Below are 72,089 nucleotides of genomic sequence, written 5' to 3' on the forward strand. Positions count from 1 at the left end.
TTCTTTAATCGATCTTCAATCGATAACATTGAATTAATGGAAATATTCTATAGATCAGTTGCGCACGAGGATCAAGTCCTGATAGTAGAATGCTGTTTTCATCAATATATTCCCCGTCTGAAGCTTTGGCAGAATATAAGTTATTTCGACCTTAGGAACTAAGAATTATCAATGTAAAATAAAAAAAAAAGTTCGAGCCATTTCTCTCTTTGCTAATCACATTTTTACACAACGTATGTATCCCATGAAACTACCTCGCTTTTGGCTATCAGTTGAGCATTCAGCGTTTGACCCTGTCGGAAGGATTCGGGTCATGTGCTTCGGCCGAGACTTTCTTAAAATGATAGTGACTACTCCCGACTGAACGCTCAGCGTTGTGTAATTGAGCACCTATTTTGCTGATTGTTAGTATATAACATTACCGGGCGCGTGTCCTGCTGGAAATCGTTGACGGTATACTATAATGTGCTCGCAATTCAAATATTGCAAAAAGAAGAAACAAATCAAAATACGAAATAACTAAAGACACAAAGATTGATGAAGATAATGGTGATGTTTTGCAGTCATCATAATGATCTCATTGGGAAATATTAAATTCTATTGTGCGATATGAGGTTGAAATATGACATTACTTACTCTGATTTACATTGTGGATGTTGGTGATAAGGAAGATGACTCCTGGAACATCTAGCGTAATTCTCCTCACTCTTTTAGGAGTCTCCATGTAAATCTTTGTCTTGTTTATATTTTGCTCCAGTTTGAGTACCTTTACATGTCGGCGTTTTGTTGATTTAGTTATACTAATTTTATGATAGAAATATTTGTGCAACTCATATTTTAAAGTTTAATAATACGTGTATTTCTCGTTAAAGTGAGTTCCAAATTGATAAGCTGTTTTGACACAATACAGTAAGGACCGTAGACACAGTGAGTAACCCGAGAATGCAATACACCAAGTATGGTTACTTGTGTCACTAAGGTATATCTTTTCTGCATGTGATGTTTACGAACTGGTATATATATTGGGTTCAATTAGGAACGTTAGGTATACAATTCCACAACCCATTTTGACTATATAGAGCAATACTATCTGTGCATTACATAATGAAATGATGCAGGTAATTTATTAATTTTAAACCGATTGTTTCCATTCTAAGATATTAGGCAGTTATATTGTAGCTAAGAGATGCAGAACAATTTAAGATGTATGGAAAAATGAGTCTTAATCTAATTTTTTCAATGACTAATATCTTCATGTAATATCATAATCATCATCAATTACAGACTTTTATCATTATCTATATAATGACCTGTTACATACTAACTTTTGCATCGTCTACAAAAGGCATTTTAAAGTAATGCGATTACAAACACTTGCAACATTCGACAGTGGTCAAATCAACCCTGGTAACTGTCTTCATATTACCTTGGCTGTTTGGTTTTATTTATATTGATTTTCGCCTTATCATTATGTATGCGAGGTAAGAGGGTGTGTTGAGTATGTGTATTCAGGAGTCCTGTCACTTTGATAGCTTTGCGATCGGTGGAGGATATGTTGTAGGATAATCATTGTGTATTGGCTACACACTAGCCAACTAATCAAGCATTATTTCTTTGTCAGCTGATAACATGATTTACCCAACGTCGGCGATTTCTTATCTGCATTTCGCAGATGCTGTTAAACTACATTACGTTGTAAATTGATATTGTACCACATGTCGGTATGATAACATTAAAATGTAGAGAAACGTACTACATGGGCGTAGTAAAAGATATCGAGATAGATTTTAAGTTAGTGGAATGGCAAGGTTACAATGTGAGCTAGCCTTCAAGTTCCATACTTTATGCTTGGCTCAAGAAATGGAAGCAAATGTTTTGAAAATATAATAGCACCGCCAAAACGATTTTATGCCACAAATGATTGATTGTTGACTTTATTTATCAAAAATTACAACACAGTATCTAATATAACGTAAAATTTGAAAATTTCGAATCGTCCGGAGAATAAATTTGAGAAATGTGGGTTCGATACGAGAGTAAAGGTTGTCCCTTGCCGTTTCTGGTCATTAATTAATGCATAATTAATTTATATTTTCTAAGTTTGACGACCAGTCATTGCAGCTTCCTAATCAGTTTCGTTTACAGTGAAGCAATATAGACTATACTTTGAACATCTACGATATTTTGACCAATATTAAATCATATCTTTATTCCATTCTACAAATATATTTCTTACTATATAACAATTGTGTGAGGTTGATTAGTGGTGCATCGATGTATTGAAGGTAGGTGTCATCATATCGTATGCCATGAGTATATAAAAACAACATGAAAATGCCGAAATTTCAACATAATCTTGCTCAAAACTGAACAAAATACAACGAGAGTAAGGACAGACTTTCCGGAAAAGTAAGCGTCTTCTACTTCATCGACAGCACCCGACATGTAAATGTTGGTCAATCCAAGTAAGTAATGTCATGTACTCAAATGAGAAACTGAGTATACATCAATTAACAAGCAAACTAACGAGTATCAAACACGCCAAGCTTCATATTGCACAAAGGAATGAAATATTTCTCAATGAGACCACTGTGATGACAGTAAAATTTACCAATAATTTTTACTACCCTGCATCTTTTGAAACCTTGGGTAGGAGTTTCCCCGTCAGTTGACGACTTCGTGCATGAAAATCGAGATAACGGAAACGGGCCCTTTAATATGAAATCAACTGCGACATATAAACTCCATCGCTTGGGGATGCAGGGGTGTTGCTATCAAGAAATGGAGAATTCCATGAGTACAGAATAAAGAACATAAATAAATAGCAAGAAAGAAAAGAAAACGGTCGATTCAAAGTAGGAAGAAGAAATAAAATCTTAAGCATCACAACTAGGATTTGAATTTCCATAAAAATCTTTACATTAATTGCTTTCAATCAAAGCTAAAAACAAACGTCAACATGACATGTCGACAAGAAACAAACATATAACATCACCAAAAAGGTCGTTTGAACATTCTGATAAAATGATGGCATTTCATTTGTATAGATATCAATGGATTTACAACATTCATCACAAAGCCGTCATACGAACCCTCAATGAGACAAACATATTTGTGAATAGATGAAGTAAAGATATACACGCATATCTTAAAACAACAATGCACTGTACCCACAAAATTGCTGTCAGTGAAATGATGTTTAGTAATTTCTAAAGACATAATATTAACAATGTTGACATGAAAAGATGACAGTACAGAATATTTAACGGTTAACAGCACAATAATATCACAAAAATGTCAAGTCTTATAATGGTATTATAATCAGTATAATCATTCAACTCCGCTTTTCTGAGGAGTATTAAGAATGGACTCATCATTGTTTTTGAGCGAATGTGATGATGACATTTATTTCATGCTTCGACGACAGAATGATAATTTTCACTGTTTCTATATCTACAATACTTTTGTATAGAAGGAATTTCGTAGTGACTTTCAAATATTCGGATTTGAATAGCAGCTTATAGCAAAATAGTCCTAAGTTCAAACAACATTTTACACATAATGGATCCAAACACATCATGTTTAGTTAAAAAAAAACCTTCAGATTAGTCTGTTTTAATTTTGATTTCGTTTGTAAAGATTCAATTATTTGCAACTGTTTTTGGCATTCCGCAGCTTTAATTCAAGCAATGGCTAATAGCAACAAATTATAGTATTCAAATTCTTAAGGAGATTTTCACGTGAAGATGTCAAGCAGAATTTAACTGTAAAACATGTTCCTTTTGTAGAAGACACAATTCTATATCCTGTTAAAGATGGAAATCCACATCGGTGTCAGTGAATCCCATAAACAATGCGTCAGGATACAAAATTGAGTAGAACATGACGTGTATCTCCGGTGTAACACGAACTGAGAATATCAGCAAAACATCCGATTCCAAAATTTAGAGCCGAAACTGATGTCCGAAGTTTCTTCATTTTGAAGAGCTCTCAACTTCAGTGGATATCGATTTTCCTAGGAGAGTGAAATATTTTGGTAAACTTGTAGGATTAGGATATATTTGAGATAAGGAAAACTTCTCAATTAGATCCAAAATTTAGTTTTAGTTTTTTTTTTTTTTTTTTCATTTAGATTTAATTGCAATTTCCAGTTGACAGAAATGTTATCATTATACAACAATATACTCATTTCTCGTAAATTCGATTGCTGTTGGAATAAAAAGTTAAAATCAATAGACGTCTTTCAAAGTTTGAAACGTCTAGATTCTGAATATCCTAGGTTCAAGAATTGTTTTCGTTCAGCTAATCAGATTTTGATAACTTTCGTTAAAAAGAAAATCAAAAGTATGCATTGTAATACATCACATGTTAAAACAACCCATTCGCTTAATGTTTACGTCTTTGTATACACGATATTTACTCAGTATTAACATCAATATAACATCAGTCGTTTTTCTTTTGTTTTTTTTCTCTGACTTAACTGCATCTCGTATCACATGTAATAAGAATCGTCTTTAAAAATGAGAGTCTCTTATTTTTGGCAGTATAATTGTAATAATGATCGTGGTTTATAAAATATACAAAAATATGCAACATCTGTGTATGGATAGGCATGATGTGTCCAGGGCAGACATGAAGTCCTACCATTATATACAACTCTAGTTACAAGCAAGGATGCATGTTCAGAATACTTTATGTAATTATATCAGATATCTGGTATATTAACGCAGGGTCGCGATTATATAGCTAATTGTCGAGTGTCTATGGCTATATGCATCGCAACAACTCTTTAATCGGTGTGATATTTATGAATCCGAATGTTACTCGACAACTCAAGGATAGTGGATTGCTATCACTGTTTTCATGGCAAATTATAGTGTGCAGTGATATGTCCCAACAGCCTAAAAGATCAATTTAAAACTGCAATATAGGTAGGTTTTTCAATAAAGATTACATTATTCGGTTCATATCCACATATGTTGTGAAAGCATGACTTTTACATTCATTAACAAGTCAGGGAGGTATAATATGTAATTTATATCTAAGAGCCCCGTATAATAAAGGAATGTTCAAAACACAAGATTGTTGTTATTGCATGCAAGTGTATCGTCACATTTTATAATTTTACCTGTCCTAATGTGTCCAGGGACAATACCTCTCTTTTGGGATTTTAGTTTATCCATGTGAGGAAGGCTTGGACTCTCTACACTGGCCGAGTAATTAAGAAAAATATTGGACTGTTATACTAATTGTCTATCTGTCGTTAGTGTAATGTGCTTGGGTTAGGGGCCTTGTAGAGAAATTCCGGCAATATACTTCAGTGTGGTGGTACTACCAATTCGGCCCCAATTCCACACTATTTCAATGAGGCACTGACCATAGCTGTTGACTGCACGTTAATATAAGTAAAATTTAAAATCTTCAAATTCAAAAAGATAAATTTATGAATGATTGCAAATTGTGCTTCACCAAAAATATATTTTAACAAAATAATCTAGGACGCTATTTTGAATATGTTAATGATAAGCATGATGCAATGATCTAATTCATATCATTGCACAGCCCTGTCGAAACATGATCTTACAAAAAGGATAAAATGTTCAAATACAAAAATTACCTTATTTCATTTATTTACATTAATTTCCTAGATTAAAAAGTCAATTATACATTGAATAAGATGAACGCAACCTTTATCTTTACTTAATCAACAGTAACGCACATTAGCTTCCCTGAGACACATATCAAAGTTTATACAAAATTCACTAGGGAGATGTTTACTGAATATGATTTTTCATTGCTTGCTTTGATTTGATGATTAAGGTTATAGGTATCTCACCCTAACTAATTAACAACATAAGTGCTATGCATCCTGAGATAGTGTCAGTTGTGTATTGATTGGCAGAACTATGGTTTTATAACGAACAAATACTAAACAATTTACTTCCTTCTTTACTCTGCAAGATTAAAACGGCACCTTATCTGGTGTATTCAAGCCATTTCAATGTCTGACATATTTCTCTAATAAAACTTTATAATTTCATCGGAAAAACGAACATATTTTCAGTTTCGTCAAGTTCTAATCAGGCCTTCGCAATTGAAAATGCTTTCATCCAATCACGCCGATTGCAGAAAAAAATTAGGTTCCAAATTGTTTATTGTTATGGTTATTACAATGATATCTACAGCCCAGCAATGAGTTTATAATCAACTTGGTAAAAACTCCAGATATTCGTAAATAGCGTGGGCTTCACTGTTTTAAGTATCAATTTATACTTGACATCAAGTTTATAAACTACGGTCAGTAATCTATTTCAAATTCATATAGAAAGATTCAACAGAATAAGGCTGCAAGATAAGCGTGCATTCGAAACATGTTACTAAAAAGAGCAACAATGTCGTAATTTACAGCGACATGAGGCGCTAACCTTCAATAGTCAGACAATTAAATGAATATTGAATAATTCAGCATTCACAACATTCTTGTAAAATGTATACTGAAGAAAATTTAGACTACCCAAGGATAACTGTTGCAGTTAACAGCCGTCACTTTTAATATGGTTCATTATGGTGTTATCATACGATGTTGTTGCAATGAAGACCCAGAGAATAAATCCTAAATTTGCAATTCCCTGCTGGGAAAGCATGATATGGTAATTGCGTTGAATAGCGACGGCAAGCATTCGAAGCCGTAGAGTAGCATCATCACTTCGATTGCTTAGATGGATGTTCTTTTGTAAATCAACACTAACTTAATTTCCCGAGACCGTAGCTGTGGATAAAAATCACGGAACAGCCTAATAGTTGCTATTGAGGCAGCCTTAGTTTTCTATTACTTACACTTAATTGACGACACGTCTCTAGTCAATAAACATGCTTACATGTACATACGGAGTTAGATAAAGTGAAATAAGTAATTATTCTCTGTTCTTGTTCACTCATTTTATTGTGATACCAAAGAAAAACTTATCGCTTTATGCTGTCAAAGCGGCTTGCACGAAGAACGTCTTAGAGGCAAATGTCAAAAGACGAATGATAATCGAATAAAGGTTGTCGATTGCAGCATGCACTTTAGTTAAAACGAGATATTTGCACTTCGTTTTGTCCAAATTATATGTACGCACTTAAAGACTCGGTTAGTGCAGAACTGTCTTGAAGTTAACAGCAACATTTACTGTTTATTTTTTATTTGACAATTTTCTAATTGAAAGTAATTCAGATAATCACAAATGACTGAATACGTGACGAAATGGATGGAATTTATAAACGAGTATGAAACGTTTGCGAACGATTTTAATTGTATAGATGTGTTGTTGCAAATTAATTCCAGACCGATATAAAGCGTATTGATCGAATGCAAACGATACACGAAGTGTCTTTTGTTTTATGTTTTAATCATTACCTTTGATTTGCATTTACCCTTGACCATTGATTCCGTCTTGTACGAATGAGGAAAATCGAATAACATGCAGTAATTGCAAAGTTGTACGTGATGGTAGGAAAGGTCTTTGACACTATAGATAAGACCTTGTATTATTGAATGCCCGTGTGACACATTTCATGCCTACCCATATACGTCAAACCCACGACTGGGGCGTGTGTGAGTTTGAGTTGATACGAGAACATCTACTGTATGAACCACGTAACTCTGAAGGTCTATAAACAAAAAGCATACGTACTTCACGACGGAAGTAAGCACCGGTAATACTGTAAAGGAAAAAGTTTATACAGTAATTCATGTAAAAAATAGTTCGTGTTATGTACAATATACCTTGCCAATACTCGATGTCGTCACTCATGTCTTGTTCTACGGATTTGTAGACATATTTGGAATGAAGAAAGTTTCGACACCACACAGCAAAAAATGGAACATTAAACACAACGAAACAAAACGAAATAGCCAAAAGTATGACCGTAAATTCCAGCTTTATCACACTTTCTTCAGTCACAACCTTGCATTCTTTCTGTCGTTTGTTCCTGATAAATAGTTTCCTGATTATAAGAACATTTAAAACTGTTATGAAAAGAAAGGGTACAAGTGTTATCAACACTGCGAAAATGCTATCTAATACAAATGATAGAAAGTCATGACTAGGATCACTTGTGCAATAAGGATGCCCTTCACTGGATCCATTGTGAACACCACTCAACACAGGTTTGTAGATAACCAACAGAACTGCCACAAACGAGGTCGTTATGATAATTCGACGGGTACTGCTTGGTGTACAGATATCCCTACGCCTGAGTGGATGACACACTCCAATATACCTTTCCACTGTAAATGCGACGACCAGCCAAGCAGATAAGAAACGTGAAACGTAAGACATATATAGCTGAAACTGACAAACACCGGTCGTATCCAAAAATTTTACCTGTACATCAGAGTTTAAATACACCAAACCCCTTCTTAACCATTCAACATTGACGTAGAAGATTAGAGTGAGGAGGTCTGAACTGGAAATGGCTGCGAGATATGTACTTGCCGACAAGCCACGCATGTTCTTCGATAAAAAGACATTTAGAGATAGGCAGTTTCCCAGTATGCCTATAAAAAGTATTATTGGCGTGACATATGCGAAGAACATCCTGCCAGCTTTGTTGACCATATGGGCTTCGACGCTTTCTCCTTGGGGAAGCCATACGTCCGTACTCGTACAGTTTGGAGTTGTCGTATTCTCGGGAATTTGCACGCCAGAATTCTTGAGAAGATTGTAAACAAAGTCGAAGATCGTTGCAGAAGTACCGTCCTTTGAACATGGTAAGATATGGGATCGATTTACCTGGAAATACAAAAATAAAATCGACAAATGAATCATACAATAGTCACTTCAGATAAAAGTTAACAACTCGAGAAGCAAGTTTACTGCAATACCTTGAAAATCGGGATTGGGTTTATGTGGGGTTCTTCTCAAAACGACAATAAATGGATATTGTATAGTCCCAAATTTAGTCCTGTTCGTTTTGTACAACATTTTGCAAAACAACTACGGAACTATTCTAAACCATTGCGGATTGTGTTCTTTCATGTGATCATTTATAAAAGAAAGAATGAATTTTATCATGGACTATGGTGGTTCGGTCGTTTTCATTTCTCCGATATATTGATGTACATGTATGATCTATATATCTGAGAAATGTATACCTTATCCCGGTATCAACACATATCACTATTTCAATTTTAATGCAAATGATGACAAGGTATGAAAATCGGAATCATTGGATAATGTAAACGGAGAAGACCGAGTGCTGCATAGTATGCTCTACTTCATCAATGAAATCCGTTGAAAAAACATTTTTGATTACATGCAGTTTGTTTTCATGTTGATAACATCCTGTTTCTGTGTTAGAATTGTTTCCACATAGGTGCGAGGTGAGTGCATTTGTTACGATCGTGTGTTTGAGGTAGGCTGCTTGCGAACAGTTATATTGAATTTCACTTTCAAACTCATGGTCTTATACTCGTTTTACATTTCAAGAGTCTCCGTGAAAATCTTTATTTTGATAATATTTTGCAGAAATTTGTGGATTTTTTTTTAACTATTTCAATTGAAGTTTGCTCAATCTCGGCTCTACAGGTAATGTTGAGCAATGGCATTCACAATCTCAATCTTCAGTTGATAACGTCTCTTCTCAGTTCTTTTAAAATATTTCTAAGATTAATATTTATGAGAGACAGAATCAATTTATCAATACAACTCAAAGAATGACAACAGGTTGTGACATATCTTTGCAAAGATGTAACCTTGACCTTTATTAGATTATCAGCATGCTCACGATACCTTAAAGATAAACTTAATTGGCTGCCTACAGTGAAAGGAAACTGCGAGACTTACGTGATGATCAAAATAAGCTCTTGCTTAGCTTTTCATAAATCGAACTTCTTAAATAGTTTATTACGAATGACAGGTAGTCGGGCTGCATATATGTATTATCAGCGTTGTATCATTTTCACTTAAAAGTAAATTGAATATAAAGAAGCGGTCACAACTCATAAAATTGGCAAGCCTCGTGAATTCATTAGAGTCTTATCTTGGTATCCATATCCGAATTACTCTTCAACATGATTTAACTATAAGACTGGCTTTGATAAATTCCGTCAAATCAATTTTTATTCATGACGTGGCATAATTCGCTCTTGCAAGTTCTCCGCTCCTACAAAAGCGACAAAGACCAAATGAAAATAGATCTGCTATTCCCATTGTACATTGTAACACTTGGGATATTGATCTTTCCCTCTATGCTCTCTCTGTGTTTCACTTCTACTTTCGGTTTCTCTCTTCACACCTGTACTCTTTGATCCTGGCCGTTGCGACCATAACAACCCCGTAAGGCAACAAAACAAATCGAATGATGTTTTAAAAACAAATAAAAGAAATAGATAGTTCTATCTATCTCAATTATATTTTGCGGGAGAGTACTCTTATTACAGGCGAAGTAATCCATCGACCTTTCCGGACTCAAAAGGGATCTGCTGATATCTGGTTTAAAATAGTTTCGTCTGTGTTGAAATCGGACTTATTCCTGTTGGTTTTGTATCACCCTATAAATTTGCCTGCAATCCTCGCCTAACATACACCATTTTATCTGATACATTAACATTAGAAAACATATCTGTATCAGTGGTTGAAGAAATTTTACCACAAAAGCCTTTAATATGGTCAAGGTCATTTATTTTTGAAATCTTTGTTGGGGATCATCCGAGGAAGCAATTAGACAAATATGATGTAATATCGGTTAATTAGGCATTAGGGTGTGTAAATATATCATTGTCACATTGAATCCATATCAGGGTAATTCATTTCACTACATTTGCCATGCATCATCCTCGGAATAGAAACTGATTAAGCCTTTGTTATATAATCCCTGATCCCGTAAAAATGAGACAATGTCATAGCTTTTAACAAACTTTGTTGGGTTTTATCCATGTGACCTAAAATTCAAATGATTCTCATACCTCTTTTTAAATAATTTTTTTATCGAGCGTGAACAATTTGGCCTTTGTGACCTTGAATGTTTTTCAAGATTATTTCTTTGTCGAGCTTCTTTCCAGAAATTTTATTTTTAATAAAATACTATGATTCTGAGTGTTTCGGTAAGATTTTTGCCCACTTTGACCTTTAATAAATTGAGAAGCCTTTTCTGCAGTCCTTGTTGGACGTTACCACTTATCCACAAAGTATCATGGTTTCTTTGAGTTTCCATTAATAAGAAAAAGCCGATTTAGTGATTCCAATAATTTGACCTTCAATATTGTTCAAGGGCATTTCATTTCGGAAAATCTGTCCCTATGATCCCAATGTGATTCTAGGCCTATTCATTGTAACGCTAATAGACTTCTCAATAATTACTTTTAAAAGCAACACTTAAAACTATACATTCATAAGGTTTATAGAAATCTTGACTTCATCTGAATGTGGTAGCAATGTAGAAGATATATTACATTACGAGCTGTTGACATTCTCCCCATACAAACTTGACATAACTGAATCGTATATAAACGGCTTTAAGTTTTGTACTAAAGCGCGATATAAAACGGTTATTAAATGTGGCACTTGATAACTGACTAATGATCATCACATGAACTGTACATTCCTGAATTAACATTTTGGAGCAATGTGTCTATTACAGGTGTATTGTAAGCCCAAAATGCCAAGGCCTTTAAGATTTATTTTGAAACGCTACACAAAAGAACTTTCATTGTGTTGATGTTGACATTTAAAGGTGATGCCACTATAAAGCGATGTTGAGATGCTCAGCTCGTCGGATGTGTTTCGTAAGGTACTGGGGTTTGGAACAAAATCCAATTCTATCCAAACTTTGCTCTTTAAAATGCGGTGCATAATGCCTTGGATACCATTGACATTAAATAGAATTAGTACAAACTTTGTGATCAAATTGAGGCATTTCAGGTCAGTGTTTACTTAAAGTAGTTAGGAAACACCATTTGTAAAACCAACTTGAACTAAAAGGCAAAGGCAGTCAGTAGCGAAGGAGACGTTAAGAAAAAGTTTTGAGAAGAGTTTGATAAGCAAATGCAATTCTCTACAATTCTATGCCCTCTAATGTGACCGAAAACGTGTCATGTTGAAATGTCCAAATTAAAACGTTATCGATTTGCTTAACATGTATTTGATACCGCCAAAACAGTATTTTTGATATGACCTAAAATTCCAAAGCAAAGAACATACACTTTTTTCATTTCTCGCTATAAAAAGGCATTATTCCTCTGTATTTCAATATGGCTTCCGATGCAGTCCGGCGCGGTTGTTCCGTAACGTCAATATTCCATTGTATTTCCTTCCTGTCTGCCCTTTGACTCCGTTCGTCAGTATATACGAATGTTGAACATATTTATGTCCGTTCCGAAAACGGTCAATGATAACTTCGTTCCAGTCTATATAACAGGGAGCCCATTCACCAAAAGAACTCCTTAATCAAATGCAATCTGAAGTTTGCATATAGCTTTTGATCGGTATGTCACTCTTGACTTTAAATTGTTTCACAATGTGCAAAATGTTGTTTAAAAGCGAAAGGTCGATAGGGTATGTGGAATAGTAAAATAACATAATTTTCAGAACACCGTTTTATAAAGAGATTATATGTTGTGTTTGTTTGATGTCTTATTTTGGAACATTTGATATCCAACAGTTATTGTTCTAAAAACGGCAATTTCTCAAGGAATTTTGATTAATCTTTATACGGAGGTTACAAATGAGAAAAAAAACCATGCAGGTCGTGAAATTTGAGAGCGGTCCAAAGAAGAAGAAAATGTCTGACAAACGGCCGTATTGAATTGTGAAGGTAAAGTATTGCTAATCTCTATTTCTTCTCCAGACTATAGTCCCAGAAACTATATCACATATATTAACAATTTTAAACAAGAAATTTTCATCATTTTTTTTTTCAAAATGTTAATGTGGCTTATAACCATTAGATTAGCAAGTAACTCCAACTAATCGTCATTAATTGATCTAACAATGAAAGTAGTTAACTGTTTCCAAAACATCTTAAAACCCGGACGAGGAAATAGTATAAAGTTGGCTTCAGTTCTGCTTCTGCACTTTCCCAAGAAAGCTTACACTAATCACAGCCTCCCAAAACACACAACTCAGCACATGCATTTAACTCCCATACACCAGGAGGCCGTCTTTAAATGGCATTAGTTGTTGACGGTACGTTGAGTATTATACATAAAAAAAGTCTCAGTTAGAGAAATAAATTCAGGTCTGCGATATCTAAATTTGGAATTCCAATATTTCTAAAGGGATGCTGAAATTGAATTCCAATGTCTATAATTTTGCCTAAGATATCGTATTTCATTTCAAATATCCATGCAATTGGAGACTAAAGTGCCACACTCTTTTACAATTTTAGTACGGTTTTTGACAGTTTCTGTTAACAAAATGAAACAAAAAGTTTCAGTATTAGTTTCATGAAAGATTTGCTGTTGTATCTTTCAATTTGAACAATATTTGCCTGATATCCATCAGAAGAATTTTAAACAATAAATCCTCTTTCAGTGTCAGGAATGGCTTAGACATTGTCAATAATATAAACAGGGGTAGCGCATTCCACTTCATTTGCCAAATTAACTTTTTTAACCAGATCTAAATATTCTGTCTGATTGAGTAATGAATTATCAAATTTCCATAATCCGTTCTCTTTCTAAAATCACTCTAAACTTGTGTACCCTTGTTCTATGTGAACTAGATAAAAGGTTTTCAGAAACAAGGAAAACAACTAAACGTGCTAGCTTACGAGTATTTCTCTTTATCCTTTATATCTTTGTGGACCTAGGAAATGTCCGCTTTATATATCAACCAAACCGTACTCAACAATGAAGCTTAGGATGAATACGTAAGACAGGCATGACTAAAAGACCAATGTCTCGGATTTGAAATAAGAAATTTGTGGTTATTTCCCATGAAGTACTTGATCAATCAACTTACGTTCCGCGAAGTTTGAATTATTTACATTTCAATTTGTTTTGATAGTCGATACATGCATTTACCTTAATATCTCTTGTAAATTAATTCTTTGTGTGATTTGATTTTCCATTGCTATTTGTTTCTGGAAATACAGTTTTGGGATCGCACAACGTATGCACGACGATCGCACGATAGGACCATTCAACGAAATAAGTCATCTGTGCGCAAGTTGTGTGAAATAGATTATTATTTTAAAAACATTTTTTTTTTGAAACCAGCATCTTGTACGAAACTTGTAATACTGAGAACAAGGCCTTTGAATATCGAATCAACTGCACCGTGTAAACACCATTGGTTGAGGATGCATAAACATAAATGTACAAAATTGAAAATCGTCGCCTTATCATACATCTTTGTAAATAAACGTTTTCCTTTTTGCTTTCGTTAAAGCAAAGTACCGAGGTAAGCGGCTGATGTAGAAGGATCTGTGTCTTGACCTTGTTGTCCAAATCAGATTAACACCTACGATGGACAGTTAATCAATTTCTGTTATCAATAACAGTCATGTATTTACCAACTCCTCATCATTAATTTCATAGCAAAAGTAAGCCGAGTCACAGTTGCATTAGCTTTACTGATGATATATTGACAAATCGTTCTATTTATTTCGGACATTGTGCGTTGCCAGCAACAAACCATGGGATTGGAACAAATTGTTGCTAGCGTTGCCGGAACACGTCGACGGGAAAACACACTGAATCGAATGCCTCGTTGATAATCCTTCTTAGAGCATGATTACTGATTTCAATTCGTATAACCAACAATCATGACTGGTGTTGTACAATCTTACTTGTTATTATTCGCTTAATGTAAATACAATAACATAACCAAACATGTTTTAACAACACAGAATTCGGTCAACATGTTGGCCATTGCGAGTGCAGATTTGATCCCTTATGATTACTGACAAGTCCTATATGGACGAAAAAGCTGTGTGATGCATTTTAATTAATAAATTCTTCTATATATAATTCTAAATTAGTATTGAAAAATATTATCCACTTTAGTAAAATACTGAGACGCATGATCAGCGATGACCTTTCTGTATATATTTCAAGTGAAGTGTTACCATTTTTCGACATATTTGCACAACGAATAACGATGATTTTTTCATATATTCCGAGTAGTTTCAGCAGTGATTGTGATAGCTGTAGCATCAGTTGGTTGCATTATCACTATATGGCTTGTCCTCACCAAACAATTTCTGTATCAAGAGCAATGGTAAAGTCCTACTTTGTTCTTAAGTCTTAGCAGCATACCCATAAACCGTTACCGTGTAATGAATGTACAGGTCGTAAGAGACACTACTAAATTATTTTGCTGATTTTGAATTTCACTTTACAGATTTCAACCCTCATTGTGGCAGAATGATTTTTTAAAAAAACTTAGTGTATATTAACGAGAAAACCGCGGATGTGGTTGTCCTTGCCCATCCTTAAACAGATCATTAAGATTCCATAGACCGTCAGCGCACACGTGGTATGTCACATGGATATACCTCAGTTTGAAACCGTCAACACACAAAAACATCTAGATTACCTGAGAGATACCGCTTAACCTCGTAAAATATTATAATACATGGCTACATCTTGTTTGAAATATATAACTGTATAATTTGTATTTGTGATAACGTCCTTTTGTCTTTCCAGCGTTGATATTTTACCTTTAACATTTTATTTGCTTGGTAATTTTATACGTAAAAATAGGAAATAGAAAAAGTAAGGATAATCGAGAATAATGATTACTTTACTGTATAATGACGTACGACCATGTAATTTTTTTTTAAATATCTTCACAGCAAGAATGTTCAAACACACTGGCGAACCTTCTAAAAACAAACCAAGGGTCATTATCAGGACCTGTCACTGGTTCATCACTTAAATTTCCTGTGAATCTTGCTTAACGTTGGACTGGTTATGCTGCATTCTATAGTATTTGTTTACTATTAAAAGTAAGGAGAAAGTAAAACCAAGGAGAGTAGAAATAATCATGTATATAACATGTATCTGAAGTCCCCGCTTCTCAAAATCATCAGGATTCAAAGCCTGTAAAGCGTTCAAAGAGGGGCAAATTGAGCACAATGTACAGTTAAACGGAATACTTAATGATTATTAACAGAGTCCAATTAATCTTTGGCTGTAGGTGAAATTCTTCATCTTAAATTTGTGTTAGAATGGCCCTACTTTGATATATAAGGGTACTCCAGATTTGGCTTTCACATCTTAAAATCATTGATAGAAATCAAGTTCAACATTGAGATAGAACGGAAGTCTTTCACAGAAGCCAATTAATCAACAATGTCAAGTCAATAGTTAACTGTATGTGAAAACCAGAATATAAAATGTGTGTTTGGGTGATCATACATTAATACAAGTATATTTCTAGTTCAGCTAAAAAAGCGTAAATAATTTGGAGAAGTAAAGATCAGCACAGAACGAAACGAAAAGCTTAAAAGTCAAAGTTATAGTCAATAAGATGGAAATCGTAATATGTAAGGAGTATCGGGCGATCAAATATAAATGTATTATATGTTTAGATATGGCAGTTAAATACTTCGAGAGAAATAAAGCTCAAATTCTCAGCATTTCACAATATTATCTCTAGATAAAAAAAATAACCCGCTCGAGTCCAACAAACAGTAAATTGTAGGTAAACTCATGATCTAAACAATGTTTCGATAACTATAAGTATATTCCAAGTAGCGTTATGTTGGCTTTTGTGCATAGAGAAAGCAAGCTAAATGTTGAAATAAACGCAAAACGTGAACATATCACGACTGATTATCAGTTATATTTTTAAAACTCAGTTAAAAACATGTAATAATATCATTTTGCTTATAATAATATAATAATATTTATTATTTTCCTGAACAATGTTGACGCCGGAAACACCTGTCTTGCGTCATCGCGTATGTGAAAATATAATAGCTTGAAACGCAAGATCTATAATTGAGGGTAATACGCAGAAAGGAAACAATATTATATCTTAATATAGAAACCACTCCCAACCTTATGTTATGGAAATTCACGGACGGCCTCCTGGTGTAGGCGAGATATAGTTTAGTTTGGTTTTATATTATTTATGGTCCTATAAACGTTTTTTGTTCTTGTATTACATTAGGACGGATATAATTTTCTGGGAACACGCAAAAAGTTTGGTGAGCTCGTTTTGAATGAAACACGCCTTTGAATCATTTTTCAATGAAATTTCACTAAAAAAATTGTCCATTCCAAGTTGAAACAAATAACATTGTCAGAAGGAACCATGCAACGGAGACAACCGACACACCTCTAACGTCCCTTTGTTTCATGTCCTCCCTTATCTCTAGACTATGGTATCGCCCAACATAAAGGAGTGACAAGTAATGAACAATACCTCCTTAACACTCGTAGCATTATGCAAGAATTTCATTGAGGAGAACAATATGAAGTCGGCTCAAGGAACAAATACGCTAATACAGTATATTGAATAATTTGTTCCCTGTAGATAATATGTCAATTGCAGGTAATCATTATATATTTCAAAATACATCAAACACACATGATCACAGCACAAGTTTTACAATGCGTCGTTTACCTATCCCTAATATTCAAAACGGGTAATATTCATGTTTGATTACTTTGCTAGAATTAAAAATGTCATTTAGAAACAGAATTAATAAAAAAAACCAAATATCAATTATACGTATTTTTGAATAAATAATATCACCATTGTATGGTATATACTCCTATATTTCGAAAGTACTATCTACAAGTTTAAGCTTTATAATGTTTAACATCCTCTACCCTTGACAATTTGGTTTTTATACCTAAACACATTTTTGTTTATATACAGATTTTTTAAAGAATGTTGTCTCTGGTCACTTTGTACTGGTAAACGACGTGCTGCAAGACTTGCTCCCTATTCATACTTGGTTACGTACTGAAAGATAATTCTGGTCACCGATGAGCATGTTACCTTGCACATTTGTCATCTGTCAAGCCGTGTCCATATCCAACGTTGATTACAGGATTCAATACAGAATTAACACCGATATCCGTTATATTAATCCACAGATAACACAACGCTTAATAATTCTCTACCATTTTCATCACAGATTTGTTATCTAGAGTTAGTGAGGCAAACAATTGGGAATTTCAATAAACATCAAACATTCTAGAGGAACCAAAGGCGTACACACATCTCATATGAAGTCCGTGATATTATTTAAAGCGTTGCAATAGTTGTTAACAGATGTTTTAGACGACAATAAAACTTCTCGCACAATCCTTCAGAAGGTAATAATGTTGTTTAACAAACTGCTGACAGCAGCTACATGTTTTGTTCTTTCTCCTAATATGACACCGTAACACATGGACGACGAATGCTGCGAACAGGGAGTCCAAAACCAGAGTTATTGAGAGGTATTGATTAGGATAGACCGCTGAGTGTGGGATTGTGATATATATCGTGGCATCGAGAGGAGAAGGCAATGGTTTTAACCAATAAGGGTCCAAGGAATGGTATCGCCCGTATATGGTTGTAATGTAACTTCGTGATATCATTTCTCGGTCGACACGACAAAAGAAAACTTCTGTGTGCGAGAAATGATCCGACGCTTAAAATATATACAGTGTTTGACGAGTTCTCTTTATATGTGTATTCAATATTTTATTCGATAACACCTCATATTGTTTTAGTGAAAACCCATGTACCAACCATGGAATTGAATGTAAGAACTTAATGACAGAGAAAAATTATCTCTATGAAATAATGTACTATCTAAAGGCCTTTACGGTTATAGGCTTCAAGCTACCAGAATTCCCGTTCCCTGGACTTTCATTACACACTGTAAATAGCTCCCATTTCATTTTTAAATGTTTATAAGCAGCTCACGAGATTAGGTTATTGTCCAAATACTTATCTGTCAGACCTCGTGTGTTGCAATCAGGTCATGTACGTATGCGAAACAATTGCCAATTTTGATACGGAACGATCTGAAGGTAAAATAAGATAAAACATAACAATAAATTTATCATTTCATCTCCTTAAATATAAATTACACTTGTTTATAAATACAAATAATAAAGAAACTGTACTTGGATCAAGTGGGCAGCTCTCATTATCGAGGACTTGCTTTACCTTACATGTACGACAAATCTACTGCGTTACTAAGGGATTATAGAAAATTTCTTATCTGTATCTGGAACATCAGAGAAAGAGTTACGAAAATGTCTTCGTTTTCACGCTCGCATACGTTGTAAAAGTCCGAATATCGACCCAAAACTTTGTCTGCATCGTAATTGGTGTTCATGTTTTGTTTTGTTTTTTTAGCTTGAATTGAAATGGAATTGTTTCACTTCTGCTAATTTTGTTCAGAAGAAATGATCAATCAAATTTCAGAATATTCACAGTTTCGTTAGGCATTTGTATCACTGGTCTTGACAGGTGAAAACACTTACAAAGTGTTTCTTGAAAAGTTTATTGTTATTTTGATTTCGATAATAAGTCAAAGCGTACCGTGTGAATTTTCAAAGTGTAAATTAAAAAATATTGTCTGCCTATAGAATGGGAAAGCTACCCGGCCAGAGCGACATCGCCACCGGTTTAGCAAAGTGCATACGTATACGGTAAATATCCTGTGTGTGTCGTAGGACAGCGCGTGTCCGCGCTTCACTCCGTTTCAGTGATATAACGGGTTTTGTCAGACCAGTGCACGTGTAAGAGTTGTTTACAACCGTTTCTAACAAATCGAAGTTCGACGAGTTAACCATTCGGCTAAATCGATGCAAAATTATATATAAGGCATTCAAAGAGAAAATGAATTTCGTTTTCTATAACATTTTTAAAAAAAATGTCAGTGTCTCTGGTTCTCATGTAAATTTACATATCGGTCAGTTTCTATCTTAAGAGGTAGACATCCGAGTTGCAGTTGGGATAAATGACTTCTGTTATGACATGGTATCAGATTTGGATAGTCTATAAGCTGAAGTTTATTTCCTTTGTTGGGCTTGTCTCTCCAGAGGTTACTCTACCACATTTCTGTATCATCTACATGTAAATAAACACTTTATGTAAGAATCTATGTAAATCAATGTTTTGAAGACGAGTATACATTCGCAATACCTCCTAGCGTGATTATGTTAAACAAGACGACCCGCCCATATTATCACATGTTCCAATATTTGAGGCGTATTTCCGTAAATCCTAAGAATACTTTCATAGCACGATTCTGTATATTGTTAATATAACGTTATTCTGAGAGGCCCCACTTACCAGTGCCATACATTTAAATGGGTTGAACAAGCGACACGAACAGTTTGGTGTAGACGCTGTAGGTCAGTCCTCCAGCTGAGAAGCATTGATCAATAAGGACTCCGAGAGCGCGGCTAGCAGATTGTTAAAGTTCCTGTACCGCTAATTTGAACGTTAAGTGTCCATCAAGCCATAAACCAAGATATTTGTCTTTGACTTCGATAGACACATTACCCATCAGAAAAACAGCGTCTATTATAGGTTGAGATGGATGACGAAAGAGCAATACATTCGACTTAATATTGTTTACTGAAAATTTCCATTTTCTACACAACGATGACACGCTGTCCATGAGATTCTTGAGTTTTTGTGACGTCGACGCAATAAGTACAATTTCATCAGCATAACACCATGACGTAATATCCAGGCCGTCAACGTTGATACCGTTGAAATCACGAAGGCATTCAAAAAGGTCGTTTATATATATGAAGTTTTGGCGATGCCAAACATCCTTTTCTAGGCCGATCTTGACGTTTAACCAAAAAAGTATGGAAGCCGTTAACTTAAAAGCAGCACCAGACATCATCATATGAGGACCGTATAGCCTTAAACATGAAGCCGTTTACTTCCAGACGTTATAACTTTATCTACATTATGCTACGATCCACAGTATCGAAAACCTTTTTTAAGTCTTAAAATCAGACAAATGTTGGTAGTTTCGACAGTTTACGATTATTTATAATAGAAAAAAGAGTATAGATATGGACTTGACGACTCCGGTGGCGACGAAAGTCATTCTGTTCATCAGCAATAATATTGTTATCCTCTAACCACTTAGTAAAGCGATGATTTAAAATATAACATTAAATTTTATATGGAGTGCACAGTAGAGTAATTCCACGATATGTAAGCGAATTTCGGAAATCAGTAGAGTTTGGTTTGACGATGGGATAAATAAGACCCAACTTCCATTTATCAGGTACACATCCGTTTAATATTGAGAAAAACATTCTAATACAACTACATGTATAATTTGTCAAGGCCTCATATTGGATTCCGTCCATTCCAGAAGCATTGTTGAGTTTGTAATGTTTCACTGTCTCCTTCGCTTCACATAATGCTGTCGGTATATTTAGCCAGTCGGAGTTCGCACTGACTTACGCTTAGGAGTGACGTCACACCAGACCATGAAGGGTCAATAAAGCGGCTCAGTATTCAAAGCGTAACACCAGCCCAGTTTAGCAATGCTTACCTTTCACTTGACCATATTGTAATGCCGAGTGTAGTGTTAAAAAATAATGTAAGACGTGGTAGCGTCAATTGAGGTATTTCATACATGTAATACTAATTATGAACAATTAAAACATAGGCTTCCGATGCACACAACTCCTTACAGTATCACTTATTTAAAAAAACAGCATAAGCTGGAGTACCTGTGTACGTATACGTCCGTCTAGTTCTCGGGTCCCAGCTAGAGAGAGAGAGTCCCTACCAATCACCTGTACACGTGTTCTCTCGTCACGCCCTAGCACACACGGCTATGTCTAACCGCCACTGAGTGGGACATGTACCGCCTACTAAATCAGTTAATGAGCTAATGTTCCAAGCATTACAATATGTTACTACGACCAACATTTTGACATTTAACATGCAGGAAAAAAGCAGTTTCGACCGGGTTCCATTACCTCAATTGCAGTTCTTATATCAGTGTTCAAGGTATAGCCATTTCAAATGCTCGAGGTTTAGGAAATAAAGTCAAATATCTGTGTACTTCAATAGTGAATGCTGGTATTCTATGCAATAACATAAAACATTTGGATGAGTCTATTCAAATTCCAAGCCGTTTCGTACGGACAAAAATATGTTTGGTGTGGTCCTTTCTCGGTATCAGCTGACTTAAAGTTTGGAAATGATGAGATTGCATGACCTCAGATTGAATTACTTTTATAAAACTTACAGTACTTATAAGAATGACCTTCAGTAACGATATTGTCATCTACGTCACTTTATAAAGATACCAAACAGAACAGGTTGTTTAAATGTTGAAAAAATTCTCCCCAATCATAGCATACCAACGATGTTACATTTGATTAATAGACAAACTGATAATTTATTTTCACTATTTCACCAAACTATCATTTTTTTTAATTTAACATCAAGAACGAGGACAGCTGACCTGTCTTGTATTTCAGTTTAGATTTCAAGCTGCAAATTCTTTCACAAAAATGGACCGAATGAACTTAGCCCACTCAGAAAGTGAATCTAAATCAGCATGTTTTCGTTGCGCCCATTCTCTGGCACAACAAAAAAAGTATCTTGAAATTCATATTCCATTAACGAACTGGGTCTCACGATATTTAGTGCCCTTCATGGATAGCTCTCGTAGCTCCACTGTTTGACTAATGCTTAGATTACCACTTGCTAAGTACCCAGGTGGACCATAGTTACAAGTAGAGGCAGAACAAGCGAACGGGAGACTAGTCCTAAGGTAATTTACATTCAGTTGCAGTAGCATTAGTTTGTAGTTGAACAGTTTGGATGCAATTGGTTTGGAGTAACTGTAGGAAATATAGGCATATTTCTTCTTTGGAGTGGTAACTTGATCTGGTGTAAACTATTGTTGTTGTTTATATAATCTAATCTTGAGTTGTTGGGGGACCACAGCCATTTTTACGGACAGGTTTAAAGAGCTTTATTTGTGCAACAATATCAATAACTTAATGAAGTCTCCCAGCTAGTTTCTCATGTCACCAGGAGCAGTATTACAATATAGCTGAATTCACTTATAATTTTGTTAGCTGGGAGACAGGAAGCAGATAAAACGTAGTTCTTACATGATGGACACTTAATAGTTTCTGTAAAGTATCCATCAGATTTTCAAACGTGGTAACATATCCGCTTGATTTATTGTAACGCCTCTGTCCGTGGCTAATATTTGTGGAGTGAATAAAACTATCCAGAACTAGATAAATTTCCTACAATGTATACAAGGTCATGACAGCCTTATGGCTCAACAGTGCCAACAAGGATAATAAATAAAATGGTCCTCATATTGTCTATGGTAGGTGGTAGGGTATGCTCAATATTGGGGGGGAATCATTTTAACTGTGTTAGTTATTCCCTTCATAAGGTCACTTATCGGCAGTATAGAATGTTCCGGGAGATTGAAGTGTTTATACAAACATTGACTCTCTCAGTGGTTCACAGACAACGATGAACATTTATATGTTGTTTTAACTGTCTTTAGTTTCATCAACATACATTAAATCACACGGAGTACATTCAATACCATAAACAGCATTTGTAATTCTACAAATTAGTACAATTTAGGGTCTCAAAGCGCCTGGTAGTATAAACTTAATAAGTGAGAAAACTATTGTAATTCTTTTCAATAATTTGGATATTATAAGTTTTGCCGTTGTTTATACCGCATTTTGAAATGTTGAAATAACCCGAAGTGTCTAATTGACTTAATCAATTTTGCACGTTTATGTTGTGCTGCTGAGTGCAATTTTTTTATAGTTCAGAATACTATCAGCGTTTCGTGTAAAATTAATGACGTCACTAAGGATAATCCGAGGGATACACTGTATTCCAATAGTAGGTCATTCTTCATGCGGACCTGTCTAGGGAGTCCATTTCATACTGGGCGCCGAATCATCAAGTATACTATTTGTTGTTTTCTTAGTCATGATATCAAGCTACTAGGTAAGTATTGCTTAACGGAACAAAACGGTCCACCAGTAACACTCGCTCAATGGTATAAAGAAAATACCAACATGTCGACATAATCATTATTCAAACTCCAATTCCATCAAACCAGGGCAAAATATGAATGAAAAAAGATTTACATGGCGATTCCTGAAGGAGTACCAGAAGAATAAGACCAGATTCCGTATTTACGAAACCTTCTCATGCTCAGACTCTTCTGTGCTTGTGCTCATGTCTGTGTTCAATGAAAACGAAATCAAAATCTATATTCATCAATCTTCCCAAGAATGTGCTCTGCTGAGCACATTTATCAAATTAACCCTTTAATGTTTCGAGATTCTTCTGTACCTCACACGACTCTTAGTTATTAAACACGCACCTTGTACAATTAAAAGGTCAACAAGACGGAATGTTAGGAGTGAATGGGCTTGTTAATGTTGGGAAAGTAACGCGCTTCAAAATAATATCATCCAACGAAGATCCCCTTAAATAAAAACTGAATCTGGATGATTAGATCAACTATTATTATTACATTATTAACGGCCCGTCAACACATAAAAGGTCATTAGGGCCATCAAACGGTAACCAAACACAACGATATAAAAGGAAATAACATTAAACAAACCAAAAGGTAAAATACAAATGTGAAAAATCTTAAATGGGTGTGTTAACACAAAAGATTAATATGGTACGTCATAGTCTATTTTATAGACCAACATCTATCAGGTAATGTAGAATTTTACAAATCTCAACAGTTTCAAAAAGGGATTTTAGACATGTAATGTTACGATAAAAACATTCTCGAGTAGACAGAAGGTCAATGCAGTCCAATAAAAATCGTTTAACGGTGAATGGCTCATCACATCCTATGCACAAAGGATTATCTTCGCCTTTCAACATATATGAATGTGTGAGGTATGTATGACCCATCCGAAGACGGGCAATGACAACTTCGTCTCGGTGGTTGTTTCAACACAAATAATTTAATTACTAAACAGACCAAACACCTGTGTTCCTAGGTGCGTATTTCTTTGGAAATACTATAAAATCTTCTTTGAATTAAAACAAAATATAACTCCTACAATTTCTGATAGTATAAAATACATAAAACAGAATAAAAGAAGATAACGACTGTATCTATATTGTAACAAAAAACAAAAGAGTAAAAACTAAAATGGAATTTTATTTATCAGCTACAGTGTATTTAAACAAGTGTGTGATGTATGAAAACAGATGGAAAACATTCATGTAATTAGGAAGAAAAAACTTTAATAAAAAAACAAATGACACTTAGAACCTGCGTCACTGAAAAAATTAAATCAAATGTTGTAGAAGCATTAATTAAATAGTTTCTTCTGAAATATGGCAAAGTTTATCTAAAAAAGTTAAATATAGGAATCAGTCCTTTTGTTTTGTCTGACCTGTTCCACTTCTACGAATTTGATTCCTTAATCATAACTGTTAAACAGATTATATTCCACCCCATAAACTTACCACCAAATGCTGAACAATACAAACACAATTATAAATCAAGAATTGACCCTGGTGTGTGACCCCATCACAGGAGCTTACATCTGAGCTATAACGTAGAAACTATTTAGATCCCCAAGGTTGCAGACCCTGAATTTTGAACTGTGCATCGTCTTAGCATGAACAATGTATAAACCAACTTTCAGTATCGTACTTTAAATGTAAGCATAGTTATGCAACGGACACGCAATTATAACAAGGCAATAACTTTGTATTTAATGGGTCAACGGCCCTTGAATATGGTACACTGCATATCACTAGTATGACAAATGTATACACAATGTTTCATAATCCTTGCTTAACTTTAGTCAAAGTTGCGTTCCGGACACGAAAGAACGGACGAAAGGACAAGGCTGTGGTTATAAGCTTCCCAAACAAAATTTCGAGGAACATAATTTGCGTATTAATGAATTTGAGAAATAAGAGTACATGAACCTACGAAATCAACGAAAGTAAAATGCTAACGAAAGTAATGATTTTATAATGCTGAAATTCCATTATCTAGCATATTTAATGGTTCTTTTCCTTATAATCAAGTGTACTTCCTGATTGTATCATCAAATACCTTATTACACCTGTTGAGATGTGTGCAATTTGAAAACTGATTGCTAATAAAAACAGAAATGAAAGAAAAAATTCGGGTTCGAATTGGGAAATTTGTTTGTTTTCATGTGCATTTGGAAGTATTTTCCTGGCTACATAGTGCGCGAAAAAAAATAATTGTCTCGTATGGAATGAAGTAGCAGAGCAAACCTTAATTGTATGTGGCGTCATTACGTTTCTAATGGCGGCTTCAACATTTGAGATAAACTTAACGTTGTTTGATAACTGCAGTGCTATAACCACCAAACCAGCTTTAGTAAGATCATCCCAGCTTTGATTTTAGCCTATACTTTGCTGTTAGATCGATTTTATTAACTATCAAACGAATTTCAGTTACTGTCATAGCCGAACATAGAATCTACTTAAATCTATATACGGTTATCCAAACACACATTAGCTTTAAGCAGTGTGAACATTTCTGTTATGCTCTCAGTTCAATAATTATAGGCAGATTTGGCGAATTTGTGATATTTATCTTTTACGTGCATTTCAACAATAGAAAACAAAACTCATACTTTGGGCGTCGTAGGTTTATCTTGGCGATGTAGAGGGAAATATCTGTTTTTTTCTGAATATCTGAATTTTATCACGGACTAAGTCCGTGATCTTACTGTTGTAAAGAAGTAATTATAATGTCTAATTAAATGTCTCATTACCCGGTCACTGATAAATACAGATGCTTACAAAATAGCACTAAACAAATTCAAACTATTTGTTTATTATTTCTATAATGTAGTCCAACAGCAGTATATTATTTCTATAATGTAGTCCTACAGCAGTATCTATTGGGACGGAGATAATTGATTAACCTGTAAATATCTCTCAATCTCCAACATCGCCACTCTGAAAATATCTCCCAATCTCCACACCCTCCACTCGATTTATCTGTAAATATATCTCAATATCCTTTCTCGATCAACTCGATTAATCTGTAAATATCTCCCAATCTCCCCTCTCTCTCTCTGCTCGATAAACCTGTAAAAGTATCTCAGTCTCCTCTCTCCACCCGATTAATTCTATAAATATCTCCCAACTTCCTATCTCGTCACTCGATTAACCCTGTAAATATCTCCCGATCAACTCTCTCTCCATTCGATTAACCCTGTAAATATCTCCCGATCAACTCTCTACTCAATTAACCCTGTAAATATCTCCCCAGACTCTATCTCACCACTCGATTAACCTGTAAATATCACCCAATTTCCACTCTCTCCACTCGATTTATCTGTAAATATCTCGTGATCAACTCTCTCTCTACTCAATTAACCCTGTAAATATCTCCCCAGTCTCATATCTCACCACTCGATTAACCTGTAAATATCTCCCCAGTCTCCTATCTCACCACTCGATTAACCTGTAAATATCTCCCAATCTCCTCTCTCTGCTCGATTAACCCTGTAAATGTATCTCAATCTCCTCTCTCTCTCCTAATCTCACTCTCTCTCACTCAATTAACCTGTAAATATCTCACCACTCGATTAACCTGTAAATATCTCCCAATCTCCTCTCTCTACACTCGATTTATCTGTAAATATCTCCCAATTTCCTCTCTCTCTACTCGATTAACCCTGTAAATATCTCGCAATTTCCTCTTTTCCACTCGATTTATCTGTAAATATCTAAATATAGTGTAAAGAGTGGATAGCCCAATATCAACATAATGTGACCGGGAAGAGTGTTCGTTACTTTACGCCAGTAGTTAGGTAGCACTATGGGTGATACCATCCATTTTTCTGAAATCACCTACTTTTATAAATGATATTACTGAATTCATTCACATATATACCATCGAATGCAGTTAAAACGAGTATGTGCACCAGTGTGTTTACATAACACAAGCCCGACATGACAATACTATTATAATGATCTTATCAGTACCAATCACATAAGATTAAACAATGTTTGTGTTCACGAAATTATCCGAGCGAAATTTTACCGAATGGGCTTCGTGTACTTCATTAAGTTTTTAAGTACAAAGACACAAGTTTTAATTTTTAACCTATTCTCCCTATTTTCTATTGGTTTAATACGAAACCATGCTCTACGGACATGTATCTGACCGGGTGGATTAAGGATAAAAAACTTAACGACTGAGAGAATGAGCCAAATATAATGAGGGCAATTGCCTTTCCCAATCCAACTCGCACATTGGTATTCACGGTATATTTGTCAATGTATTGATAACATCTCCGAGTTGATAATAGTCCATGTAATGTCGTGCCAAATATAGATTATTGCTGGTCATTGGTATCTTAAGAACGATGATTTGAATTTAATGTCAAATTTGAATGTCATCCAATTCATCGATGTAATAAATTTGTCTCTTAATCTATGCAAGATTCTTGATGAAACGTCAAATATAATTTTGGGGACGTCTCTGCTTTACCAATACGAACCGTCTAATTTAATAAGGTCCTAATTTCAATTTTAGCTTCCAAAGATGAGATATTTTACGTCATAACAGCTGATGTTAAGGTAGGGGAGATAAATGCTTTAAAAAACATGATGAAGTAAGCTAATTTTTTGTCGTTCAGCTTGATTTTCCGTTTTGTTCAATTTTGGATTAGATATTATCAGTATTATAACATATAAAGACCCATTGCATTGATTTACATCTGATCCGTAATTGCTTTCATCATGCAAGGTTAATGTGATTACAGTTTAATATTTACGACTGTCGTCATTATATTACAAAAAAATCCTTTTCCCTAACCAAGGTATGTGATTAATATTCTGTTGCTGCTCGATTGTGGTTGTGCAGTAAAAGGCCAGTCTTGTTTGGCTGTATCATCAAATAATTAGCAGAGGAACGGGCTCTACGCGGTACATATGCGCAACTGTTCCACGCGTTTGTTATTGAGTTTTGCCTTTAGGTTAAGATTTTTACTGGTGTCCTGATTGCACGATTCGTCAAATACAATTTTGTTTGGAATATGTTCTTTTTTCTTCTTTTCAAAATTTTTTTATATCTCCTTTAACACAACCTAGATTTTTGCCTTTAGGTGAACATGCGTCATTGCATTGTGTTCTGCAGGTCTGCCTCTGTCCCAGAATCCGATTCATTAAAAATGAGCTCCATGCTCAGCATTATAGCAGTGAACGACAAATTCTCATTTCCCGTGGAAGTCGTCATCAGTTCCACTTATCACAGGAAGGGATTTACGAAAATTTCATGCCAATCCGTAAATGTGCTTGCTCAAATTATGCACTGTCCTTGAATCACTATGGTAATTGTCCATGTATGTAATCTAACAGCTACCTTTACAACAATTTATCCATTTTACTGGTATAAGTATGATTATCTTTTATGTCCTGAAGACAGTGAGGACATTGTATCCAATGTTGTAAGGACCCATAATGAACGTTTTATAGATATTACACTAAAATGTCAACCAGGACTTTTATCCCCCTTGCAACACTTGGTATTTTTGCTCATTTCCTTTCTTCTATGCCTGCTCTTCCTTACTGTATTACGTTACGTGTTACGTTTTATAAAAGAAACACACAAAACAGTTGGTAAAATACGGCTCGAAAACTATTTGGTAAACAATCAATTAATATGTTTTAACCATGGCTGCTTTAAATAGCTATAAAATAGGCATTTGCAGGAGCAAGGATTTTGTAAAATTGTTTTATTTGAAACTCACATACAGGTTTTGTTTGACTGTCTGGATTGAAAACAAAATCATGATAGATAAAAACTAAAACGCCACAGGGGAAGTCATCATTATTATACCTTTATTTGAAATTATGTTCTAATATCAGAACCGGGATCGTGACAGTAAAACCGGCATCTATTCTAACGAGCATAAAGGTTTTGTTTTTGATACTTAACAAAGAAATTGAATACTTGACGATGTAGATAATTATGATAACTGCTTCCAGCATGTCACCACCTACCAGTATTTCTTGAACTCTTTGTCTTTATTTCGTCAGCAAACAACCTTTCCCACGTAGATAACATGTACTCTAAAAAAATCTGCTGCCAGGCATCCTGATGTTATTGCAAGGATTGCATTACTTCATACAAAGTTTTATTTGCGTTCTTCCTTCTCAACGTTTAAACCAAATTTACTTGTTATGAGTAATTCGCAAGTTGATTTATGCAAAATTAAGTTTAAATGTAAGACACAAACAGTTGACAATCGTGTTGTTTGTAGTTACGTCGTAGTCAAAAGGGACACCCCAAGAGTAGAAAATAAAGCACAAAAATTAGAGCATGATAAGAAAGGAAGTAAAATGTCCAAGATCTCCTGTATTGCATTGGGAGCAGGATATATATTTCTGTCTCTGAAATTAAAATGTCTATACTATTGAATTTTTTTTTTTTTTTTTTTGCTGTTTTTTCCTGCATCAATTAAAATCAAATGGGAACAGTATCTTTAAATTCTGGAGAATGCTAAGGATCTGAAAGGCCATTACACTGACAAATGGTTTGTTTGGAGTCTGGCGTCGTCGCAACATCATCGGTAATACGAGGGCGGTACTTACAGACGAAGTGACCCCTGATGGGCGCTTTTATAGTGGAGGCAAGTTCACTTAAATGCCCATTACCTGGACGCAGATAGTTCTTGTTTTAACGTTATATGAAAGCGGTATAAATAGACTGTATGACACGTGTTTAAACGTATGAAATTGGTGGTTTCACTGAATAACATCTCAACGAAAAGATCTTAATCACAAGTAAGATATGATATATATCCTCAAGTCGACACGAAGCTTTTGTGGTGTATTTGCACTACAAAGTTTCATTTCCGCACTATCAAAAAATAACACTGACAGAAACATATCGCAACCTCTCCAAACCACATTCATTATATACACATTCATATGCCGTATACAATGGAGAATGCCGTAGATATTCATTGTATTCAAACGATATAAATCAGTTTTCTGTTTTATTACGCTCTTCATCTTTAGAATATGTGTATCTTGAACCTGCATTCCACGTTTGTTCTACTTGTTTGTCTTCTGATTGTATATTTGCGAACTTTCTACCTTTTAATATCTTAGCAAAGCATCGGGATTTCTTCTCAGCAGCAGTCCTTCAAAACAATATTTAAATCCCTGCTAACATTCAATGTCAAAATGTGAAGAGAACATGACTGCTGCTTAGATTTGCAGGACGTTTTCAAGCAGATGAAAAGCGAAAGGGATAAAACTCATTGCAAATGGAAATACCACTAGAAAAATTGGAAAAGCACATCATTAATTAATGCATATACTCAACAATAATTAGTTGAATTTAGTGTGGTATGCTTGTTATGAAAGCGCCAAGTAAAACACAAGTGATTGTCTCATTTCAATACAGAGTTAGAATAACACAAATGAAAGCCAAATGAGTGAAACTGCACCTTACAGTAATATCGTGTTGCTAGGTCTCATCTGTGGCAAGTAGGTGACTTAGGAAAATCAAAATTGATAGAAAATAATGTCAATATGAATCATAGTTCTAGTGCACCTCATAATCTAGATTTTAATCTTTTTCAATCACTTTAGATTTTACTCAATCTCAGCTTTGAAGCCTAAGCGTCGACATAGGAAAATCCAATGTAATCGAAAAAACATAAAAAGCTGGTTGGATCGGTGCACTAGCCTAACGAGGAAATTTTGTAATTTCGATATATCGTATTATTTCAGAATTTTAGGATTGTACTTCAGAAGACACATGTCAAATACATTTGTGTATATTAAACGGTTTTTTATCGATACTTTCCGTTATCCAAATCTTTTTCTCTTCTCACAGCTTTCAGCAAATAAAGTTTGTCTTTCAGGTTGTATAAGCATATATGTTTGGTCTTGTTTGCTGGCCGCGTGTTCCAAATATACAGTCTGCCGTTTTCGTTCAGCAAATTTCTTCCAAAATCCATTCCTCGGGCTTTGCCTAAATATGAAAATAGAATTAAATACTCTAGGCCGTTTAATTTGGTACAGAGAATTCAAAGACTTTTGTGAACAAAAGAGCGACAGACGAAAGATGCTGTGTCATGATATCACTTAGAGTTTATCAAGAAGAAGGAAAAATCTCTCCATCATACAGAGGCTGCAGTTAATTACATCAAAATGAGATATATTTAGGAACAATAATATTAAATTAAGAATTATCTTGATTCTGCAACAAAGCAGGACATATTTGATTACCACATTGTATCAACACCAGAGTTGTGCGTCTATGAAGAGCTCTCAACACCTTAAAGGCATATCTATTTTGGAGTTTTATAGCAGGTGTTAATGGTATCTTGATCACAAAATGATGTTATGAATTTCCCAAAAGGGTTCTTTGTATAGATATGACTGTGTAAATGTGTTTGTGATGGAGCAAAACATAGGGGTGAACATTGAAATACTGCAACGTGTTCGGAATTATTCATTACAGATATACTTGTGTATGATTTTTATTTTCCGAAGACGAAATCTCGAGCGACTTTATTGCAGCTTTGTTTTATCCGTCGAGTGTCCTTAAGAGAAAATTCGATTAGTTACATCCAATGAAATGATGTTAATGAAATTTTGTAGAAATGTTTGATTTCCATACTTGTACCGAAAATTTGAATCGTATGGTACCCATCCTCCGAGGACAATTAAACGGCGTCGAAAGTGTGCAGAATGATTAAATTCTATAAGAGCCACTTTTCAAGAACAAGAAATGGTAGAATCAAATCATTTAAATGGATGAAAGGATCTTAATGTTTTTAAGTATACTATGTGAATTTAAATAACCGCGAAACCCGCATACACCCCTGGGGAGGAGGTAAGGTTTACCAAAGTTATGCAGAAAATTCATTTTTGGAGCAATTTTGTTTATTTCTTATTGCAAATGATTGAAGTATTTTCAGAAGAGGACGGCTTCATGTGTATGTATAGACTGACCTCAGGGGTCGATAGTGGGTCAAAAGGAATCAAATAAGCATATATTGAAGAAAATATTCTCAAGAATTTGATATCTTAAAATTTATCACTCTGCAAAAATGGGTTAGATTATGGCTTATGATTTAATTTGTCTCGCGTCAAAAATAGAAAGCTACAACAATACCAAACAATTAATTAAACTGTACAATATAACTGTTTTGGCCTTCAGGGATTCATGAATAATTATATCTACTTGAAACCAAAGGATTTTATCGCGTGAAATTTGATTATTTTAAGTGCAATGAAGGCGATATTTATTGTAACTTACATATTATTGCACCATGGCCTTCCATCAACAATATGAGTGGTGCTTTACGCAAAAATCGACAATCAAAATGAAGTTACAGACATCAAAGAAAATAAATTTATTTAGACCTAATCAATTTCAAGGCAAATTTAAACTTAACCGAAAGATGAGCTTTACTTGACCGGTGTATCGAACAGACGACAACAAAACTGACGTTATGTTGATAATAGCACTTTTTGGCCGTCACATAGGTATCAATCTGGAAGCGTTCAAATTTAATTGAACTCTTTATCAATCTTTTATAATCACAATAATAACAAAACGGGATGTTTCGAGGGTAGCGTGTTGCACATGTGCAAACAATGCACGTGCTTACAACAAACAATTGTAATGAATATAACTAAGAGAGTTCACCTTTTAAATTATAGTTCACATTGCCTCGTAGAAAATTTCAGAATTTGCAAATTAAAATGAAGTGAGCATCGTTTGTCATCATATGTTTTGACTGGTTTCTAATGTACACAAAACTTAAGAAACCAGTCAAAACATATGATTGGTCCTTCGTATCTCGGAAAGATGTCGATAGGATCCATGCATTTTCATAAATTCAATTTATGGGGGGTAGGGAGGTTTATGTGGACGATTCGAGCCCTGATTTCGAGTTTTGTTGGGTAAACGTATATACATTTACATCGAACGCGCTCAATGAAATTCTTGTTTTTCAAAGACGACACGTCATCATATATCTGAAAGGAAAACTGAAGGTCTTTCAATATCTATGTAACTTGTGTTGATAAACTAAACGATAAATTTCTCTTCGTATGAAAATAAGAAGTCAGCCAGAAAGAGGCTTGGCTAACTTCAATCTGTATGGCAATAGTCAGTTGAAGATCTTGCCACCAAAGTTAACGAAGAATCATTTAACTATATGTCGTCATCTACATTGATTTTGATGTATTCGTCGTAAAATCAACTTCAAAACCATATATGTTTACCGCCTTTAATTTTTTTAAGAACGCTTTATAAAGAAGAGAAAAAGGCACTTTTTTCATTTAAGAATTGAGTATGAAGATGTACAGAGTGGAAGGGTTCTCCAAGGATCCATTTTTGTTAGCACTATATTGAAATCAAACAGTTCTATATTGTCATTATGTCGTGTACTATTTACGAGGATATGCGACTTTCGGAATCCTCGGATGTAATTATTTATGAATTATTGTACGTCAGACGAGAAAGACTCCACGTTTAAAGTATTGTTTACGTTTAATGACTGTTGACAAGCTATTATCATAGTATCCGTAGGGAATAGATAATTCCATTAGTAAACCTCATTATGTAACCGTATTTAAATACTTGACTACACAGTATAATCTAGATCGAAGTGATGACTTAGGTATGAAAAGATGTTGGAAATTACAACATAGTTTGGCTCGCTGTCATTCCCGACACCGAAAGTTGAAAAAAAATCTGTATGTGAGATGATAATGCAGAAGACTTTCAAGTTTAAATTTTAATGACAAAATGTGTTTCATCAATGACTGACTAACTTGGACTCTATATTCGGCGCATGATAGAGCGTTTACTTGGCTGAGGAAAATCCTGGAAATATCTATTGAAAATACAGGTTTCGAAAACATGAATTTAGGTTCAGGCGGAGATCAATGGGTGATATATCTGAAATAGCACTGCGTAAGCAAATCAAAAGTATCCATATTTCAAAATTCCTTTGGTTTTTTGTTTTTTTCTCATATTTATTAGTTTATCAAATGATACGGAATATTCCTAACACTGGCATTGCCATAGTGCTGTTTCTCAAAGTCGCGAAAATGAATGTTTTTATACATGAAATGTTTAAGGAGAGGTGTCTTAACAATCTGCTTACCACTGGCCCCTCTTCTTCAGTTAATGATATCACAATATGCATTTGTGATAATGCATAATGCACCAAAACTTCGTGTGCACATCATGCATACATCATGCGCACACACGCACTGTACAGTATCGTGCACATACCTGTGCGAAATGTTCGCTCATTTTGTGCGAGTTTTGTAAAAATGGTTGGCTCATATTACTGATCGAAAATTAAACGAAAGTGATGACCAAACAGTGATAACAGGAATGTTACAATTTATCGGTGATTGTATCAAAGTAATTTTGATTTTGAAAATTTTTCGAAATAACAGTGATTACTGCATTAATTACTGTTAGTGTATCTCACAACTATAACTACACATGATTTGATGGTACTAGGAATACTAGGAATGGTAGTAAAAAGCGTGGACAAAGGGTTGGTTGAACAGCTAGAGTAGCTAGCAATGAAATGCTGTTTTTTAATCCAATACAAACGGGGGAGGTCCGTATTCTCATGATTAATAGACAATCTAAATGGTAGTAGTATATTTGCATGATTTCCCATGTACCAAATGGTACCTGCGATGTCACGTGACCGTAGTATTTTTTCCCTTGTTGTTTTCTTCTTTCTTTCTTTACCGTCTATCTCTTGCCATTTCACAGTTGAGGCTATCCACGTCGTCTGTCCCACTTAATTTGGTTTACCATGTACTATTTTGTATCTGGTCCCTAGCAACATATTCAGGGTGAGTATTTCTAAAGGATATCTAAGTTGCCAAACTAAATCAAATACCAAGTAAATCTATACAATTACTTCATAATTTATGAAGGCCTAATTGGTTGTATTTGAGATTTTCTCTAAGTAATGATGTTGCCGTCCAGACTGCGGTTATTAAGATATCTATTCTATTATTATATCGTTTTATATTAAAAGTATTTTAAATTTGTCAATTATGGTACTTAATGTGTGTGTAAATATATATTCTGAGTGGAGTGTGTCTAATTTATTGGTATTATCCGGAGGTCTGCAGCGTTCTTAACAATTGCAGGGGTTTAATCCCGGACCCAATACAGGCTAAAATCAAAATGCTATTTCAACCGCTGTGTTGCTATTTAGGACCTTCACAGTAAGCCAAACTTACCTAATTCCACATAAAGGTGCGGTTTCCTTAATTATCAAGCAAGCTTAATTGTTTTATATGTACAGAAAATGTAATTATGTCTGCAGACAAGGATAAAGTTATTAAATGCTTTGTTCGTGGACAATAACACACTCGTCATGTAATTCTCATCAATCTGAAAGTGTATTGATTAACCATTGTGCTAAGAGAACGTTGAATTTTTTTTGGTTTTCATTTTAGATTCCAAGCTGCTTATTGTTTTTAAGAATGATTAACAGAATGAAATTGAACCCAAGTCAGCATGTCCTTGTTTGGTCGCTCCCTGGCATTGTTTTTCAACAGAATTCATAGTACCCTGTCGTTTCCGGATAGTACATAAATGTGTCCCTGTCGTCTCCGGATAGAACATAGATGTTCACTTGTCGTCTTCGGAGAGGACATAAGTGTGTCCTTGTTGTCTCCGGACAGGACACATGTAAGTCTGTGTCGTCTCCGGATAGGACTTAATTGCATCCTTGTGATTTCTGGACAGGACATAGATGTGTCATTATCGTCTCAGGATACCTGTGATAAGAATAAGATTTCCTCAAAAAATTTCACAAGATGGTAGGTGGGTTTTTTTCAAACGTAAAGACGTCACCTATTTTCTCTTATGCTAAAGGTATTCATATGAAATATTCTTTAGTAGGACATACAATATCTTACTTTGTGTACATTTGATATCTAGTCTTGAAGATTTTGATTTCTTTGTTTACTAAAAATCCACAATATTTACACAAAATGAGGCTTTACATTCGCGTATGACACAAATCAAAACGCTAGTATAAGCAAAGAAAAATATTTGCCTTTTAGACCACTTTAGAAACCACTTCTTTGGGGAATGGAAAAACAATAGCCTTGACATTTATCCAATTCAAGGAAATAGGGGTCATATTTGTTTAACCATAAATAATTGTAATTGTATCTGTTTCATACATAAGTGGTGACATCTAGCCGTCAAATCGTTATTCACATTTGATTCTGATGATTATTAATGTTGCTGTAGTGACATACGAGAACTGGTAAAAAAAGTATGAAGTCAGTCAGAGCGCATGACACTTAAAAAACTGACACCAATTCCTTATCGTTTTGCGAAAAAAACTCTCGACAATGGTCATTTCAGTGTTTGTAGTATGATTAATAGTTTAAGGTACTTGCTTGATAAGCAAAAATACTCATAATTGTTTCATGTAATGAGTGTAATAATTCGGTAGAAAGATAATAAGTACCAAGTGTCACACATTCATGGGACTGACCTAATTTGATAAACAGTTCATAACTGCAAATTATGTTACTCACAACAGTTTATGTATAGTGCCAAACCTACCTAGATTACCCCCAAACACCCATAAGAAGAATGAAAAAGTAGATGATTATATTTAGGACCAAACTGATTACATTTAATGTAATTGTACTTTGTCAAAGTGACAAAGTTATATATCAAGAGCCACGCATTAAAGTTGTTTTGCTGACTTGACTTAACTGGATAGAAAGGCGTGTATTATTTCTGCTTTCAGTGATATCCTCAGTTATGGAAGCAAATCGTCAAGGTCAAATGAGCACATAACATGCCATTACACTGATAGCAATTCAATACATTTGAGAAAATTGTTATCGATAAACGTCGCGAAATCAAATACATCTATAATTAAGGAAGGATATCTGGTGGCATTGTGTGTCATTGTCATAACTACTCCCATTTATAGATGATGTCAGCGGATGATAAGATCAAACGAGAGCGCTGTGTGTATAGCCATGACTGTAAATTATGACAAGCTTGACATGATACAGTTGTCTGATCGCAAACAAATTAGACATGTTCACGCTCGCTTTTGACACAATGAAGTATGGTGAGCGATACAATACAGCGTGTTAAAAAACAAAAACAAGAAGAAACATCACGACGTCCAGTCTAAAATCTAACAAAACTAAGGTAAAATGTGAACTAAAATGTTTTCACAGAGACTTCAGAAAAACTACAATGAGAAAAGACTGGTGATCTGGAAGAGTAAATTTCTTCTGCTTCATCGACAACACCATCGTGAAAACCTAAGAAACAATTTATAAATAACATCAGAAAATTACTTTAAATTCTGACAAAGAGTATATGTGTACAAAGTTTTTCTTTTTCGTGATAAAGAACCATATTTCAAAATAATTAATATCTGATATGTACGATGAAGCATATACGTGTAAGCGACTTCAAAAATCAACATCGCTTGGAAAATGATCCACAATGCCAAATTATAGCGTTATGTTTGGTTGTAGTGTTGTGTTAAGATATAACTTGGTCCCCGAGATTTGATGATAAAAGATCGTGTCTGTAAGCGTAGATATGTCTGAATATAATTTGTCATGTCTTTGTCCAAGACGTTGTCCCAGGTATGTTAGGTAGCGTTCCTATCTAGCAGATATTGATTCTTGTAGTGATAAGGATAATGACTAATCAGATAGAAACTGTCAACCAATTTGTTACTGAGCTGAATAAACCAACCATTGATGGGCTTCGTAATCTGCATCATCCAATCGAAAATTAGGTGTATGGAAACTTAATGAAATTCTAAAACGAGCGAGACAGTTACTGTCTAAGCATATGATAAAGTGTAAAAAAAAAAAAAAAAGAAAAAAAAACTCAAGAGCATGGATACTAGAAATATCTCATTCGAAAGGTTATATGTCCCGATACTGATGTTGATTTAAGCCATAGAAATATTTTTTTTTTGTTCCTTAGAGGATAACACTAAATGGATAGTCAATTGTTTGCTGAAATAAGCGTTGAATGGTCCAGTAACCGTTTTTCCTTTCTGTTTTATTTTGACCAACTTGACAATTGTGACTGATTAACACGGAAAAGGGTTGAACATTGGCTAGCTTTATCAGACTGGAACTTGTTCTGAAAAGTGAAACGTTTGACATCAAGTACATCTTGGAATTTTGTAGAATTTTGGATTAAGCTCAAAATTCATTTCATTCATACATCTTCAAACCAAAACAATCATCGCTTATCAGCATATGTAAAACAAGGAGAAAGTTATTACAGGTACAACAGAAATCTGAAACTAAACTTCTGGCCAAAAGCCTTAAATTAGAATTATTATTACATTTTTAACGGCCCGTCAACACATGAAAGGCCATTAGGGCCATCAAACTGTAAAACACACAACGATCCAAAAGGAAATAACATTAAAAAAAATTAAAAGGTAAAAGACAAATGTTAAACGTCTTAAATGGTTATGTTAACACAAAATATTAAAATGCTACGTCATAGTCTATCATAAAGACCAACATCTTTCAGGTAATGTAGAATTTTACAAATCTCAACAATTTCAAAAAGTGATGTTATACATGTATTGTTACGATAAAAACATTCTCGAGTAGACAGAAGGTCAATGCAGTCCAATAAAAAATGTTTAACGGTGAATGGCTCATCCCATCCTATGCAAAAAGATTTTTTTACAAGAGGCAGCAGGATTGAAGTACCGGTGTCAGATTCTCTTTTCGGAGGGATATCATCTAGACTTTGTATGATGCAATAAACGGAAATATGTAGCATCACAGGGCGATGTGACAATATGTCTGCACCCCTTCCTTGAAAGTATGACGTCACAGGGTGATGTGACAATACGCCTGCTCCCTTTTCTTGAGCTGTGTATGACGCAATAGATTGTGGGTACGCGTCGAATTTTTGGAGATAAAAAAATCAGTACAGGTATACCCTACTTTTTATCTATCGCAAGTAATAAAACCTGAGCACGTTGTTAAATTAGCGAAGATATTAGTAGAAATGTCAACAGAAGAGGACTACGGCATTGAAAATACCATATTTAGTTAATTATTCTCGTTCAAAGAACTCCTAGGTTACATATCTTGGGAACTGATAATGGGAATATTTGAGGAAAGACTTCTTTATTGTATAAGATATTGTTTCGAGGAAACCGCTTTTAAGAATATTGTGAAAAAATGTCCTTTCTGTACGGAAGGTGTGGAAGGTCAAGCTAACCAGCAAGCACACTAATGTGTCATCTTAGACAACGAGGATATAGTAGATAAGTTTTTCAAAGAAGCTTTGTCAACAGACTACCATTTAATAGAAGATGAGGGTTTCGACCGGGCCTTTTTGCTTGATAAACAGGATACACAATTATTGAGGAAATTGACTCGTTAATGTTGTCTATTCATATCATTTATATCAACCTTCATCTGAGAATGATGTGGATATGATTCTGTCTAATAAGAGATTCTCTTGATAAAACCATCACGCCTGTCTTTTTTTTATTCGTTTAAGAAGGAACTTTGGGATACAAACTTAACCAACATTTTGCATTTTGCTTTATTATCATGCTTTAAACCTGAACATTTTGTCAAAAGATATTTTTATATACATTTTTAGTTAGCATCCTCTTAAACATCGTGCTCCGACCGTAAACTTTTCCTTCAAAACACTACTTCTGCTTAACGCCTTGGTCGATTTCAACCAAATTTTGTCCGAAATATTCTAGGGATAGGGAATTATTTCTTAAATTCAGGAAGTCGATTTGACGTATTTTGCTATTCTCTCTTCATTGGATTTAAACCGAATTTAGTCTGAAAATTTATTGTATTGGAGAACATTTCCTACTTCAGAAAGTTGATTCGACTCCTAGGGGAAGTTAGACAATACATTATGCCTGGAAAATTTCGACCAAAATGACAATTGATTTATCAAACATAATGAGAGAAGTGATCCTGGTTATTTTTCAGCTTGACTATGACATTGGCATGACCTCAGCTGCATATCTCTGGAGTGAAATACTTGCTGATTGGTATTAATGTGTTCAGTCGCTTTCTATTTTAAATTAAAAGCTATTACAAACCTTAAAAAACAGTCAATTTGGGTCAAGGCAAGAAATGTAAAAAAGATGCTTTGAAAAAAGGTGTCTCGTTCACAGCATTAATTATTTTAGAACAAAGAGCGAGATCCATGCCCCTATCGTGGAGTGTGTCAATAGGACTATTTTAAGATCATGGTATTTATCACATATGGAACTTTTTAATTTTATTATTATTATTATTATTACATTTATAACGGCCCATCAACACATACAATGTCATTAGGGCCATCAAACGGTAAAACACACAGCGATCCAAAAGGAAATAACATTAAACAAATCAAAAGGTAAAAGACAAATGTTACAAGTCTTAAGTAAATGTTAACACAAAAGATTAAAATGCTGCGTCATAGTCTATTATATAGACCATCATCTTTCAAGTAATGTAGAATTTTACAAATCTCAACAGTTTCAAAACGGAATTTTAGACATGTAATGTTACGATTAAAACATTCTCGAGTAGACAGAAGGTCAATGCAGTCCAATAAAAAATGTTTAACGGTGAATGGCACATCACATCCTATGCACAAAGGATTACCTTCGCCTTTCAACATATATGAATGTGTAAGGTATTTATGACCCAACCTAAGACAGGAAAGGACAACTTTGTCTCGGTGGTTGTCTTTATAGCCTGGAGATCATTCACCGATAACAGGTTTAACGGAGTGCGATTTGTTTTTGGTATAGGTATTCCATTCCTCCTGCCACTGAGCTTTAAAAATTTGTTTAATAATTGGTTTAAAATCGGTAAAATGAAGTTTAAAAACAACAGGTAGCAGCGATAAAGCTTCCTTTGCGGCACGATCTGCTTTTTCATTGCCTGGTATTCCCATTGGTCCAGGAACCCAGCAAAAATAACGCATGACAAACGTCACGACATATATCTTGAATGTCTGTTGGGATGAATTATGTTTACATGAATTCTATAAAAAGTGACAGGCAGAAAAGTCTGTCTCTGTAGTTTTTTTACGATAAATGTCACGTAAAATTAAATAATAAAACATTGGCACACGGGACATTACAGAACAAATAACTCCTTGATACATTAATTTTAATTTGATAAAAATGTGTGCAAGGACAATGTCCATGCTTGCTAATATAACGTAATACAAGATCCTATATATCATTGTTCATTATTATTGCCTTAATATATAAATACAAGCTTTTTTAAATTATTTTTACATGTTTGGGTCGGCGTAGTCTCAGCATACATCTTGGTCAGTAAATCCCTTATACCAAATACGTATGGGAGATACTTCCTCTAAATATGTCTTCATACTTCTTTTTATATAATACACTAATTCTATCATACATTGGTATCAGCTTTCGAACAATGGCTGCTAAAACTACGTGTGCCTGCCAGATGTATGTTATTACAAAATATAACTTCAAACAAAGACAAACAGGGGTTTCTTTTAAATTAGACAGTTCCCGAAATCTTTCCTCATTTTATAGCATATGAAACATTTAAGACTCTATAAAACAGACCAATAACAGAAATAAAATTTCATGTAAAATGTTTTTAAGATATTAAAACATGCAATATCTTAAATAGAATTACAACTATACAAAGCAGGTAAAATTGAGAATACAAGCATATAAAATTGTTTGAAATTACAGGGAAAAATATAACCAAATATTACTATGCTAAGAAGGAATGGCATTATTGTCATCAAAGTCATAGTTACATGAATACAGTAATAAAACAAATATAAAAATGTGGATATGTATTAACTCAACACTTGAAGTCATATGTAAAAAGTTATCACCATTTTAATTTTTGCTGAAAGTGAATAATAATGATTGAATTATTTAGAGATCTAGTAACTAAAAAAATTGATGTATACCATAAAACATTTCCAGTTTTGCTAATTTTCTTGCCAACAATTAAAAATCAAAGGATATCAGTGAAACAGATGAATACTTCCCCAAAATGGCTTTATTGGAGAGATAATTTTAACAAAGGGCCATAACTCTGATTTTATTGGGTTGTAAGCACTGCACATTCTCCTGATATGGCGAATATATATAACAAAGTTATATTGGCAATTTTAATGCAAGCAATGCTATGCTCATAACACAATATTTTTCAAAGGGCAATAAATCTATGATTAAGGAGTTGCGGGACCTTACATTGGTACACTACACCTCGTCTGCGTATTATTAAAGTCTCATTGTCCTACCTTCAATGCAGGCAACATAATGCTCTGGACAAGATATTTTTTAACAAAGTGCAGTTACTCTGTACTTGAGGGGTCGTGAACCCTAAATTTGGTGCATGACACATCGTCTTTATATGATCTATGTGTACACTCATTGTCATTATTACCTTAAATGCGATTAAAGTTATGCTCTTCACAATATATTTTTAACAAAGTGAATTGACTCTATGATTGAGGGGTCAAGGGCATTAAATTTGGATATTGTCAATGTTTCCAGTAAGTTTCCTTCCTAATTTAAAGACAAGCAATCTAAACTTGATCTCTAGACACAAGATTTTAACAAAAGGCAATAACTCTGTAACTAATGACTTCCGAGTCCTTAATTTGATACAAAACGCATTGTCTGAATATAGTTAATGTATACACCAGGTTTCGATATCCTAGTTTATAAACACACAAGGATATGCCCCGGACACTCAATTTTAACAAAGGGTAATAACTCTGTGATTGAAGGCCCTGAATTTGGTACATCGCATATCCCTAGTTTGATCTATTCTTAACTATGGGTAAAGTAATGCTCCTGACACGAAAGGACGGACAGACAAGGCGGCGACCATATGCTCCTCCGAAAACAGGCATTTATGAATGAGAAGTCAGTAAATTAATTTAATATTACAGACTGATGAGATTTTCGTCATCTTATTCAAGAATTTCTTTTTTCGTGATTTCATTGTTTTTTATCAATCAAGAAAACATGTACAGATTTTATGTCAATCAAAGTCTAATCCTTTTCAAATGAAAAATAGTTTTAATTATTAATTGATATACTTGAATTAATATAGCATGTTAAAAAAGTTTTGTTTAACATTTTTTACGTGTTAATGCTAACCAAGATAGCTTAAATTGGTCGAATTCCTGTCGTTGTTTCAGGACGTAAAACATTCCTTATAGTAACTACTCAATTTACAAAGGAATGCAGCTGAACAAAATTTTCTTGATTTTTGTTTCCTTTCCGTTTAAGGTACAGGTGTTGAAAATTGTACAAAAACAAAAGTTATAGCAGAGCTAAACAATGAATAAACTGCATTGTACAGCTGTCCCGTCTCTCTAGGACTCATCCGTGATGTTAAAGACTTAAACTCTGAAACCTAGGAGGTGTCTGAGGAAATCACAAACTGATCGATAGAAAAGTCAAATTATAGACGAGGAGGTTCACCATCCCCATTTTAAATACTATTCTTAATTTGTATGTATCTACAGATTAAAGAACAACATGAAGTATATTCTGAACCGTGCCAATAGTCTAATGAATGCAAACGTGACATTCAAGTTCATGGGTGTTATACTACGTAGAATATTCAAATAAAACACGTCATCTCCATGAAAACGTTTGTTTATCTCGTAAAATAATTATCTTCAGTATATCTCCGTGCAACAAGGTTGTTATAGGCTCATATAAACTGCATTAACAAAACTTCCATTCATTCCGATGAGCAACGTAGCCTAAAAATGGGGAAGCATAAACACCATTTTGAAACTTTCACATATATCACACAGCGTGATTCTCAATTAACTCGGTTAAAGATAAAGTACAACCAAATGTGAGAGTAGTTGTAAGTCAATGTAATTAAGTTATTATTCATATCATAATTCGTCAAATTTCCAGAAAGGAAACAGTTTTGAGTTAATTAAGATTAAAGTAATTACTCGGGAATGCTCCTACATATCACTGTCCATTAGTGTGAATGCAGATTACATTCAAGTGTCCAGTTTAGTGACCAATGTCGAGGAAAATGTTGCGCCGGCACACGTTTCAGGGTACTTTTAATGCGACTCCGTATTTTTCAAACTCTTCGGTGGTTTTTATGTAATCCGTACCGACAAAAACCAAATGAAAGATCATCGGTGCTGTTCATTTCAACATTTCATCAAAGAACTACGGCTTTGTATTTTTTCTTTTCCTTTTCCATTCTGTTGCTCCAACTGCTGAATATATAAACACTTCCGGAAATACAACATACTCCTAAGGTACCTGAAGCCGTGAAAGTTGAGGTAGTTAGAGAAGTTGAAGCACCACGAGCAGTGAAAGCTGAAGCGTAGTGGCAAACTTGTCTTGTTGTCGATGGTTTATGCTAACACTAAGCATAGTGCAATGATAGCTTATGTTTAGTAGCAATCTTGCCTTGTTGTCGATGGTTTATGCCAACACTAAATTTGCGTTTGGTAGCAAACGGTATTGCTAACATTATGATCGAACAACACGCAAATATACGACATTTCATTCGGTGCAAACCACACAAGGCTGTTGTAAATAGTTTCATAATTGGAATGTTGACATTGACGCAATGTATTTTTTTTTTTATGAATAACGAGCTTGGGACTTGAGAGCAACAAACACATTAACTGTCTAGGTCAAGATTCCAAGCATTGAAACGGGGTCAGGTCGGTTTCGCCGTCTCCTTAGTAAACGAACATGACAGAAATCCATCCAATGCTTCCAATGAAATAAATCTGAAAGTCCAATTTACTTGTCTATCGTCCGTTTTGCTTCCTTAGGAAATTCAAAAATCAATAATGCACAACTTGGGATGAGAGGAACTGGTGAACTTTATTTCCTCAGTTATTTAAAAATGACAACAATGTCCAATGGACTATTAGAGAAGTCAGTGACATGTAAGTGAATATGCTGATATAGCAGATACAATAAACTATGTGAAAAAGAGACCCTTAAGGCCTGTACCGCTCACCTAACTGAAATAGGCTTAAGGTCATAATTAAGATCCTGTTTCTCAATGCCTTGAGAAAATATCATATAACGGATTAGAAACATTGATTATACTCACATTTCCGTATAAAAGGTAGGAATAAAATATGTTCCTTAGTGATTTTAATGGAATGTGCCGTTATTTTCTGCCATTGATGAAGTAGAGAAAGCCATAGCAGAGGTCATGCGAAGTCCAGGCAATAACAAATCATCAGGCACCGCTGCCTGGTTAGGAACCAGAAATGTTTAACCAGTTCCAACTACATGCTGATTAACAAAGAGGCTTGGAGCTGATCAATTTCAGTGCTGTCTATGGCGCCAGTTGGACACACTAGAGGTTAGATCAGCCAATCTTTACAGAAAATGGTTGACTGATAATGGTGGGTCTGACTGCAACTGGCAGTGCCGTCGGATAAGGAGCTGGAGGTCCTAGAGTATAATGACTTAACGACAATTGGTTTCCTTGGGGTAGAGAAAACATTTGATTGAATTAAAACCGTATTCTTCAACAAACATGAATGATACAGTTGAGGAATATTACAAGAAATGTGGATGTGTTGCGACTGACACTGGAAAGTACAATGAGCGCTCTCCAATGAGACAATTATACAACAGAAGGACCTATGCGGAGAGTTGATATTGACTTCATCACTTACCTCTGACTGCCAGGAATACAAGTACTTTCTCTCCTCGTGATTATTAATGTTTCACAGGAGCGTTCCCAATGGCAATTGATAGCGTCTTTGCCTTCATCGACGATGACGGCCGCAAGACTTTCAAAATTTTATCAACTTGCATCTTTTGAAACCTCATGATTTAAAACTTTCCATCGGCTGACAACAACTTGAGCGCAAATAAAAAGACAAAGCATGAGACCCAAGAATAAGTAATGGCAATGTAAACTGTTTTAGTCGAAATATTGACACCAATGATGATCAGGTAGCTAGAAATGGTTTAAGTTACTACCACAGGTTATGATGGTGTACTGATCACTCTTCATAACCAGACTCAAAACCTGGTTGATTTCGGTCGCGATGCCCGTGTAAGCTGAAGTCCGGACAAGTGATGAAGATGATGAGTATGTTCATAATTTATAGAAGATAACGCACACCGCACCAAAAACTTCGTGCATACATCGCGCGCAAACACGCACTACAAAGGAATCTTACGCACAACTGTGTATGCGAGTATATACGAGACATGTTCAGATTCGTACCAGTCAGATATCCCGTGAAACAAATACAACACTAAATATTCTCCTGAGTATATATTTCTTGTTTACAGACGTAACGTTGTGCAATACAACAACTGTTGCTGACAATTAAGCCCTGCAAAGTTCGAAGCTAGTGAAGACTAGCATTACCATACGTCATCAGTTGTTCTAATTTTTAGCTGTAGTACTGTATTATTGTATTCTTGCCAAATGTCCTCATTGTCCTCTCCGTACGTATACACACGTATCATGTAACTAGAACACATAACATCTTAGCATAACTCCTCATTTAGATAACATAATACTCGGTTAACCCACAGATGTCTAGTCTCAGACTGATGGTTTTATTCATCACACACCTCCTCCAGCAACAGGGAACAAAAAGCTGCATATTAAGTCGTCTCTGCACTCTGTACTAAGATGATTTGAGAAGTACTTTCAAAGGACGGCATACCTTCAGCCCCATTGCATGAAAAGCATCTATCTTCTACAAGAGCAAAAGTAAACATATTCCTTACATAGGCAAATAAGTTTGGGCTAGTTGTACATCTTGAGAATTACATACATTAGATTACTTAAACACAGCATTGCAAGCCAGTGGAGACATTGTTCGATTGATTGTGGGAGAGTGAAAAGTGCGGATCACACACAGACTTTGTTCTGATCAAGGTTGCAGTCAACTCGTCGTAGCTCCAGTCACCTTCCACTGAATCCAGTTTGTACCTGACTTCATTGAGGACTACATACACTCCAGCTGATCCCGATATGGTTCTTCCAAATATGATTGTTGATCAAATTTTGATCATCAGCAGTAATGCCATGATAACAGTGTACCTGAGACGTTCTGGACATTGGAGCTTGATGGCAGTGTTTTAAAAAACACAATAGTCATGGAAAGCCATATCAGAAAGACACCCAACAGCTGTTCCCTCGAATGACGCAACTCCATAATGTTCAGAACCATCTTGGAAAACGAGACCTTACCAAATGGCAGCCATGTCCACTGCAATGAGAAAACAACGAGGACGGTAGAACACCAGCCCTCATCTATGTTAAGAGAGAAACCTTCCAACCCTGCAGGGCATATAGCAAGAATGGCATAGTATGGCAAGAAACTGCTTCGTTACCTTGTTACAATTACTCTTTGAAGATGGTTTAGAAGATTTAAGTGAATAGCATCTTTCAATTAAAATTAAAAGTTACGTAGAGAAGATTCAAAAGATGATTTAAACTACATCATACATCTGTTTTGCCTTTCCAGAACTCGTCAATGATGTTAAGGGTATAAATTTTGAAGCTTAAGAAGTGACTGATTTAAATCCAAAGGGATCGAAAGAAAATTATAAATCTAGAGGAGATGCACAATCTCCATAATCCAATAAGTTTCGTTCTTTTCAAATATGATAATCTTGGAACAACGTCAAATACATGTGTATATTCTGAACCGTGCCCTTATTCGAATGAATTAAAACGTGAAACGCAGCACCTACCTACGGGATGATGTAATGCCCTGCATTACATAGAGAAACTTAATTCCAATCATCAGTCTGTCCTGTGATGTACTGTAAGTTCCTACGGTTGAGACCAGGGCCTATTGTAATCTAATGATTGTGTTTATCTTTTGATGATTGGCACTGCTATACCTGAGTATAGGTATCTAAACATTTTCAAAGATATAACGCAAAAACTACGTTCCTAGAGGAAATGACTATGAAGCAGAAAAAACATACACTCCCGAAACACCTGGTCTTATTCGTATTGTACGTTTTCAGGACTCTCAGTTGCTATCTTGTATTCATATTTTGCCGAAGTTTTATTGAATTTTACGTTATGATTATGGTATTTTTCTTGATTTTTTTTCTTAAATTATGACTAGGTTATACATATATTGGTACGGATCTCGCCTTGTCAAGGAGGGGAATACTCTGTGACGTTCTTTGAAGAGTAATTTTACATTATTCGTTGATGAACTGTTTACGTCTTATTATCATTATTGTTATTACATTCTTAACGGCCCGTCAACACATTTATATTTACGTATTTGGTTCGGTTTAATATTCCTAAACAGCGATGAAAAGGCATTCTTCAAATCTATGCGAGAGTGCGTGCTTTTATGATATTTATATGTTTGTATGAGCCTCCTTGTATGCTGAAGCCGACAGTATAGTTGCACGACCAGCAGGAGACTCCATTCAGTCACTATAATGACATTGTGCATATAGTAGCTTAACAGCTGCACAGAGCATTAAAACTGGCATTGCATTGCTTTCCTTTAGAGATATTAAGCGACAGGTTTTCGTTTCCAAATGTTTTGAATATGCCCCCTATGATCTTCTGATCATCGTATCCTAGAAAGTGACAAATATTTTAGTCTAAGCCTTGCATGGGAACGAGCACGGGAATAAAAAGAATGCAAACTGATAATTTTTTTCAACATTGACACTCACCTAACCGTCACATGAGGACATTTAAGTGGCATGAAAATAATCAATACTTCTCAGCTGATCAAATTTACGTCGAAAGATTTTTTTAAGAAGCACAGCAAACTCAATACAGTTTATCATATGTTTCCTGAAATACGTGAATGTACACTAAACACGACAAATGTTGCAAAGCATGCGATGCTTGAAGTTTGTGTTTTCTCTTTCTTGATCATAGAAAAAGCTTGACTAGAAAATCACCTACAACCTGATGACCTCTCATAGATTGTCAGCTTGACCAGAAAACATTGTCTGAAGGACATTACTGGAAATAGCAAAGCTTTTAACACAGGAATGTATTACTATACTTTGCAAGAACAAGGTAATGTTTGCGTTGTTATTCATTTATTTCCCAAAAACGCACTCGTCAGTGTATCTTAAATAAATGTTTGTTTTATTTGTATAATTTTACAAATATTGTGAAGGAATATATCTCTGAAAATGATGTGAATACATTACCTGAGTGCTTGGACACTGTACATTCTTTTGTCTCTAAACATTTACCAAGCAAGACCATGTATAATTTTCCTGAAATAACTTTATCATTTGTTAAAAAATTCCTGTTGAATATTGACTGTACCAAAGCTACGGGGCTAGATGGTATTTCTGCAAAGTACTTAAAAATGACAGCTGATGTTGTGGCCGAGTCACATGCCAAAGTAAATCCAATTTTCAAAAAGGGTGGGAAAAGCTTGGTTAGTAACTATAGACCCCTATCTATCTTACCTTTTTATCAAAAATCTTAGAAAAACATGTACACTCGTCTTGATATGCTTTTTTAAACCAACATAATCTACTCATTGAAAATCAGTCTGGTTTTAGATGTAAACATTCTTGTCAGACAGCTCTAACAGCATTGACAAATAGATGGTACGAAGAAATGGACAAAGGCAAGCTTATCGGTGTTATGTATATTGATTTTAGAAAAGCATTTGATCTTGTTGATCACAAAATTCTTTTACAAAAAATGAAATTATATGGATGTTCAAATTTTTTGCATCCTATTTATCAAAACGCCTACAGATTGTTTCCTTCCAAATAGTTTAAGTCATCCCTGTGAAATTACAACTGGTGTACCCCAGGGCTCAATACTTGGGCCACTGATGTTTTTAATTTATGTTAATGACATGCCTGTTCATTCTAAACATTGTGAATTTTACATGTATGCTGATGATACAACAATGCAGAAAACTGACAAATGTACTACTGTTATTGAAACATGTTTGCGCACTGACTTTGTAAATGTGAAAAACTGGTGTAAAACAAACAAAATAAATACAGACAAAACCAAAGTTATGCTTGTAGGCAGTAAACAGAAAAAAAATTCAAAGGAATTATGTATTGAATGTACTGATTCTGGTGATCTTACGTTGGAAAATGTTAAACATGAAAAACTCCTAGGTGTGTGTATTGATGATACCCTTACTTGGAACAAGCATATCCAGTGTCACGAACGCAGGTACATCTATTTGTTATTGTGAATGGTATGTGAATTGATCACGTGTGCGTGTGTGTTTACGTGTTAAGAGGGACGGGTAGTGCATGGGCTGGACAGGTGAGACTAGTGGCCATTATTGGCAGAGCTGTTTATAATTAGTTTCCCAGCCATAATTCGTGTGTGATGAAGCCCGGATATCTGACTGGGGTAAGTATTCTTTCTATCTTACATAAATTGTTGTTTTAGTTGGATATTTCGTCCCATATTTTAATTGTCCCTATTGCGGGTCAACCAATCTATCTATCGATGCGTGTCCACTCGAGCGTAACTATGTGCTGTTATAGTATACAGGTGTGTTGATTTTAAATGCCATAATTAACAGTATTAGGTCATTAGGATTTATGTGGTATTATAGTAAAGTAATGTGTTGATATGTACAATTAATTTAGTTGCCTTTAAGCGTATATTTCGCTTAGTAACGTTATTTTGTTCGAGTAGTTTATCTATGGAAGCCCTGAGTAGTAGTTGTATTTACCTGTGCAAGGGTTGAGTGCGCGCAGGTGTAAAAAGTACGGAAGTCATTCAGTAGCCTATATGGTTGCGGTGATACGTGCGTTTTGGCATTATTATTATAAGAAAATGGCCACGCATCCTATTATTTAATATGTTTGTAGGGGGTCTATGTACAACCAGGTTTAGTATTTATAAAGGGAAGTAGAATTGCTGGTAAATTATATAGTTAAGGAATGTCTTAGTTGGATTAAAGTATGGATGTGCGTGAGTGTTTATGATATTTTGTCATGTTTATTATAGCTTCACACGACGGGCTTAAAACCAAGTTAGGCTACCCAAAGCCTGCAAAGACTACAACAGACTGGTATGCAACGGGGCCGGCCAGCATTGCAACAGCAAATACCAGGGGCACGGTCAGCTATCAGGACGTTCAGACAAGACGTCAGGCGGGCTATGTAGGCAGTGTTGATGTTGGAGATCCTGGTCTGAGAGGGACCAATGATGCTGATAGGCATATACTATTCTCTTTATTGTGTTAGCCGTGGGCTAAATTTTGTATGCATTTTGTGCGCCATCTCGAGCTGGTAAACGACGAGTCGGAACTTGTAAAGACCACTGGGTGACTGTATTTCCTCGGAGAAATGTGAAAAGACTCACAGTGTGTGAAGAGACTGTAGTATTACATTTAGAGGCATGGAAGATAGAGTGGGTGAATGCGAGTGTGTTATTGTCTATATTTAGTGTATGTAGTGTAAATAAACTTGTATATATCTGTATTCCAGTATCCCTTGTGGTTTTTTCCCGTGAGTGCCGAACTGAGGCTCGTCCCGCGTTACATCCAGGATGTCATCAAAAAGGTCAATTTCAAAATATATCAGTTATGCAGAATTTAAAAGTTCTTACCTGTTTCATCGAGAATCAAATATTTTAACTGTTTCATTCTACCTTACCTAGATTATTGTTCAAATACTTGGGGACATTGTTCTCAGACATATACTTAACAAAAAAAGAAAGGTTAACACGTTTCCTTTATCGATTGGTAAGGATTTATGAAGGGGTTAATTAATTAATCACATAATAAAGTAGTGTTACCTTTCTTTTTTTGTTTAGTATATATTAAAAAGAACTAGAGAGATTACAGAAAAGAGTTTTACGTATAATTATGGATGCTGTCCACTCTGTATCAGGGGATGAACTATTCACCAAACTCAAATGGTTACCTTTTAGCAAAAGAGTGAATTACAATGAATGTATACTAATGTTTAAAGTAGCTAACAAACTGTCCAAACTACTTGTACTGTAATGTGCTTGTATCCAGTGTACACAGTAGACAAACTAGGGTATCTACTACTGGTAACTATATCATACCTAAACACAAAACTGAAAAGTTTAGAAATTCCTTCCTATATACCGGACCAACTTTGTGGAATCAGCTTCCAGAAAATATCGGACAATGTGGAACCTTACCAACTTTTAAATTTCATTGTAAAAGATTCATCTCTGATTTACCAACCTAGATCCACATTTTTATGCCAGTCTTATTTTAGCCCTAAGATAATATGGTACCTTTATGAATGTTGCCAATTAAATGTTTTAATTATCAGTCCTGTATCCCTTACAAAACCTCGCTAATTTAGTCCTTTTATTATATTATTAGTCACTCTATAACCGTTTTATATACCTCTTCACTATGTGCCTTTATCATTACATTTGTTTTATTGATGTACATCTTAGTCTTTCATGATTATGCTAGTTTACTGTGATATTTGTGATTTTTATATCATATGTGATGCTGTAATCTTAATGTTGTATATATTGTACATTTAACTGTCGACCACTTGTTAGAAGAGTCTTGTACTCAAGTGTTATCGACTCTTAAATAAAGTCATTTATTATAATAATGATAATTATTATTATAGATAGCTCACCAAAGTCAGTGTAAAGTTCCTCACCTATTTAAAAGAAACAATGGATGCGAGAAAAAAATGTTATATCTACTGCGTTGCGCTGCCTTTGGAATAATTATATCTGATATGACATGTTGCATGTCTTTCAATCACTTATAATTATTTCATCATCAGTTATAAGCAGGGTGAAGCAATCATCATTTTATAGACAACTGGTATGCCTCGATTAAGGGAGATATCGTAATGCTTATCTTAAATGGGCGAGTGTTCAGTTTTTTTCATTATTGGTGGTAACAATTGGAAAATGCAGCTTCCCTATCAGGTATCTGTCAATAGAAAAAATAAGCGACCTTCCCTCTTTTATGCACGCAAAGACCAAGATGGTATTTTTCCGAAACGCTGAAGGTCTCACAAAATTATTCAAAATCGTATAAAAATTTCACATAAAGGTTAATAGGAGTGAAAACTATAAGCATGGTATCTTCAGAAATTGTGAAATTTAGAAGTAAAACCATTGCGGACTAGAATTTTCAAAGGAGTTCGTGTTATATCGGGGTTTTTGATCACATTTCATTGGACGAATAATTGAAATATAATTCCTCTTAATGACCTTTACCAAATTGATTCTAATTTGGCCAACCGATAGCGCCTCAGTTAAAAGCATATCATTGATCTGAAATCGACCCACGGATGTCAGGAAATATTTTATATAAATGTAGCAAAGTCGACAACTACACCAGTTTTAAGAGGTCAGATCTTGTACATTTAATCAATGCAATGGTACCAAAATGCATTTCATTTTGCGCTAGAGCAATTTTAAAGAAATAATAATTCGTTTACAATTTACGAGTACAATTTTTTTTTTTTTTTTTTTTTACATTTTCAAAACATCTTTCATAATTTCTTAAAAAGTGACAATTTTTTTGCACAGGTGGGCATATCAATGTACTGAAGTACTGCAGAAGGTAAATGGTACTATATTTTTTTCTGAGAAAAATAAATCTTCATTAAAATTTATAATGAAACCTCACTTATCCTAACTATTCTTATTACTATGACATTCTTAACAGTCCGTCACCACATAAAAGGTCATTAGGGCCATCAAATGGTAAACACACAGCGATCCAAAAGGAAATAACATTAAACAAACCAAACGCTAAAAGACCAATGTTTAAAATCTTAAATGGGTTTGTTAACACAAAAGATTAAAATGGTACGTCATATATAGACCAACATCTTTCAGGTAATGTAGCATTTTACAAATCTCAACAGTTTCAAAAAGGGATTTTAGACATGTAATGTTACGATAAAAACATTCTCGAGTAGACAGAAGGTCAATGCAGTCTAATAAAAATGATAATAAATGTAGAAATGTTTCATATTTAACTGCAATTTCGAGAAGGATGAACGAAAGGTGTAATTGTCTGTGTCTGATTTAACCATTTCATGAAGTGAAAAAGTCAACTTCAGGTGAATTCAAGAGCCAAGGTGGAATATCGTTCAAAATGACTGAATTTGGTCAATGTCAATATTCGTGTTTTGTAAGAGAGCGGAAATTCGAATACCGAATGATGGAATGGTTTTTTGTGGGTTTTGAAACAAGGTTTTATATTTTGGATCAAATTCAAGCGAAAAAGCAGGATTTGAAGGCTTTGACTAGCTGAATGGTGTATTGCAAAACCAATATATTTCGACGGATATATAGCGATGGTTCGTTAGCCTCTAGTTAGAGGCTTGCTGAAGGTGTGGTCTTAAAAGATCCGAGAGCGACCTCGTCGATAAACACAACAGACATGATCATCGGTATTAGATTCCCTGGATCTGTTCCATGTTCCCTCAAGCTCAACATCATGATCATCAATATTTTTGAGATTCAAAGCAAAGGTCGACTTTACATTTGCAAATATATTTGACAATTACAGAAAATGGATAATCATCTCTTCATGTATACTTTGAAGATGGCGAGACAGCTGTTCTCTTCAACCAATAAAATCAACTGGAACCTAACTTTATCGATAATTGTTGACGTGTGGTTTCTGTACGAAATGCAATGACAGCAAACGAGAAAAGAGAAAACGAGGTCAGCAACCATAGGAGAGGCGGAGACAATTTCTTATCTAGATGATTGGTTTTTTTTTTTTTTTTTTTGTTTGTTTTTGTTTTTACTTTTTACTCGTGTGTATTGGAATCTTCTACCAAGTGCTGTTACCTTAAACGCTTCTTCAAATACTGTACTTGAAAACAGTTTGGACACATCTTTGCATCGCATCCCCAGAAATAGTTGTACAATGCCTTCGACATCAAATAACGGCTTCATCAATTCTTGAAAACGCCAATCATATTTTGCATTACCTAGAGTATGTTTGAATTTGAACGCGGCTTTACAGTTAAAACCAAAGCATTTGTTTCCGTTGTAAAGTTAAGCTGGAGATAATTCAATATTGTATGTTGCTGTAGGCACGCTTCTGTATTTCTATCATTACCAGCAATGTTTTGTATTCGTCAGGGGTTCGACATTACATCGTCAGTTTTCTCAGTGCATAAATGTTTCATGCTTAATCATGTAAGTGAACTTCAAAGCAATATTGTATATAAGCAGACCAAATCTTATTCCAGTGCACGTTATATTCAGGAACAGTACTACGTATACATTAAAAACTAGGATTCAATGAAATAAATTAGGCCTTGAAATGTATTATTTTGTTCTGTTAAAGTCTTTGCCGAAAGTTCAGCTACACGTATAGTACATCAATATAATTTCAACCGTTTGACGGGTTGGAGGGTGAAATTATTTTCTCTTCGGTATGAGTCGCCAATAGAGGGCGCTATGTATATGATTTGCACGTGAAAATTAAGACCAGGGTCGTACTGTCGCGTGTTAACTGTACGTGCCATTCAAGCGGCACAGGTAGGGACACAGGGACGTGGAAATTTTTATTTCGTGCATTGAGAAATGGAAATGGAAAACGAAGTGTGACATTAAATCATATCCTAAAACAGCTCAAGGAGCAAAAGAATGAATTTAGGGAATACGTTGCTTTAAGACTGTCGAATGTAGAGTCTAGTAAAGATGTTTCCAAGGAAATAAAAAAAGTTAAAGGACCAGAAAGCCATTGTATGGAGACGTGACGGCAACAAACAGCAATATGCCTTTAATACTGACGTTTTGAAAGATTTGAATTAAGTTATGCGGGCTTTATCGGTCGGGAAATTGGATTATTGTGAGGAGTTAGTCACTCAAGCTGTTGGGAAATTAAATAGACGGAACAAAATAATCAAAATTGCGGATTCGTCTGACGCTGGTTGGGACACTGTCAAGGAATATGTAGCCAATACATTGGCTAGTAATTCGGATGATGACCGGAAGATTGCACGTGCGGAAGGAAAAGCGGTGAAACGATTAAAGGAGAGACAGAAAAAAGAAAAAAAAGATGTATTTTACAGCAAGCAGCGTAAAAGGTACGGATATACTGGTCCAAGTTATGCAGCGGGTTCGGCGAGTCAGGTTTATGGAGCTGGTGGTGCTAATGTCCGGTTTGGGGATGGTAATGGTAACCAGCTTTTTCGGGGCCAGCAACGCACTTCATATGGGGCCTGTTTCGCGTGTGGAGACTTCAACCACTTCCGGAGGGACTGTACAAAGACCAACAGTAAAGGCGGAAGGACCCCAGTGATAATGTGAATACGAAGGAGGAGCAGGTCATACAAGTATAATATTTATTGTGACAATGTATTAACAGAAGACTATTTTGAATATGAACAAGGTCAAGCTGACATTTTTGTGAGGGGTCGATTAAAAGAGAATATAGGGTTTTGACATGCCTAATAATAAATCGGCGTTAAAAAACGGGGAATGGGTGGAAAAAGCTATTTTGGAGAATAAAAAGTTAATTGAGAGGTGTGATAGTCCAGTTTTAGTGACAAATCCTTTAAATCTGTTTATTCAAAATAACGGTAACAAACGGTTGATTTTGGATCTAAGGGAAGTTAATATGCGTTTATGGAAGCAGTCTGTAAGATACGATGACTTGCGTACAGCTTTGATGTATATAGAAAATAAGGGGAGGTTAATCAAATTCGATATCCATTCCGCATATCCTCATGTAGATGTGTACCCTCCCCGTACCCAATATCTTGGTTTCGCTTGGATAATACAGTCAGCTAAAGTGTATTTTCGATTTTTAGTGTTACCGTTTGTTTGTCGACAGCACCGTATTGCTTTACGCAATTGACCAGACCTTTAGTAGCTACGTGGAGATGTGAGGGGTTACAGATCCTTATGTATCTAGATGACGGTTTGTGTCAATGTTGACAAGTCTGATCTTGTAGTACAAAGTGCAAAGGTCAAGGGTGATATTATCGCTTCCGAGTTTGTACCGAAGGCAGATAAATCCATGTGGGATCCTGTACAGCATATGATTTTTATAGGGGTAGATATCGATACTTTGTTGGGTATCTTGAGAATACCTGATCATCGGATTACGAAAACAAACGATTGTGCATTAGATAGCTTGAAGTATGTGTATAGTGGAAGAGCAGTCCATGTAAGGGCGCTGGCTAGGTTTGTAGGGCAGATTATATAGATGAGTATTGTCCTAGGGAACATCACACAACTAATGACCAGACCCCACTTGTATATAATATCTCAATTTCAGATTTCCTCAAGCCCAGATTTTCGTCAGCTAATATCTCCTTGAAAATATCTTGTATGAAAATCCCTCAAGGAATTTCAGGACATCCTAGCCGATGACTTCCTCCTGTTCCTTAAGAAAACTTTATACAAGCCGTGTTTGAGGAGATATCAGCTGAGGAAAATCTCGACTTGAGGAAATCTCAAGTTGAGATGTTTTTTTACAAGAGGGGCCAGATGTATCAGTATGTGTAAGTTGAAAGCTAAATCCTGGGATGATAGAGTTAGATTGAGTGATAGTTGTGTATCGCAGATACAATTTTGGTTAAATCATACGAGTTGTATAAATTCCAGAGGGTTGCGGTATTCCCCGCAATGTAATAGAATCGTCTATTCAGATGCTAGTAGGACAGGTTACGGTTGGTATTGTGTAGACTCAAAGGTGGGTGTGTCACACGGGATGTGGACTCAATCCGAGGCAGGTCAGAGTTCAACTTTCAGGGAACTGACAGCTGTGTATAGGGTTTTGTTGTCATTAATACACGTGTTACGTGGTACTAGAGTTAAATGGTTTTCCGACAACCAAGCTGTGGTTAAGATCTTGGAAAAGGGCAGTATGAAGCCTTCTTTGCAAGCTTTAGTATTAGATATTTATAAGTTGATGACACAGAATCATATCTCGTTGGAATGGAATGGGGACCTAGAGAGCAGGATGTTTGTGCTGATTTTATCATTAAAATAGTCGATTTTGACGATTGGGGTGTAGCTGAATATATTATTCAGCAATTAAACGAAAGGTGTGGTCCGTTTGAGGTTGATTGGTTTGCTTCCTGGCATAACGCAAAGATCAATATATTTTATTCCAAGTTTTGGAATCCCGAATCTGCGGGTATAGACGCTTTTACGGCGGACTGGTTGGAAGTAAACGGGTTGTTTGTCCCACCTGTGTATCTTATATATAGGGTCCTCAGGTACATGGAGATGTGTAAAGCGTATGGGACGCTGGTTGTTCCGTTTTGGAAGTCCGGCCGTTTTTGACCATGTATGTGTCCAGATGGAGAACATTTTGTAGCGAGTGTTAAGGAATATAGTTTTGTGCAAACAGAGAAGTGTTTTTATACACCCTCCATGTCCGGGAAAGGCATATTTGGCCATATGGATCTTAATTTTCAAATGATTGCTTTACGTATGGACTTTCGATAAATTATCGTAGTAATTTAAAGTAAGTGGCTTACTGTACACATGTGTGTATAGACTTTTGTTCCATTCGATATGGTCGATAAGTTCTCAGCAGTTCTTGCTTTTGATACCGAATTTCGGGGTAAATTTAGAAAGAAGTGTTTGTCAGTGTTTTTTTTTTCTGTCAAAGTTGATAGTTTTTATTGTTAATTTCTTATAGTATATCTGCACAGAAATGTGTGATTTTGTATACACGCTTATATACATGTATACGTTGTTTAAAATATAGTAGTATATATATGCACTTTATATATATACATGAACATATTATTATACATGAAGTTGTTTATACATAAACAGATTTTGGTATATTATTTTGGGTGTACTTGTTTCTTACATTTAGTTACACACGTACTGAGGGAGGAATAGGAGTTGGTCCCTGATCATCTTAAAGAGTATGTCATGGCGGTGCCTCAATTATTACAAGGATGTAAAGCAGACAGTACGGTCAGGAAATACTGTTATGGATTCTTGCGTTGGAGGAAGTGGGCCACGGAAAATGGTTTTGGAGACGGACATATTTTCCCCGTGAGTCCGTTCCATTTATGTGTTTATATATCGTTTTTGGTGAAAAATAACGGCGATGTTGGATCCGTCACAGATGTTATGTATGGGATATAGTGGGCACATGACATTGTTGGAATGGCTTCACCTACAGTTCCACAGTTAGTGAAAAATGTGTTTGAAGGTGCTAGAAGGTTATTATCTAAACCTGTAAAAAAGAAGCAACCGATGACTGTGTCAATTTTGAATGATGTATACAGTAATGTTTACGATAAGAATAATTTGTACATTCAAAGAATTCTCACTATGAATTTATTTACATATGCGGGATTTATGAGAAGCGCAGAGGTACGCGTGTTAAAAAGGACCGATATTCGGATACGAACAACATATCTAGAGATATTTGTCGAGCAGTCCAAAACGGATGTATATAGGCATGAATCCTGGATTCTGTTGAATAGGACGGACACTCACTAAACTAAATTCCGATAAATATGTGTTACGGAAAGTCAACAGGCCCATGTCTTATTCCAGATTCAGGGAGCATTTTATCGAAGTATTTTCACCTTTTGTACCAGGCATTAGTAAATTCGGGTTACACGGCTTACGTGCGGGAGGTGCATCGGCGGCAGCAAACGGTGGAATTCCGGACAGACTTTTTAAACGCCATGGCCATTGGAGATCTGAATCAGCTAAGGATGGTTACATTAAAGATAATTTTGATGATAGGTTGAATGTGTCAAAGCATCTGAATTTGTAAATAACTTATTGTTTTTCGTAGAGTTAATTTACCCGTATTTTAGGTTCATTGAGAAATAATTTTAATTTTTTGTTGTTTACTGGTGTGTAAACTGCATTTTTTTTACAGATATTTTAACATGACGCGCTAACGCTCGTCATTGAAAATATCTGTAAAAAATGCAGTCGTTGAAAATGTCTGTAAAAAATGCAGTTTACACACCAGTAAACAACAAAAAATTAAAATTGTTTCTTAAAAACTTATCTTTATTACATTAAGAGTTGCAACTGTAACGTTTAATGTAATACTAGTTTTGTTATTACATTAAGCGTTGCGGTTGTATTTAAATTACCGCTAATGTAACAATTTTTATACTGTTACGGAAGGGTGTGTTCCCTTTCGCCTTAGTTACATATTTTGGTATAAAACAGATGGAAATGTGCAAAAGCGAAAAGGGAATTGGGCTAAGGCAAAGTGGGAATTAAGGAAAAGTGTGGTAAGATAAACAAACCAATTACATGCAGCAGCTGTTTTTACAATAACTCATTCTACAGTTAAATCCTAATTATAATTGACTAAATGTCACATTTAAGAGATATATATAATATACAAAATTTATATGAAGTAATAAAAATAACTGCATTTTGTATTGGAACTTGTGCATTTTAACACTAAATCAATTAAATATATTTAAATAAATATTGAATTTATTTCTTTTATAATTCAAAGAAGGAACAGATATTATTTTAAAAACCTAGTTTTTCTATGAAATGTATGTTTATAAGCAACTTCTATTTTTAGTTTTATATAGTTTTTCTTGGGGATTTATGTATACAAAAATATTCATAGTAGAGTTTTACAGACTGAATGATCCGTTCACCCTAGCAGTAACAGCTTGGACTAACACTAGACTTACAGAGATTCAGCTTGGAATAACTCGTCATCTCAGCTTACATGTTATATATAAAAGACCTTTAACAGTACGCTAAAGTATCAGTTTCACAATCAACATGACAGGAGTTATGCTACATGTAGTCTTTTTAGAGACTATCAGAGGTGGTATGGAATGGTTTTATATATCGACAGAACAAGAGGGACACATTGATATCATGGAAGTGTACCGAGAAAATCTACAAAGCTACATTATGCACCCGATATGATGTACCCACAAAAATAGGCCAGGTTCACAATCATCTACCGAACTACTCCATGGAATGTCCAGAGTATAGAAATTGCCTCTAAACTTCCAACTTTTGATGCCAAGAAGGCGTCACTCTACCGTAGCAGAAAGAAGACACTACCGCCAATTCCGAACACCAGACCAGAGGTACACCTTGAAGGTAGATTTACCCAGACCACCAACGGAGAACAGTTTCTACAAGCAAATGATGGAGACAACGACAAAATGCTGATATTTACTACTGCCGAGAACCTAGCACATCCATGCTCTGCCGAGATCGTCTACTGCGATGGAACCTTTTATACAGCCCCACAGATGTTTGACAGTATCTTCACCATCCATGCTTTTGTTGGTACTGTTATGTTTCCGCTAGTGTATTCATTACTGCCGAAGAGAGATACTAACGCCTACAACAGATTATTCACGCTTCTGAAAGACATTGCCGTTCGGCACAACCTGAACTTCTAACCACGCACAGTTAGCCTGGATTTCGAATGTACTTCCCGTAATGCCGTCACTCAGACATTTCCAGCAGCAGAACTCAAAGGATACCTATTCCACTACACAAAAGCCATCTGGAAAAAGACGCAAGAATATGGACTTCAGACTGACTACAAGAACCTTCCCGAAGTCCAGAAACTTGTCCACTGTGCAGCAGCTTTGCCACTTCTTCCACTACACCAAGTTGAAGATTACATGCTACATGCCCTAGAAGATGTCCCACAGAGAGAAGACTGCCTCAAACTCAGATTACGTCATAGGGACATGAATTGAAGGGCGATATCCACAACCAACATGGAACCACTTTCTAACCGAAGGACCCAGAACCAATAACCACTTAGAAGGATGGCACAATAAACTAAAGAAGAGAGTAAAGACAGCACATCCCAACATCTACAAGATCATCGAGGAGTTCCAGCGACTGCAAGTAGCTACCGAGGTGAATATAATCCAATATGCAGCAGGCGGACAGAGACGAAAGAAAGCAAGGAAGTACAGAGAAGTAGAAGAACATCTAGCAAACCTAAAGGCTGATCTAATGAATGGGACCAAAGACTTTATCCAGTATGGAGACGCAGCATCCTACATGCTGAAACTCAATGACTAGTTATACAGAGTTGTGCCATTTACAGTGTTTAATTTGAATCATGTTAGGACTATATATCATATTGAAGCAGAAAACCTTTAGAACATTAGTGCTTGATTTAAATTATTGATATAAGATTGATAGTGCTTAACTATAAGATTTTGTTGCATGACATGTATACTTGTCTGTATCAATATATATCATATATCTATAATGCTTATTATGTTTGTATTGATGACATTGCAAGAAGAATTCTAGTATATAGCTAAATAAACACTAGATTAATTACTTGACTTCCTTGATTTGTATATACAAGGTTCCATTTCGACTTAGCTGACTTCTTCCTACCTGGTTTTGGCACTAAGGGGAAATGGGAATATTTCTTTTACCATGACATTGACAGCTAAGGCGAAATGGGAGTAAGCCTTATGGAAGTACACTGCGTGTCGATTACAAGACAATAAAGCAATAATATACTATAATGGTGTATGTTCCTGTCAAGGTTTGGAGGGGCCGGGGTGTCGGTGACCGAACGATTTAGGTCGTTGCGCCCCGTGATCTTTATAGCCTATCATCTCCTAGGTTTAAAGCAATAACCCTTTGATTACGTGACCTTGAAAGTTGGATAAAAAAGGGTGGTGTTGTATTGTCGATTAACGTCCGCGCAACAGCTTAAGTCATTTGCAGATAATATCATACGTACATGGCATGCATGGCAGACTCAATACATGTACCCAACCCACTACCCACACCGTTATACTGACTCCAGACCGTTTAGTTCCTTGCTCCTTGCAGTATTAATGTTTAAAGGGGGGAAGCTTCAAGTGCCATTTTAATCGTCTTTGATATGACACGGCTGACGGGGATCATCATAATTTGCATGCATACAAAAAGTGAGGTAACTGGCATTTTAGCCACATGCCAGGTTTTATGTCATTCTAATCATTGATCTAATCATAACTGAAGCTATCATCGGAAAACAAAAGTGCTGACGTCCGTACATCCGGCTGTCCGGGTGGACAGACGGACCGACGAAAAGCGTGATTCCTATAGGGCTTCCTCATCTCGATGTGGGGCCCTAATAATACCCCAAACGACATAACAATACAAAACAGAAGACTCAATACGTTCCCCTTCATTTCGGACTTAATAACACTAAGGACCTTCTTAAATTTGTCAATAGTACTCTGAGTTAAATATGAAATTCTAATCATTTTCTGAATAAATTTGCATTAACAATATCTCCGTCTGCCAATCGTATTACGTGTCCTATCGATAAATTACAACAAATTTATAATTTGAACATATTTCATTATAAACTAGTTTACTTACGAAAAGTATGTTCAGGTCTTAGTAAGAAAAGGTATTCTCATCAAGATAGCAGCAACCAATGATTATGTTTTTCGGAGTTTAGGGAGTAGGGAAGATAAACTTGTTATCAGTTCTCTACTTTTTCCGTATTCTTATCGAATGAATGCTAAAGATTTGTTTGAATCACATTTGCTGTTTGTTCGCGGTGTTTAGATAAAATTATCTACATTTTTCTAAATCATTTGGAACAAGTTAACAAAAAAGTTATTCAATTCAATTAAATTTGGTTAGTGGGTAATCATATGACCTATGGCGCCCATTTTGTAAACAACAGTCATCTAAACAAAAGCAACCCAAACTAATATGTAATAGCTGTCGACATACATCATATGCTTTAAACTATAACTTTCTACGGAGTCAGTATCGCATATAGATATTTCTTCATTGTAAAAATGGAAGGTGGCCAAAGACTTTCAAAAAACAAAAACAAACAAAAAAGCCTTGATGACTAGGAATTTTAATATAGATGTACAATGCTTTTTACATATCATTCTGTCCACGTTTAGTAAACTTATTCAAAATGCATCCGTTTCGTGCCACGTTTAATGAATTAGGATCTTAATTACATTGCATTTTGTGTCACTGTCATGCATTGACCACAATTCACGTCCTGTCCATGCGTACGTCAAAGTTTAAAAACAAATTTCTTGAAAAGGAAACGTTAATAAAAGAAAATAAAATAGGCTTCAATACCCTGCATCATAGAGATATAAAGTATGTATCTTATGAAAATAAAGATACTAAAAAAACTTGGCGAAAACACAAATATTTTGGCAATAAAAAGGTTTTTGCTATGATATAACCACTTAATGACAGTATGCAGAAAAGTGAAAATGTATCCATGGGATTTGTAATTTACTAGTGTTGAACAACAAATATGATCGCCGTCCGAGGTCATCACATTTGCTCCTATAATTATTTATCATGAATTAACGTCCTTTCAACATCCAGGGGCATTTAAAGTGAAGGAAAGCCGGAGTTCCATTTAGAAAAAAAACACCTACATGTGGCTAGTAGTTGATGACTGCCACAAGTAGGATTTGGTTCCGAACATTAATGGTGGAAATCTAGTGACACCTATATTTACTTCGAGCAGAGGAAAAAGTTTGTCGAAGAAATAAGTGTATGAAAGTGACATTTGTTATAGATTTAAAACTGTCAGTGCAGGATTATTGGAAAAAAAGTATCGGGGAATTTTTTTCTCCAGATGTTTGTCAATGGAGTTATTAGGAAGTTGGGTACACCAAATATGGATATTGACTGCGTGATGTCGTGTCAACCCAATATATTATTTCTATGTTTCGTGGAGGATAACATAGAGAAGCACCTGTTTTCTGTGAATAATAAATGGAAGAATAGTGTCATGGAGAACTGCCACGGAGGCAATGGCGTCATCAGTGCTCGATAATGTGGAAATTAAGGTCACGTAAAAATACCGAGGAACCCGTACAATTGGAACACGCACTCGTGCACGGTGAATGGTTTGGTTGGCAAGTTTTCAGATATGCATTACTTCAGAACAATTATAGACAACACTGGTTCGTATGCATTCAACAGGTTTGTAAATACGACGGAGATACTGTGTAAGGTAGGGGTAAAACTGTAATATAGACAGCTTTGATGATGGGAGTTAAAGATGTAAAGCAAAAAAAATTGATGATATGATGTAAAATGGAAAGTCAAAGGTAGAAATCACCAACATTACGACGGAATCAAAAGAGTAGGAAAGCCACCAGAAAATATGGGAAGTGAACAGAGATAGACGAGGGATTCGAAAATAGTTCCACAAGGAAAACGGGTGTCTGTGCCGAGGAACTGGAAGTAGAGATCTGATAGACAAATTCAAACTAATGTCGGGAGGTTGAAAGAAGGATGCGGTTAAATTAGTTTTTTTCTATGTTGAAGAGAAAGCGAAGTCGTTGGAGAGGTTTGTTGTGAAGGAACCAATATACGCTACACTGACTAAGGATAAGGATGTTTGGCGTAATCTGTATATATCGGTAGATAGGTATGATTTGATCCACATTCCGATATTTTAAAGAAAGTAAATACACTGGATATAACGCGTAAAGAGCAGCAAACATTTCCGTCACTGTTCACCATAGTGACATATCCATAAGGGCAGTACTAAAAAGGTCTGCAATTGTAGTGGTGGATAAGACTGAATATATTCAAAAGATTGTAGGACGATATGAATTATAGCGATAGCTACCCTGATGTAAGCATGGACCCACTCAACATACCGATAAGGCATTGGAAATGTTGGCGGGCAAGATGAGGAGGGAAAATAGAATTATAAAAGAAATAAAAAAACACCTTATTCCAAAACCTGTAAATCCATGTGGTCGCAGAGGAAATATGAATTTTTATAAACACATGAAAACCCAGTCAAAATTGATGGCAGGGGCGATAGAATATGAGCTTGAGGAATTTGTGCAGAAGTCATATAGTTACATCCTGGATACAATACACGTTCATGACAAGAAAAGAACGACGTTAAACATGTGAAGAGACTCTTAATCCAATACCAAATTCAATTGTCAAAAACATAACGTTCTGGAATTGATACAGACAGTGCTGTATGAAAACAATTTCTGTATGGGTAAAAAAGTACCACAGACAAAATCGATAGCCATCGGGTCGAGATTAGGCAGAAGCATGGTATGTTAATAGTATACATGTAAATAATAAAGTTGATTTTCGTTGGAGTGGCGAAAAAAGGAATTTCTGAACTCCTGGATTTTCTAGGGAATGGCAGCATAGTCACCGATTTGTACACGCAGCATACACATATGTAGTTTTACTTGCACAACATATCATGCCACTGAAGGAGAAAGTTATGGAATACCTGAAACAATGGATTAAAATATGGAACACAAATCCAAAACAAAATGAACAGCTCCGTTTTAGAATGCTAGTACCATTATTAATTTGGGTGTTATTTCTTATATTTACATGTAGGTTTTATTAAGTCCTTGGCCTATTTAAGCAATATTTACTTAGAAACTGGTCAGAAACAAGAAATGGCCAATATGCACAATTATCGAATATGACATTCGAAAATCATAATTAGATATTTCTTGACAGAATTCTCAATTTTCATTTAATTTAGATATACGAAGGGAAAATATCCAACTGATAAAGAATAAGGTCATACAATGGTGATGCAGCTAATTGAAACGATCAATCCTCCATGTCATGAAGGTGTAAGATCAATACATTTGGCTATAAAATGTTGAATATTCTCTTAAATTATCAGGAAAGGAGATAAGGTGACCACGTTTTTGCCACTTTCGTAAGTTTTCACGAATGGAATTACATCAATAACAAAGAAATGCAAGCATGACTCTGTTAGATTATAAAAGTAGCGTATCAGCCATTACTCCGAATTCATTAAAACCTGAAAGCAATCGAAGATTCCACTTCAGCAATGTGCTAAAAAACCAATATAGTATAGCTAGAATGAGGTGAACTAAAGTACAATGTTATCTTATGAAAAAATCAATATCTAGAAATATTGTCTGTTTGCTTAATGTTTTCTTCAACAGAAGTATTTAGATGAACAACAGTAATTATAAAATCGTTTGATTCTGCTGGGTATCGATAGTAAATTATCCCCGTTTCTTTCACAGGCAAATTGAAATTAATAATAATTAAACAATACATGTTTTTTTCTGTCTAAAAATCGAAATTTTTCAATGAATTTCCAAATGATGCAGGTATCCCAGCAATACTTTATTCGGGTTTAGAGACGACAATTTAATATTAGCTTTCCAGAAAGTTAGAGGGGTACAGAGCTATGCTATTTTCAATATACCAAACACAAACGTCGATCACCTGGTGCGACGACATCGAGTTAAACTATTCCGAATTTTTAATGAATGTCCCATTCAAAATCTGGGAACTATTTCAAAGAACGTTTAACGTCTATGAGTAGTGTTTGAGATTGACAAGTGTCAATGATCGACATTGGAAGTTTTGCATTAACTTAAAAAAGCTGAACAGGCGGTTATTCCATTTAAGTTATCTGTACATTAGTTAGCATATTTATCATGCTTGTAAATATTGCAATCCTTTTATTTCGCGTTTTGCTTTCATGCTAATGTAGGTAGTCCGTCTCCACACCTAAGACAGCTGTATCTCGTGTAAAGTGGCATTAATGACGTATGATAAAATGGACCGCTCTTTGAACTATACAAATCTCAATAACAGAGCAATGTTTCGTGTTTTTTATGATTTTTTAGGAGGGTCTTCTGTGTTTTTATTACATAATGCCCTTTCAAGAGCTACGGTCAGTTAAGGTTGGCATATCCTTGTATGCGGGATGACTATTGCGTATCTTGCGTTTCTGGGAGGCTGAGATTACACGTTTGAGGTTTGAGACCCCAGTCGACAATTATTATCATTATTATTATTATTACATTCTTAACAGCCCGTCAACACATAAAAGGTCAGTAGGGCTATCAAACGGTAAAACACACAGCGATCCAAAAGGAAATAACATTAAACAAAAGGTAAAAATCTTAAATGGGTATGTTAACACAAAAGATTAAAAGTCAACGTCATAGTCCATTATATAGACCAACATCTTTCAGGTGATGTAGAATTTCACTAATTTCAGGGGTTTCAAAATGGTATTTTAGACATGTAATGTTACGATAAAAACATTTTCGAGTAGACAGAAGGTCAATGCAGTCCAATAAAAGTGTTTAACGGTGAATGGCTGATCACATCCTATAAACCAAGGATTACCTTCGCCTTTCAACATATATGAATGTGTATGGTATGTATGACCCATCCGAAGACGGGCAAGGACAACTTGGTCTCGGTGGTTGTATCTATAGCCTGGAGACCATTCACCGATAACAATTTTTACGGAGTGCAATTTGTTATTGGTATAGGTATTCCAATCCTCCTGCCACTGAGCTTTTAAAATGTGTTTAATAAATGATTTAAAATCGGTAAAATGAAGTATAAAAACAACATGTGGTAGCGATAAACCTTCCTTTGCGGCACGATCTGCTTTTTCATTACCTGGTATTCTCATGTGCCAAGGAACACAGCAAAAAGCAATACGGAAGTTAAAAGCAAGTTCATGATATAGTATTAAGGTATAACGAATGAAAACACATTTGATATTTCTATTGCTAAGAGGTTGTAGAACAGAAAGAGAGTCTGAATGGATAACAGCTCTCATTACTTTGTTTCTTTGAATATATTCAAGGCCGAGGTACATAGCTCGCGCTTCTGCCGAGAATATTGAGGCGTTGTTCGGTAGCCGGCATCCATAGGTTCGATCTGGTGTAACCATGGTCGCAGCAACCTTATCATTATCTTTTGCACCATCAGTATGTAAATGTAGAAATGTTTCATATTCTAACTGCAATTTCGAGAAAGATGAACGAAAGGTGTAACTGTCTGTGTCTGATTTAGCCATTTCATGAAGTGAAAAGTCAACTTCAGGTGAATTCATGAGCAAGGGTGGAATTTCTATCGTTCCAAATGATGGAATGGTTTTTGGTTTGCCTTGAAACAAGGCTTTATAGTTTGGATCAAATACAGGGAGAAAAGCAGGATTTGACCTTAGCTGTATGGTGTATTAAAACGCCAATTTACTTCGACGGCTATATAGTGATGGTTTTTCTAGCCTCTGCATAGAGGCTTGCTGTAGGTGTGGTCTTAAAGGCTCCGAGAACGAGCCGGAGACGTTGGTGATGAATAGTGTCTAATAATTTTAAATATGAAGGTCTAGCAGATCCATACACGATGGAACCGTAGTCGAATTTTGATCTAATAAGTGCTCTATAGAGTCTTAGCAAAACATTTCTATCAGCTCCACAATCAGTGTGGGACACAACCTTTAGAATATTCAGTGTCTTAAGTCATTTGGCTTTAAGGTATTTTATTTGTGGAAGGAATGACAATTTCCTGTCGAATGTTACACCTAAGAATTTCGTTTGCTCAACAACCGGAATTGGTATACCACAGACATATTTGGATCGTCGTGCTGTTTCCGAATTTGACAAAAATGCATACAAACTGTTTTTGATTGTGAAAATTTAAAACCACTTTCATCTGCCAAAATTTGTAGTCGATTCAAACATTGTTGAAGTTGTCATTAAAACGTAATCATATGCTTAGATCGATAGCATATGATGAAATCCGAGACATAAAGAACGCCCTCTATTGAAGGGATAATGCTTTGACAATACTGTTAATTTTAAATCCAAAAGTGTAACCGAAAGAATGCTACCCAGTCGACAAAAAACGAAAGGAAGTAAAGTTATTCTCAAGTCATCATCAAGTGAATGATTTGATGTCTAGTTATCAGATGTCTCCTTTTGAATTGACAACGGCGTCCGTGTCGGCTAACTGCAACATCCTAGAGATTCCAGGAAACACAATACATCTCAAGAGAAATTTCATTGCCACGCTAGAACATACAGGTCCCATAGATCTCCGCTATTGTTATGACTGCATATTGTCGGATTAATTACTGATTGTCTCCTGAATTGCGTAGCAATTTTCTCAACTTTTGCATTGATACCCTCAGGGAAATGTATTATTACGACGTTATATAAGAAGATTTGGCACCTACGGACCAGGGTTTACAATAATAAAACATTATGCCCCTACCAATCACCAACAAATTTAGGATCGTGAAATCGTGTGTAAATAGTTTTGAAGTTCGCACATAAGTCGTGACAACAGGTATGTGTACCATGTAACGTCCTGCCAACAGGTATGTGTACAGTGTAACGTCATACCAACAGGTATGTGTACCGTGTAACGTCCTGCCAACAGGTATGTGTACCGTGTAACGTCCTGCCAACAGGTATGTGTACCGTGTAACGTCCTGCCAACAGGTATCTGTACCGTGTAACGTCCTACCAACAGGTATGTGAAACGTCTTCAGTGGGCTCGCCAACGCCAATTTCAACACCAACGGGTCTGGAATCGTGTAGTTTCACAGACGAATCGAGATTTTGTCTCAGCATGCGCGATGGACGCTGTAGAGTATGGCGAAGTCGTGGAGAACGTTTTCACGATTACTGTGTACAACAGTTCGACCATTGGGAAAGGGTGTTATGATTCCGAGGAATCTTTCTGCAGCAAAGTACTGCGCTGAGGTACTGAATCGAAAGGTTTTAACATATTTAAGACGTTAATGGATGACAACGCCACCCACTGTGTGGGCAACAGAAAACTTCCTGGGGACCAATAACACGTTGCCGTGGCCATCAAATTCCCTGGATTTAAATCTGATAGAGCACATTTGGAATTTCTTAAACCGCCGTGTATGTCGACGCCAAAACCCACCAACAACTTTGGCTGAACGTGAGCAGGCTCTGCACGAGGAATGGCGGATGATTCCAAGGTACACTATCCTACGGCATATAAAGTCCATGAGGAGAAGAATCAACGCTGTGATTAACGCAAATGGTGCTCACACGCGATATTAAATAGACTTTGTACTAAACGTTTCCATTAATGACCCCTCTCCACATTTTCAAGTAACTGACGTCAGTGTACCGAACGTAACTGAACGCTTCATAGAATATGATTAACTGATAAAATGAAGTTTCAAAAGATACAGAATATGTATTAGTTTGACATTCTGACGATTTTGTCCTAAACTCCAATGTATACATACTTTTGCAATTCAGTATATATTTGTATGAGAATATTACAAGTCGAAAACATGTTTTTGAAAAAAAAAAACGAAATTCAGACTACTTTAGAGCGAGTAGAAAAGCCAAAGTT

At 35.4% G+C, this 72,089-nt stretch overlaps 1 protein-coding gene across 1 annotated transcript; it reads right to left on the reverse strand.

Annotated features, from left to right (window-relative positions):
• Nucleotides 1-7,574: 7,574 nt before the first annotated feature.
• Nucleotides 7,575-55,892, reverse strand: LOC132545331 (probable G-protein coupled receptor 139). Its single transcript, XM_060209008.1, has 2 exons — nucleotides 55,785-55,892; nucleotides 7,575-8,777 (listed from the first exon to the last, which is right to left on the reverse strand). The coding sequence occupies exons 1-2, from the start codon at nucleotides 55,890-55,892 to the stop codon at nucleotides 7,575-7,577; spliced, it is 1,311 nt and encodes a 436-aa protein (XP_060064991.1).
• Between the last annotated feature and the right edge of the window lie 16,197 nt (nucleotides 55,893-72,089).

The sequence above is a fragment of the Ylistrum balloti genome, unplaced genomic scaffold (genome assembly GCF_031769215.1).
Source record: "Ylistrum balloti isolate Yb309-2 unplaced genomic scaffold, AGI_CSIRO_Ybal_v1 Utg369840, whole genome shotgun sequence".
Taxonomy (NCBI): Eukaryota; Metazoa; Mollusca; class Bivalvia; order Pectinida; family Pectinidae; genus Ylistrum; species Ylistrum balloti.

Excerpts from the sequence above, each read along its gene's own strand:
- LOC132545331 (XM_060209008.1), bottom strand. The coding sequence starts at position 55,892 with ATGAAGCCGTTATTTGATGTCGAAGGCATTGTACAACTATTTCTGGGG. Across the intron at positions 8,778-55,784 it reads TATTTGAAGAAGCGTTTAAG|GTAAATCGATCCCATATCTT; the intron begins GTAACAGCACTT and ends TTGTATTTCCAG.